Source organism: Pseudopodoces humilis, chromosome 3 (genome assembly GCF_049639895.1).
Source record: "Pseudopodoces humilis isolate 2021_Gansu_Grassland_sample_001 chromosome 3, ASM4963989v1, whole genome shotgun sequence".
Lineage (NCBI taxonomy): Eukaryota > Metazoa > Chordata > Aves > Passeriformes > Paridae > Pseudopodoces > Pseudopodoces humilis.
The window spans coordinates 18,023,977-18,084,924 of record NC_142202.1 but is presented as its reverse complement, the minus strand read 5'-3'; the positions used below and the strand labels follow the sequence as shown (position 1 = coordinate 18,084,924).

General features: G+C 47.5%; 1 protein-coding gene and 2 long non-coding RNA genes across 3 annotated transcripts in view; 2 read left to right on the top strand and 1 right to left on the bottom strand.

The window, feature by feature from the left end:
* The first annotated feature begins 289 nt into the window (after nt 1-289).
* On the top strand, nt 290-17,841 carry LOC106628205 (uncharacterized). Its single transcript, XR_015772091.1, has 4 exons — nt 290-945; nt 1,651-1,735; nt 2,935-3,094; nt 14,866-17,841. It is a non-coding gene; the product is annotated as an uncharacterized LOC106628205 (long non-coding RNA).
* A 14,490-nt stretch (nt 17,842-32,331) lies between these two features.
* HLX (H2.0 like homeobox) lies at nt 32,332-36,377 on the top strand. Its single transcript, XM_005523414.3, has 4 exons — nt 32,332-33,268; nt 33,878-34,057; nt 34,516-34,700; nt 35,497-36,377. The coding sequence occupies exons 1-4, from the start codon at nt 32,692-32,694 to the stop codon at nt 35,839-35,841; spliced, it is 1,287 nt and encodes a 428-aa protein (XP_005523471.2). The 5' UTR covers nt 32,332-32,691; the 3' UTR covers nt 35,842-36,377.
* A 23,595-nt stretch (nt 36,378-59,972) lies between these two features.
* The window catches only part of LOC148184598 (uncharacterized), a 1,926-nt gene continuing 950 nt past the window's right edge, over nt 59,973-60,948 (bottom strand). Inside the window, exon 3 of the long non-coding RNA XR_015772284.1 lies at nt 59,973-60,937. This is a non-coding gene — a long non-coding RNA (uncharacterized LOC148184598). The remainder of the gene's footprint in view (nt 60,938-60,948) is intronic.

The following is a 60,948-nucleotide window of genomic DNA, read 5'->3' as shown; positions in this document are numbered from 1 at the left end:
GGACATCCACAGCTTCTCTGGGCATCCTGTGCCTCACCACCTTCACAGTAAATGTTGCACTTACCAGCTGTAGAGAAACTGGAGCTATGGACGGCATGTCTGGATAGTCTCCTTGCATGGGGAGCAGAAGACACGAGCTCCTGCACCTATGGAATTGAGAGTGTGTCTGAAGCCTTAGTTACTTTGCTGGACCACAAAAATCACTGCATTTAAAGTTTTTTTGGTTTTTTGGTCTGCTTTTCAAAAGAAAATTATCACCTTATTTACACAGGTATGTTAAAATATTATTTCATTTAATTTATAACAAACCCAAAAATACTTGCCCCCAAAAAGAACTTCCAAACCCTAAAACTAAAAATACCTGGTTTTTTTTTCTGTTGCTTGTTATGAAAAAGATTCCAAATCACACAGCTCCAACCAGTAGAAAAGTCACACTGCTGATCAAAAAGTGAGTCCTTCACTCTGCCAGCATCTCTTTAGTACAAATGCATTTTCCTAAAAAGCCCTGTTAAGTTTAGCATCCTTACAAGAGCCTTGGAACATCAATACTTGTCTTGTGTTCTGCTGACCTTCCTTCAACCCTAAAATAGCTGTTCCTACCCCACTGAAGTTTCTATGTACAGAAAGACATTTGATGCCAGCTACATTTGAAGAAAATAAACTATATTTAAAGCTATTAGTCAGTATCACAGATAGGTCCTGCCCTCCCCCTTCCCCCCGGGATGGTTTGCCCTTTTTAAATGGAGTCGGTTTGGATAGAGTATGTGTTTCTTGCATGCCTGTTCTGAAGGGGCCTCCCACAGATGCTATTTAACATATCCTCTATTAATTAAAGGAGTGGTCAGTGTATTTTATCTGTTCATCTAGGTGGAGCTGTCAAAGTGGATTTGGAGCTGGATTTGAAGACCATTTTAATTTGTAAATTTGGTGGATGCATGCCTGCAGGTGAGTCTGAAAGCAACCACACTTACACCAACCTCATTTAGCCTTTCTAAAAATTAAAATTTGATTGTCCATTATTTAAAATAGGCTTCATATAATACTTTTAGTTTTATTTAGGTTTTTTTATTTAGGGTTTATTTGTGGAGAGTCAATGTTTAGTCTGCATGTTGTCCCAAAAATTGCAGTCTTGAAATTCACCACAAAAAAATCATACAACACAAATGTGGTTTCAAAAAGCAATCCAGTTCCTTCTGTCCTCTCACTTTTTTTTATTGGGTAATGCAATATGGGTGCTTTTCATTCCATCTTAAGCCCATAAAGTAGTCAGCTTTTGATGGTGTATGTGTATATATGCATTTTTATTTATTGTTGAACGTCTAAGAAATCAACCTTGGTTTCAAAATGTTGTGCTTTGCATTGATACTCAAATACTTTGTTTTGTCAGGTTCCCCAAGGTTGCCCCAAACAAATGTCTCAAGGCATCTCAGAGTTAGCAACATAATCAGTTCTAACCAGTTTGTTTCCATTCCTGATTGCTTACTTTTTCCCATGAGAAAATCTTTTCAGGATAGCATTTAACTTGTGGAAGGGAATGGACGCTCTATTCCTGCAAAATATGAAGGTTCCCTGACTTGCTATTCTTATTTCATGCTCACCACAACCTATTATAGATGCATGCATGGATTTTTCTGTTTTCTTTCCTGGCAGGTTTCCACTGAAAAAATGGAGGCATTGCTTTTGATACATCCTCTGGACTAAAAGTTTCCTGGCATCAGTGAAATAAAGTAGGAAGGTACACAGTGTCCCAGCCCTAGATTAAGTTGTGATAATTAGCTGTTGAAGCTTTAAAAGTTGGTTGATTTGTTGTTGGTTTGTTTTGTTTTTGTCTTTTTTCTTTACATTATTTATCTTGGCTTAGTTTTCTTTCTTCTTTCCTCATCTATGTTTAGTGACGAAAATGACCTGGTGTAAGGCACCTTAAAGAAAGGTTCTTCTAACTGTCCATCCTCAGTGCTTCCTGCTGCACTCTAAGTCCCTTGCTGTCATACAGATGGTGCATCCCTTAGTGCATTTGAGTTCTCAGTTTTTTGTTTGCCAAAGCCCAGTGAAAAATGGGTTTCTACTGGATACGGGCAAGTTCTATTGGGAGCATAGAACCGTCACCGTTCCTCCTGGGGTTCTGTTTCTGTTTCTGGAGAATGTATGGTCATAAATGGGGTCCCCTCTTGAAAATACCAACCCCTGGTGCCTGGTGGGCTGTACTGTATCAAAGGGCTATGCACTTTGTGCAAGGGCACTTGTGGGATTACTGTGCACGGAGGGAGTGAGCTGACTCAGCAGCCTCCCCCTGCTCCAATGTGGGCACATCTCTACAGCCTGGTAAAAGAGGCCTCCACATGCTGGGTGGTGCCAGGTGGCATCCCCAGAGGTACTCAGTGGAGCTGGAGAGCAGCCTTGTGTGTGCCAGTGACCAGCTGCAGCCTGCTTTAGCTTTTGCTGTGACCCTTCTGCTGAGGGCTGGCTGCTCGCCTTCTCTGGAAAATAATGTTACTTATTTTGGTTTTGAAACTCCAGTAATTCTTTTGCTGTCTTTTGTACTGTGCTGGGACATGTGGGGTTTTCCAGCGTGAAAGGCTTTCCTACAATGTTGGTTGTGCCTGTACTGTCATGGAAGCTCTTGATTAATGTGTCACCTGCATACCAAATATCTACCTCTTAAAGATGATATACTGAGAAAAAAGAAAGAAAGATGCAAAATCAATTTGGGATATAGGACATCCCAGGCTGATTTGGTTAGAGTCACTTTATTTATGTCTAATCCCAGAAGTTCTGCCTTCAATCTTTACCCCATAAGGAAATTAAAAGTCTTGGCACTTATCAGTGCCAAAAAATAAATAACTGACCAAGATTCTCTCTTCAGACCTGTCCCAAGTGAAGTTTTGTGCATCATTTTTTTTTGTTTGTTTCATTTGCATATGTGACTGGAACCAGTTCCTGCAAGTGGTATGGCTGAATAGAAGGGAGCCTTCCATAAATTGCATGGAACAATCTCAAGCCAGGCAGGGACACAAGGGTGACATGAAGGTTTGACGCTGATCAGCTTCTTGAAAATTCTGTGTGTGCTATCAGTCACTGAGAAAGAATAACTATGGTAAGCAAAATCTTTCAAGCTGCTCTTCTCTGCTTTAAGATACTCTGGCAAATTTTGCAACAGGGACTAAACAAGTGGGAAAACAATCACATGGAAAGGAAATCTCTGGGAAGCTTTTGAGGTGGTGTTGTGGTTTAGGAATGGTACTCCTCAGTTCAGTGCCCTCACCCCCAAACCACACACTGCTCTCTCTCACTCCCCCATTTTCCCTTTTGTTTTGCCCAAATTTGGGTATTTTGAACAACATTCTTTTAATATCCTTTTGATGGATCAAAACAAATGGAAGAAAATGCTTTTCATGTATTACCAAAAAAAAAGCAGGTGCATTTCCACTATGTTTTGCAAGAGCACAGAGGAAATCCCTCCTCTGAGAACTGGGCTGCTATGGTTCAGCCCCAGGCACCAGCCTGCTTCACATTGCTGCTCAACAGTGCTGCACCATCTCTGTGCAAAGAAGGTTGTAGAGGGCACCAAAAATCTCCAAATCCTCTTTCACAAGCTTGTGAAAACATGGTTGAATATTGCTTCTGCAGCCAACAGGAGTGTCTTCTGAATTAGAGCCAGGAGTTACTCGTAAAATGCTCCCTTAGTCACCTGGTGAAGGGCTTATAACACTTCAGGTGTGTTAATTCACCTGGTTCCTTACAAACCCTAAGGGGAATGGACAATCATCCTCTCTTTCTCGGAGCAGAGTGAAACATGAGAGGTAAAATGCTCTGTTAATGACAGTCAGACCCTGCCAGAATTTTGCAGTCAGAAAGGGGTGGCTCCTGGAGGGCTGCCAGGCATTTCTCACAGACAGGCAGGAGCCTGTGTGTGCTGTATAGGGCATGTGCATGAGCTGGCAGCATCCAGGAACCTTTGGTGAGCCAGCAGGCAGACTGCACATTAGCTGGGTCTGGAAGCCCATGGTTGTGCAGGCCAAGGAACTTTGAGCCAGCCAGCCAGGGCTTTGCCAGGTTGAATCCAGAATGGAGGTAACACATGAATTCTTCTTGAGGGCTATCTCTGCTTGGTGCTCCTCTGTGCCATGGGGAGCTTGGGTTGGTGCTTACAGGGGTGATTATCTGTCTTGTCCATGCTTTTTGGGTACAGAGCCTTTAACTCCTCTTCTCTTGCAGTACAGGTAGTAGTTGTCTCCCTTTCTGAAGAAAAGCCTGGTAATAATCATGTGTTACCACCACAAGTAGTCAGTGTTGATCCACATCAGCAGTGGTGGCAAAACTGCATTTCATTCCTATGAGGGGAAGGGCAAAAGGCTCATTCAGGATTTAATGTTGCCTGCTGGAACAGAAACCAGAATGGCTTCTCTGCAGGGCCTCCTATCTCCCTAACTTTGCTGCAGCCCAAACAGTTTGCCCTCAATAAACAGATAGGATTTGAGACATGAATGTATGGTAGCCCTCAGATTTTGTATAGCAGCAGGCCCATCCAGGTTAGGCATTAGGAAAACCTTTCTGAGTGATAAAAGGAGAATGATATAATCATTTATGTTAGAAAAAAATCTCTGAGATTGAGTCCAACCTGTGACCAAGCACCACCTTATCAAGTAGATCATGGCAGTGAGTGCTATGTCCAGTTGTTTCTTGAACATCTCCAGGGACAGTGACTCCACCCCTTCCCTGGATAATCCATTCCAGTGTTTAACAACCCTTTCAGTGAAGCAATTCTTCCTGATGTCCAACATGAACATCCCCTGGCACAGCTTGAGGTCATTTCCTCATGTCTTGTCACTTTTTTCCTGGGAAAAAAGACCAGTCCCCACTTGGCTACAACCTGCTTTCAGGGAGTTGTAGAGATCAATAAGGTCGCCCCTGAGCCTTCTTTTCAAGAGAAAGAGAAGGTGGACAAGGCTGTGAGAAGCTTTGCTGGTAGAGATTGTTAAGGACAAGTTGGACATTAGTGGATCCTGCCTTAGAGCAGGGATTAAAATTGAATTAGCCATAAAATTGGTTAGTCAGTCTTTTCCACCCCCTTGTGTTGTTTTGGTGTTTTTGTTGGTTGCTTGAGTTTGTTTGTTTGTTTGTTTGTTGTTTTTTGGTGGGGTTTTTTTGTGTGTGTGTGTGTTTGGTTTTTTTTGTATTGCTACTTTACTCTGTAAATTCTTTCTAGAAGTGTAAGTGCAGAAAGGTGTTCGAAACATTTTAGTCCAAGGATTCAGGCACTTGCATAATAGATCTGGCATTTTAAATCATTAACAACAAATGCTAATTCCTTCCTATTTTTCAATAGATAACTTTGGAGAAAAAGAATAGGCAGGCTAAAAGAGATTTGAACTCTTGAACCCTCCCTGCACCTTCTGGGAAAAACAAAACAAAGTAAACAAAATCTAGGTTGTATGCAATCTATGGGCACACTGACAAGCTGAACTGGCCTCACATATCTAGTGAGCACAACAAACATGTGTGTCTTCTCTTCAGTTATTATTTATACTTGTCAAAGCTCACAGTGCAATATTTGACCCTCAATTTCCACTGGAAATTGCTTTTAGTTTGACTTATTTGTCACTCTTTTTTGATTACTGCCATGCTTCACATTTTTGTAGCTCTTGTTTGAATACACATAGCCTTAATCACTGGCCTTTTTTTACTTATCTCCTTTAAATTGTAAAAGTTAAGAGTTTTTAAGCCTTAAAACCCCATATATCCAGCATCTCCAAGATTGAGAGCTGAAACTGAAAAATCATTTCACCTGAGTAGGGATTTGGCTTGAGATCTCAGTGTGCTACAGATGATCTTTGTCTTTCCCTTTCTTCAAGATGTTTTTGTGGAACTGCAGGAGTTTGTCTTGTATCCTTCAGAGTTCTGCTTTTTGGGTTTTTTTGTTTTGTTTTGTTTTTTGGGTTTTTTTTTTTTTTGTTTTTTGTGGGTTTTTTTTGGCTGAGCTGATAAGCATGATAAATTTGCCACGCCAGGAGTATCCCTGTTTGTGTTACCGTAGTATTTATATACAAAAATGCAGCACTGGAAACAGCTCTTCTGCTGTGATACCTGTTCAGCTGAAGTCTACATCCAAGAAGCCCTGATGTGGCCTGCTGCCATGTACTTGCTCACTAGGATGTCTGTGAGGCTAAATGAAAACTCTGTCTATGACAGGCTTCAATGCAAATAAACTGAACTCTCTATTTTTGATCATCTTACAGAACTCATAAACTTCTTCCAGATAAAAGAATTCAGCATGACCTCTCTAGCCTGTCTTAGGACTGTGCATGAACTTTAGGTTCCCATAGTTACAACAAACTGTAGGTTTCCTGGAAAGGGAATCATTAATTTGAGAGATTGACATCCTTTACATCCCAAAGGACAGATCCAGCTGAGGATCCTTCACTCATGCCTGAAGGAGCTTTGCATTTGGCAATACAGTGTCCTAAATCTGTGCTAGCTCTACAGTTGTCAGCAAACTGTTCTACTTCTATCCTTTTCCAGATGTTCAAGAAGTAAAGCTATCTTTTACTTTTACTGTCAGCTGCTAGAGAGTGCTGCTGCTTTTTAAATAAATACAGATGTTAGGATCTTAAATCATAGATAAGATATAAATACACTTTAAACCCACATTTGAATAGAGTTGCTGTTGCTCACCTGTCAGGGCTCTGTTCACTCCCGGCTGAATGTTTCAGGGAACTTTGCTCCCATTGCTGTTTAGGTGGTTTGGTAATACTGGAAAATGCAACTCTTTTGGCTGGGATCTTGAGAAAGACTCTCTCTCTCTCTCATATCCCTTCTGAGTTGTGTTTTGCATCATATTGACCTCTGGGAAAATATTACTCATACACAGATCCTGTGACTGGCCAAACTTTATTTATTCTTTCCCCTCATGATACCAAGTGATATTTGGTACTGATGTTTGATCTTCAGGTTTTCTTTACAACATATGCTTACTCCATCTAATAGAACAACAGTCCTGAAATTAGTATTAATTATATTTTGGACCATATGTTTTATCTGGTTGGCAGAGTAAGGAAACAGAAGGAGTATGACAGAGAAGACAGTTTTGTTTACTGTACTTTCTCTAGCAGACCAATGTAACTAGAACTCACTTAGGTTAGATGAGAGGGATGGGATGGTTTTCTTTCTTCTCTGTGCAATTATAGCTTGGACAGTGACCTGAAAAACTTTTATCAAGCAGAAGGAATGCTGTAAAACAGCTGTTGCAAGTCACTTAGCCATGAGCACCATTATCTGTATTGTGATAGTCTTTATTCATTTGCTTTCCTCACCACCTGTCTGCTTTCCCATTGCTAATCTGTCCTTGTGAGTTTACTTTGTCTTTACTCAGCAATGTTCATGAGGTGGTTCCTTGCTCTGTCTCTCTTTCCTAAAAACGCTCATTGCTTTCTTAACCTATTAGAATTATATAGAAATAATATTTATTATTTCATTTTTACCATTGAAAATTAATTAATATATGGGATCAGTTTCCCAAATAGCTTCATAAAATAGTATACTATTTGAAAAGGACTATAACTCAGATATTCAAATTCTTATTTTTCATAGTCTCACTTTTTACACTTTTTTAGTCTTTTTAATGACAGTTTAATTATTTGATCTGAATAAGCAGGTCAGACCTTGTGCAAATGAATAGTGTTTCCACTAAGTGTGTATATTTACAATGTATTTCATGTATAAGAGCTCCAACCAACTGAAATGCTGAGAAGTTAGATTAAATCAGGTTTTTGGTTTTTTTATGGTGTCTAGTTATACATGACTTAAGGTTATGGGCTTTCATTTTGATCAGCTCCTGGTCTTTATGTTGTATGTAGTCTATATAACTCCATCCTTCAATTCATGTGTGCAGCCACAAAAGAAAACAAACCAAACAAAGCAAACCACAATTCTGAGACAAGAGTAACACATTTAAAAGAAAAGATGATTAGAGGTATGTCTATCAAAGGCACCAATTACCAGATTCCTTCTATGCAATTCTTAGTATTAAATGGTTAAGTATCTTGAGAAGAAGCCCATGATAATAGAAATAATTTTATTGGAAGGGTGGTGATGCACATTTTATCCATCTACTTTATTGCTGTAGCTGCATGATGGGAATTAGAATTTCCCTAAATTCTCCTGAATTTCCTCTTTGCAGTGTCTAATGCAGAAAAGCCAATTCTTGAATTTGCTTTTTGTTTTGGTAATGGTTATATCTTCATTTATCTGTTAGTGAAAGTAGACAGGGAGTATTTTATGTGCAGGCACCCTATAGCTCACAGGACTGGCATAATCATTTAGAGGAGAGTGGTGGAGTGAAATGGATGAGACTTTTGTTTAGACAGGGATTCTGTTCCAAGCTCTGCCTAACGTGACCCTGCACAACCTTTCTGAACCTCCTGTGTTTTATCTCTGACATGGGTGGACTGATACTTGCCTTCCTCATAAAGTAGGAAGATGGGACTGTGCTTAGTAATTACCTATCTGAAGTGTCAGTATCATTAGGCATGATCAGGGGAAGAAGTAAAAACAGGACTCCTGGGTCTCCTCCAAGCTTTCCCTGGCTGGTGAGGCACTCCAGCAATCTCAGCTGCTCTTCCTGTAAGTGCCAGTTTTACTCAGTTGTTTTTGTAAACGATGGAGGAGGAGGGACAGGGTTCAAGCAGAATGCATAGGATAGGTTGGTAAAGTCTCTAGAAATGCTAAAAAACCACATGAAAAATGAGACCCTTATTTCTTCAGCAAGAAGAAAATCTTAAATCCTGATGGACTCTCTTCTTGCCAAAATCTGAATTATTTCTACAAACCCCATAAATATTACAGCCTTTTCAAAGAATCATAGAGTCATTTAAGTTGGAAAAGGTCTTTAAGATCATCAAGTCCAGCTGTAAGTTACACTCTTAAAACAGTGTACTTTTTACCTTCCTCATTTCTAGAAGTAGATGCAGGCCAATGTAAAGGGTGATAGGTCTCCTAAAATATGCACACATTTCTTGCTTTTAATCTGAAAAGTAACACAGAATTAAACTGAGGTTGATTGATCAGGGTAAATACCAAAAGGTCAAGGTATAAGGGTTTTTATTTGCTAACCATTTTGAAAAAAACAGCATCTCCAATTCCATAATCAGTTCTCTTTGGTATCACAGGAAGTGTCTTGAGAATTCAGCCTGAACACAACGGCAATGTCAGCATGAAAGATATTGCTCTTTTAGATCTTTATCAGTTTGGTTTAATCTAAAATACTCATGGAGTTCAGATGTAATTTGGAATCTCATGTATAAACATTTTTCTGCTGTCTGCCTTTATCCTGAGCTTTAGTGCTCCTCATTGGTTTTAGCATGTAGAGGAAACTGTAAAAAAAAAAAAACAACCAACTAACAAACCCAAACTTTTTAGTTCCCCTCAGATTAGCTCTTTTTATGAGCTTGCTTTGAATTTCATTGCACTGTGTTTATGTCTAAATTTTCTCAGTTCCTTTTGTGTGGCAGTTTTCCCTGGTTTGGATGGTTCTTTCATACCAAAAAAGGCAAAAAGAATGTAGATTAAAGAGAGTTCAAGGTGTGATATTTAAACCTCTTTAAATCATGCTCATTTGTTGTTGAAATTTTTTCAGTCTAACAGCTTTGTTAGGGTCTAGGGTAAACAATCACTAAGAAATGAGAAAAATGTAATTCAATCAGAGCAGATTAATTGCATGCATTATTACCACAAAGATGTGTATATGTATTCTCAATATGCCACGCACAGGAAAGTTTATTTGGGATTTCATGTACTGCATTTGGAGCAAGAGCTCAATTTTGGTTGCTTGAAGGTCATCTTCCCTGCCCTGGTCTTCCATCTTATCATCCACCCAGCCCTGGGTCTCTGGTATTTTGACACCTGCTGGGTTTCAGGTTGAACCCAGTTAATTAACCTGTATGTTGTTGTTTATTTAAATAAAAATACCAAATTGCTTACAAAGAAATTAAGCAATCTTTTCAACCTCTGAGCACAGCCTCATGGGACAGCCAAGGACAGCTGTAAAGTTCTTCTTTTTAAGAAGTTCTGGTTCATGTCAGCTGAGAAAGCTCTTAGTAAACAAATGAATAATTGATTGCTCAGCTTTCACATAGCTACTGCGTTTCTGGGCTCACATGACTCATTTGTGAACCATTCCTGTCGTCCTAATGCCATAACATTGGAGAAATGATGATTGTTTCTTGGAGGATTCTTCTGTGGACATAGTTGCCAAGACCAAAGCTGTAATGGTTTGTTATTATGACCTTTGTTATTCCATTAGGCTCAATAGCTTTAAAAAAATGATGTGTGCATACTTTAGGAAAGTTTTTACCCTTTACATTGACCTGACATCATAGTTTATGCTACAAAATGTATTAATGACAAAGTAGTGTTTTCATGTCAGGAGGACAAATTTTAACAACTATAATCTGCCCTTAGTCATCATAAATACAAATGTATTGGTAAAACAGACCTTGTTAATGCAGCCAAGACAAATGCTAGGCCATATTTCAAATGAATTTGAAGCACTAATCTATACACTCCATGATTTTTTTTTCTGTGGCTTCAAATACATTATTGTCAAAGCACTGTTAACATGCTTTGCAGTGGATATTGTAGAGCAGTAATGGCCCATCAGATGCAAACAATCTAGGCTGCTTTTTTTCTTGATTACTTGAAGATGTGTAAATGTCTTTGAGGATATGGAAGGGCATAGGGAGCATTCAGTTAATATTGTTTTGTTGTTTATTCATACTTGAAAAATCAGCTTTAAAAAAAAAACAACTTGTGAGCCTGACAGTACTTGCAAACTGCCTTGTACAGCAAAGAGTTTAATTTATAACAAATTTGGTACATTATAGTTAACTGAAGGACACCCTATCCAGTACCCACTGCTCACTGCAATGATGATATAAGGTAGGTTTGCTATTTTCAGATGTTCTAGGACTTCGAGGGCAATACAGGGACCACAAGTGCTCTGTTCTGATTTTGTTTCCATAAATTAATTAACTGTATGCAAAAAGGTTGGCTTTGTCCCTTGGCCTTCCACCCTTTCTTGGACACGCAGGTCTCTCAGCAGAATAGGACTCTTGAAGAAACTGCGAAGCAGAAAGGCTCCCTGCTTTCTTCCAGCTCCCTTTCATATTTCCTAGCTGGTGTTTGAAGAGCTGTTATCTGCATAGACCTGCCCTGAGAGCTCCCAAGGAAAGGTGTAAGAAACTCTTGGTCTTTGTTTTTCCAATGCCTTTGTGGAGGAGAGCTGCCTGTCACTGTACTCTGACACCAGCGTGCTACCAACATCGTGGAATCTTCCCTCATGGAGATTTTCTGTCAGGCTTTCATCCAGAGAAAGGAAATAGGAAATAGTGAACTTTCAAAACTCTTCCATAGATTTGCAAGGAAGCAGAATTGAGTCAAATCTGGTTATGTGTGGGTTCAAAGGGAAGTTTCTTCACTGCTTATGTTTACAGGAGAAATGCACCAGAAGGTCTCCCCCCGGTTAACTCCTGTTAACAGTGATACTGGAGAAATGTTTCTTTCACTCAAAATGGCACTGCACTAAGGCAAGTTTGCAAATATCTGTCCTATCCACACTGTAAGCTGAGGAACAGGTATTTACTGCTACAAAAAATGATGAAGAATTCTTGATGTCGGGGAGCAAGAAGAGACTTAGCACAGCATCTCTCTGTAAGACAGAAACTTCCATTGCATATTATCCCATGCATATGGATAAGTACATATTTAATGATCCTTCTCTCTGGTTTTAGACCTAAATCCTCATGGAAAACAGTATGTGTCTTAGGAATCCTGAATGTAAAATTATCATGCTTCTACTCAGTGCTGTTTAACTGCTGAATTAATCAAGTACAATTGCTTAAGGCCCTAGAGGGAAGGATGTAATAAATCTTGGGAGTATTTGTTCTGGTTTATGGCTGGGAGAAACTGCGTAACATTAAATCAGATGTTATAAACATTTGCAGTGGCACATTTTCCTTACTCGGGGCATTGTGGCATGAGTCTTGAGAAACTAAAGAGGGTATGTCCTGAGGACTGGATGCATTTATTGTAATTTTTTATAGCTGACAGCATTGCTTTGCGCGGGGTGGGAAGGGGCCGGCTGCTGAGGAGCTGCACGCTGTGCATCCCAGGCTTTCGGGTAGAGGGCAGTCGGGTACCGCACACGGGGCTGGGAGCCCAGCTCCGGGCTGAGCCTGCTGCCCTGGCCTGGGGATGGAGAGCATCCCCCAGCCCCAGATAAACTTCCCTGACGTGGAGAAGCAGAGAGATGGATTCATTGTACCCAGACGCTGATACTGCTCTGGAGTAAGACAATTTGGTGGCAGTACATGGAGTTTCTCTACACTGGGAGCAGGAGCTGCAGAGACATGCAGCGCAGCCAGTTGAAAAAACTATCCTTGCTGAAATAAGAATCTTCCTGAGTTTAAAATGGAGCTGCTTTAGGCCGTTTCCCCCCCTGCAGGGAAAGTGGGGGACAGCCCCAGTGCACTGAGTGGAGTGTGCTGTTCTTGTGCACAGCATGTCCTGCCCCTGGGACATTGATCACTGGAAGCAAAGCAAGGAGGCAGAGCCTCTTTCTCTAGAAAAGACAAGTGCCTGCCATTCCAGCAAAAGGAGCTTTGTTTCACTTTAGGGGATGATGTCCTAAGGCATTAGTGGGATTTTTTACTTCTAATTTACAAGTACCTGAACAAGCTGGTTGCACCACTCTTGTTCACTGCATGCTTTGCTCTGAACCCTTCAGAGCTGCTTAGAAGCTTTGGAAGGTCTAAATGATGTCAGCTTGGGTAAGGAGCCAAAGCTGGACTCCTCTTGTGCCAGGAAGGGAAGGGTGAGCTGAAGTTTCTGGGTTGAACCCTGAGTAGAGCCAGCCCTGCTCCTTGTTCTGGCCAGGGATGGGTGAGAAGCTGCTGCTTCTGCCTCTGGTGCCCCAGCTCTCTGCAAGAGCTGCTTGCTGATTTCCTGGGTGAAGCAGTCAGAGGGGCTGTGATTATTGCATTGTGCCAGTAGTTTACGGCCCTAGACAGGAGACAAGAGCTGGGCTGTTCCACAGGGAATAGTAAGTCCCTGTGGTACCAGGTCTTCTTCTTGCTCAGGTATTTGAGAGCCTCTGGATGGTGGCAGGATGCAGCTGCTTGAGTTGCTGGAAAGGGTCTCTTGGGAAATGTCTCCAGAAATTGCATGGCAGAATTGGACCTTTGTGTTCAGCTGGTTCAAAGTAAGGCAGAAAACAAAAGGCAATCCAGGGGCAAATGTCTGCTGCTGAGGCTGAGCACATAGTGATCATTCATCCCCTCGGACTGTAAATCTGGTCCCATGCCACTCAGCTTCTGTGGGCTTCTCAGACCTTCCCAGCAGAACCTGCACAGTCACTGGGCAGTGCATCTACAGACAAATCAGCCCTGCTTCAAGAATGCAGCGGAAAGCATAAGGAATGCAGGATGGAACTGTGTCTGCAGAGGGGCCTGAGGGTCTTCTGCTTCACATCTTACAGTGGCTGCCATGTAAAGCACATCCCCAGAGCTGCACAAGGCAGGAGCCACCTGCCACGGGATCCTTGCAGCCACCCCAACCAGCTGGCTGCTTCCCAGCTGGTGTTGGAAGTCTAGTTAGGAAAGTGCTCCCTGCTGAGGGGCTTTTACTCATCCAAGGGATATTTTTGTTGTTTCCCATTGGGCTGTTGAAAGCACAACTCATGAGAATCAGAATGTACTTGGGCAGTGAGGGACCTTCCCCTCTCTAGGAGCAGTGTCTGGTGCAATGGTGAAATGCCTCAGGGTTTGCCTATCACAGCCTCAAATCCAAGTAAATTGCCAGCTGTGATGCTGGCAGTGCTGGGGATGCTGCTGGTGTTGGTACCCGTGAGCACAGTGCCTTCATTTCTCTCCTCCCTGGCTCCTGCGCTTCCCATGCCAGTGCACTACACCTGTGCCTCTGTCCTGACAGACCAACGTCACACTGGCTTTGTTTGCAACAGCTGTAGAGAGCAGCAAGGCCACACCATGAAATGTGACCAATTTTTATCAGAACTATTTCCTGAGAAGCTTTTTTCTTTCTTTTCTTTTTGTTTTTCTCCTTCCGTAACGTAACTTTATGTTTTAAGAGGGGAAGGAAAATAATAAATGGTCTAGAGAAAATAGATTAGTGGGACCATGTCTTACTACAGTGGAACAAAGGGGCATTCAATGAAATTAGAAGGTGGTAAATTCAAATCAGAGGAAGTTATTTTATATGAGGTGGTTCCAGGCGGAGGATCTCATTGCCTCCAGCGATAGCAAAGGCCAACAGTGTGGTGGGTTTTGAAAGGGCTGAAATTTGGATGGGCAGCAGGAATGCTGAAAGTTACCAAAGTCAAGGGAGAGTGCATGGTGATAATTGGGCAGAAATACTAAGCTATCAGGAAAAATATTACCTTTTTTTATCAGAAGCTAGGATCTGCAGTGGAACAGGTTATTTCATAGTGCTTTGTGGGACTCCACAAGCAATCCCAAACATCTCCAGCACAAAACAGTGATGCAGGGAAGCTCGTCCAGGGAGCCTGCAGCAGCACCAGAATATGAGCACAGAATATGCCGCAGGGCCACCCTTCCTCTCACAGGCTCGAGCTTTCAGAGCTTCTCCTCATGTGAGCAGGGCTTGGACACAGACACTCTGGACTTGACTCTAGTGAGAAATTGTGAGTGTCAAGAAACTTGGGTTCTATTCCTCTGCTTCAATGCTGTTGTAAAAATAAATGTCTTTAGAGATAATCATAAAAGTTAATGCAAGTCTTGAATATAGCTTTTTTTCCCCTCCTACCAACCTAATAAAATATATTGCTTTTTCTCCCAGGTATTTTTGTATTAGCAGGCAGTGGCTGCTGCTGGAGGAGGACTGTTCTAGTGCTATAAAATGACTCCAGATGGAGACTCTCTTTGCTGTTCACTGACTTCAGGCTCAAGCAAAGTTGAAATGTAATGCTTGTCCTGATGTCACCATCCTCAGCCAAGAAATATGGGAATGTGTTTGACTCAGGGAGCAGCGACGATCTCCCCATATGATGTCTGATTTATCGGATGTCTGCTAAAACAATGGTTTTGGAATATTTTTTAGATTTTCTTTAAGAAAAGGAAGAAAATGAAGGTGAATGAAATGGGACTGGTGCTCTGGGCTTGACAGGCATAGCACAGAAATCAATCCCTGCAGATTTGGCGTTAACAGTCATACTGAATATCTGGATCCAGTGCTCCTGGGAGATCATTTTTCCATCTGCTTGGGAAAGTCACGGCCGCTCTCTCCCTACAGCTGACATGGAGATGCAGCCAAAGGTTCTTCCTGGCAGCCTGAGCCAGCAAGGGCTCTGGGTGCCTACCACCATAAGGACCAAATGCTATGAAAAAAATTAAAAATAGAAGACTTATGTGGCGCTCACTACACAGGGAAGTGAAAAACCTGTTTTTTTCCGGTGTGCAGAGGTACATCACTGCTGCGGTGGCAATGAGGTGAGGGACTGAGCAAATCTAGGGTGAGCTCGGTCCTGCTCAGGACATCTCTGCAGAGCATCTGGTATCCAGACATGCTTCTGCAGCAGCAGGAGGGCATCCAGTCTCTGAAGATTATACTGCTGCTGGAATACACAGCAGCAGTAGTAGAATAAGGATTTTCTGTGCCTTAGTGCTGAAATGCTTCAGGATTTACCTATCAAGCTCTGAAATCCAAGCAAAGAAAATCCTGGCTCTGGTGAAGCACTGAACAGATGCTCCCTCTTATTCTTCCTGGTTTGGAAGAGGCAAAGGAAGTTATCTATTATCTTATCTAAGCTAAACTGCATAGTAAGAATCTTTGCATCATCCACCCATTTTGTTCTTGCAGAGAACTGTTTCTCACGTATGAGACAATTTGTGCACATTTCGTGTTTTCTTTGGAAATGGCTTGCACTAAGCTAAACTTTTATTCCCTTTCTCTGTAGTCTGCCACTTTTTCTGCTCTTTTCTAAGTGACCCACACTCTAACAGCTTGTCCTGGCTGCTGTGCTATTGTTCCGTGCACATGTGCTATCACCACTATTGCTGCCGGGCTGTTTGTCTTTTGATTGCATGTGGCTGGAAGATTAAGCCTCAATGAGCCCCGTTACTTTCTCATGGGTTTTCCTCTCTTCCAGCAGCTCAGCCTGGCAGGTGACTTTGCCATTGTTGTGCCGTCTGAGGCTACATACGCACGTAGGAAGTTCACAGGGGAGATTTTCTTCGTTTTCCTTTCCTGCCCAGGGATCTGTAAACACTCTGTCAAAGCAAGTGTTCGGCTTTTCTGTTGTCCTCACGGCAGCGCGCTGAGGGGCAGCTGTGCGCCATGGTTTTCCTCAAGAAAACTTGGAGATTTCAAGGAGGGGAGTTGTAATCCATTGTTGGATACCGGTTCCATCGGGTTTCCTTCTCCACGGAAAACAGACGACAGGAAAGCAATTGCAGGAGCAGATGTGACTTGTGACGTAAATGTTACTTCTGGCCCTTCTGTGCCTTTTTTTTTGACTAATCCAGTAGGGTGATTCCAAAGCAAGTCAGCTGGTACGTGAGACACATGAGCCTATGGTGGTCATTTCAAGCTTTTCCTTGGCTCTGTAAGATCCAGGGACAATTTGCGATACCTTACCAACCATTTTTAAAAATAAAATTAGCAAGTAAGAGGAATTTTTGGTATTTCAATATGTGCATCCTGTGTAATTGCCTGCGTGAATCCCGCTGCTCTGTCCACTGACTGATGTCTCTGTTGTGAGCAAGGTATTGAAGTGTAGCTTGTAATCCCTTTGTAGTAATAAATTTGTAAGTGTTTTCCAGCTCATGTTTCTTTTCAAGACAAGTTAAATCCATAGACTGAAGTCTGGAAAAAAAGCTGGTTTTAACTATTTAGGTCTTTTAAATCACCTCATTTTTAAGGATATAATGTAATTTCTGCTGTATCAGATGGAGCTGATACAGAGTAAGTGTTTGTAACCTTTCTAGATGCTCCCTTGTCTCAGTGTTTTGTGAGGATAAGCCCAGTGGGCTATCAAGTTTGATCTCCCTTTGGGTCCATGTTGAGGCCAGCAGCCTGGCCAGCCACTGCTCCCTTGGCACAGCACCTTCCCTGAGCAGCCTGGTGTCCAAGTCATCCTAGAGCTGTGAATTGTCCCCCCTCAGCTGCAGCCCAAGAGCTTGTGTCTCCCTGCACCAAAAGCTGGATGTGTCCTTGAACTTCCTTGATGCCAGCACAGCAGTGCCTTGGTGCTGCCCTTGAGCTACATGCCAGCCTTGGAGTCCCAAAGGAAGTGGTAACTACTGGAGCCCCAGGAGTCAGACCCTGAGGTTCCTCATCTCTTTATGCGCAGGATCTTAAAACTCGCCTGGCATTGTCTGCCCAAAACTCACATGTCAGCTGGGAACTGGACAACACAGGCTGCTGCTGACTGGTGGCGGAGCCAGGTACACATCTGGTTCCGTGGGTACACATCTGGGGGCAGAGGACATGTCTGCTGCTCACCTTGCTGCTGCCCAGCACTTCAGGGGCCCCTCTCCCTGCCCACAGCCCCAAGACAGCACAAGTAGTGGTGTATGTTATGCCAGCTCATCAAGTAGGGCACTGTAAAGCTGAATTTAGTCCATACCCTTCACTGGCAAAGGTTGTGCTTTCATGTTCTGGAGGGGTGACTGAGGAAGGGAAGTTGGAAGACACAGCTGGCAGGGGTGGCCACCAGCAGGCTGCAGCTCTGAGTGGCACCTGTTAATGTGAGGGCTGACTCCGTCTCACGTTATAAATACACTCATGTTTCTGGCCAGAGAAAACTTTCTTCCAAAATGTGCCCTGCCTCATTAGCAGTCCCCACCCAGGGACCTCCTTTCAACTTCGCCAAGCTTCCCAGCACCTCACCACAGGGACCAGTCAGGGACACAATAGCTCCAGCCTGTTTATTTCATTTCACTTTTCCTCTCCTCTTGGCCAGCAGCCAGCAGAGATGTTCTTTGCAAAGATAATAGTTTCAACTTAATCATTCACCTCTTATGTGTCTAAAAGGAGTTAAGGAGACTGGAAGTTTCCAAGAAAAATAAATGAACTGAACTCTTTCGAGGGGGCCTCTTTTAGGCTGTTTTATTGATTTAAAAAAAAAAAAAAAAAAAAGCAAAGCAGCAAGCTGTTTCTGCACATCACCCCTGCCCTATTTATTTTGGGTTTTTTTAATGCATGTTTAAATTTGGAGGGACAGTCATGAATAGAAGGATTATGAAGTATTTCGCTTTGTGAAGGGATTTGTGCTTAGAGAGACGCTTCCAGTGTGATATTCTAGTTGTGTTCATTCTGGGAGTTGTAAAGCTGGATCTGGATCTCAGGGGACTCCTTCCTCAGCCTGCATGTGGATGACAGGGAAAAATTAACTCATTTATTTGGTTTTGGTTGGTTGGTTTTTTAAGGGGGTTGTTATTTAGTTGTGCCCTGAAGCTCTGATGTTTCAGAAAGTTGGAAGACCCAGTCCCTTGATGATGGATCTCTTTGGGTTGCCTCTAGCTAAGCAGCCATTATCACCAGCTCCTTTTGGAAATAAGCCCTTTGTTTAAGCCACAGAGAACACATCTTCCACCTGGCCTGGGCGAGGGACGGTGATTAAAACCCATATCTTTCCCACTGGCATATCCTGTCCATGAAGCTGTTGAAAAAATGCAGGTCCTTGGGAACTGTTGATAAAAATACAAGGTTTTCCTGTCAACAACATTTAACAAAAGCATTTTTTCTTTTTTTTTTTTCCTTTTTTTTCTTTTCTTTTTTTTTACTGAAAACCTGAAAAATTTGATGGTTTTGGTAAAGAAGCTCACTTGTAGCTGAGAGTGGATCAAGACACCAACAGTAAGTCTGAACCTGAGGAATGAACTTCTAAATTAGACAACTTTGGGGGAATCTATTTTCATGTAATCCTCAAACCAAAAACTACACTGTGGTGGTCCCTAAACCATAGGAAGAACCAAGTGCCATCTGGAAAGTCTGGAAGGACCAACAGGCTGCCCTGAGCTCAGGCTGCTTTTCCTTGGCTCTCTGGGATGAGGCTGTGGGTTGTGACCCTATGATTCTCTCTGTGGTTTTCCTACCTTCAAAGAGGCCTCTTTCCAGAAAAGAGTGAAGTATCTGAATCCATTCCTCCTCTCCCATGGTTCTGGCTCCATCCTCTGAGCAAAGTGACTGCATGGAGCTCTGAGCTCTCTCTTGTGGTGCTGCCTTTTGCTCATGCTTGAGTATGTGCATGTATATGTACTTAGCACCCTCTCCCTGCAGCTATGGAGGGTCTCTGCCTGATCCCACCTTTGGAAAACAAGTTTCCTCGTGGGTACAGATTGGAAGAATCATGTAAGTGTCCATAAAATAGTGGGAAAGGGAATAAAGTTTAAACTGTCATTCATATTTCATAAAAAATTCATAAAAATTCCTTCAGTGCAGACACCCATTTTCCAGACTTTGATGACTAGGGGGAAAATTGTCCTGCCAGGTGGAGTAGGATTTCTAGTTCTTCTTTTCAGCAAATGAAGGGCTGAATTTAGCAAGCTTGGAGTGATATGGAAGTGGAACATCCGTTCTTCTCCTCCCTCTCCTTTTCCCTTTCCCCCTGGGCATGCAGCACCCTCCTCCTTAGAGAACACAGGCATGTTAATTATCATGAGGCTGTGATGAGGCTCTGGGCTGGCCGCGTGTTTCCCTTCCCCCTCACTGAGCACTCCAGTAACCACACATTACCCAAGCCCAGCGCTTTCTGCATGACTCAGATATTTTTTTTAAGAACTAGAATCCAATGGACATTTTCTTCACTGATACCGCTGGGACTAGAGGTCTTTTTTTTCCCACCAACCTTAAAAACATGCTGATATACTGCACATTTCTTTTCCTTTTCAATATTTTGTTTTTATTAAAACAGCACCAAGTCCCACAGCACCAAAGGATGGGGTCTCTTTTGCTCTCTTCTCCCTTCCTCAACAGCTAATAAAAAAATAAAAAAGGTTAATTAGACATAAAACACTGAGGGACACTTGGACCATCCTTGATGGCTGGGCTAAGCTGGGGACACTGGCAGTGCAGGATGGAGACATGGCACAGGTTGCAGCACCCTGGGGTGCAAACGAGAGAAGGGGAAACAGCTGCCATCCTGACAGTGGATCATGCTGGAAAAATCCTGCACTTTTCTTAGACCTGAGGCATCCAGCTGAGGCTGGGCATGCATCAACCACTGCCAGGTGAAGATGCAGAAAATGCCTTTGTGAAGGCAAAGGTAGTGACCTACGGTTCCTCTGTCACCCAGGGTCTGGGTCCCAAATACAAACAAAAGTGCTGGGTGCATGATTAGGTTGAACAATAAGGCAGTGAGCTCACACTCAAAGCTCTCTGATGAAAGAGGTTTTGGAAGGGCTGGCACCAGCTTTGGTTGCAACATAACATGGCACACGTGATCTGCATGCTCTCCCATGCTGGAATTGTAGATTTGTGGTGGGTGTCTGGGTGGATCCGTGCTCTTGCAGGCTCGGTGCAGGGAAGGCCCAGCACTGAACTTCCCTGGGAAGCGCAAGCAACATGTGGAGCCAATGAGTGATTCCTCATGTGAATCCCAAGGAGTTCAAATGGACAGGTTTGGGGCCACAGTTCCCATCTGACTTTGCCTGCCTGATGTGATTATTCAAGCCTGAATTCCTTCAATTGACAGCCATGCTATTTCCAGTCTCTTAGTCAGCATATACCCCTCTGCTCCCAGTCTGATGAGACCTGGATTTTCCCACACTCCTCCTTAAATGGAAACACATTGTTCATCTTCATTTTATTTATTTGTTTGGTACAAAAAAACAAGATACTGCTATAACTTTGAAGTGCTGGCTTCTACAATGGTTGGTTCCTTTTTGGAGCAATGGGTTTTCCTAAAAGCCACTCTCAGCAAGATCCTTATCAAACTTTCCTTAGCGGGAGACAATGAACATTTCACAGCATGAAGAGGAAAAAAAATAAAAAGGTTAGTGAGAAGACAAATGTGCTAAGTGAAGAGATAGCCAGGGTGAAGATGAGATCCCCTAGCCTTGTAAACACAGATTATTTTCTGCCTAACCTACAGTTTCCGGATATTTCACTCATTGAGTCAGTTCCAGAGTAAATTGAGGGGTGAAAATGGGTCAATGTCTGGACACTTCCATTTGAAACGCATAAACTTCACACTCATGTGCCTGAATACCAAGGACCTCACTGCCAGTAGTTGCCAGGGGTGGCAATTGTGAAGGGATCTTCAGGGGAGGGGAGAGGTGTCTCTGCAAACCACCAGGGGTAACTTTCCAAAACAGGTCACACTGGGACCAGTTTGTTCCCTGCTGGGCTGCAAAACCAGTGGCTGACCTGCGTGGAGGCACTTGGAGCTGTAGGGGGACAAACCTCCTGCTGGAGCCCAGCTGCCAAGCCTTGTGGAGAAGGGGCAACATATCCCACAGCCTGCCCAAAACCTCTCCTGTGTCAGATCAATGCCAAGGGATGCTCTGGGCAGGGACAACATGGGGCCACCTTCACACCTCTCCTAAAAATACCAGTGCCACTGGACAGCTGGTGTGGGAGATGAGCAAGCACAGAAATGGATCATCCTAGCCCAGCATCTGCCAAATCTGAACAGCATCTGCTCCACGAGAGCTTCCATGGGGTCAGGTTGCCAGTGGCCAATGCCCTGGGTCAAGGCAGGGCCCTAGGAGTTGGTTCTGCTGGGGACAATCACTGTTGTGCTCTGGCTGAGTCTGAGCAGCTCCATGCAGGCGGGTGGCAGCTCTGTATGGAGGAAATGTGTCAGCTGGCGTCTGCCGTGGGTTTTGGTTTTTTTTTTCCTTTTAGAATAGTTATATTTTTAATTATTTGTCAAATGGTTTCAAGCCAAGACTATGCAATCAGTCAATGTTTGTCGGTTAAAATAGAAGTAAACACTAGGTTATATAAACAAAGGAGCACTCTCATTTATTGCCCAGGGATAACACCAGCATTGTTGCATGGATCCTCATCTGAAGGCTTTGAAGATTGCTTGCTCCATTTATTTTTCTCAAGATGGATAACTTTGTTCTACTTGTTCAGCTTCTTAAGGACTTCAATAGACAAGGGGTAAAGTGCAGCAAAGGTGGGTCTGGCTCTGAAGGGGCCTGGTGGGAAAATGTGGTTTTGGATTCTGATCTCATCCCAAAAATGTCGTGCATTTCAGTACCTTTAGATAGCTTACAGATTGGAAATGCCAAGGAACTGGAAACCTTCGCTCCAAAGTCAACTCTGCTTTCATTAATAATTATTTTAAGACAGCACTGAGACAACAAAACAGTACTATGTGGAGCAGAAAGAAGCCTGTGAGGAATTTGGGGCTGAGCAAGAGTTCAGCCCCCATCCCCACTGTCACGCTGGATGTCAAGGATCAGCGTCCGGAGATGCAGGGGAGGTGTTCACATGAGGTGATGGTGAGGGGTGTGACACAGGGGAGAAGGAAGAGCCTCCCTCCAAGCAGCAACAGCAGAGCCAGGGAGAGGCAGGTGGTGGGATGGGCAGAGCTGTGCCCCTGGGGCTGGGGAGGGGCTGAGCCTGGCTCAGGAGATCTCCAGCACCCACAAAGGCAACATGGCAACATTCAAGGAGCACATGTCCTCCTAATTTCTTCATGTGGGAGAGATGCTGACCCCATTTTACAGATGGGAAAACCAAGCAGCAGAACACAAGGACATGCATTTTCTTGCCTAACGTGGGACTTGACTTCTTCCTTTGGGCCTGACTTGGTATCATCCCTCACCTTGCTTTCTTGTCATAAAGTTGCTGCCTGTGCCTGTGATTCTCTTCTACAAGTCCTGGATAATATTAGATTTATCACTTCTCTGTGTAACGTGCCAATCCTGGCAGCATGTTGTGAAAGCACAACAGCAACAAGAAGCATATGTTCTGCAAGTCAAGTTAGTGGGATTTTTTTTTTCACTGCCAAGGACAATAATTTTTTTCCTCTTTTACTTTTTTTTTCTTTTTTTTCAAAATAAACATCATGCTGGAATGTGCTGCAGCAAATGGCTTGGGCTCTATTATATTTCATGCAGCTTTCTAAACAATTTTCAACCCTGCTGGCCCAGTGTCAAACAGAAGGCAACCAACAATAGCAAAATCCCATTAAAGCTGAGAAGGTTCCTTCCTGAGGTGAACACGGCCAGAAATAGTAATCTTGGCTCTCTTTTCAATTTGGCATTGGGGACTAATAATGCCTGTTCTCCTAATGGAAATTATCTAATTTCATCCAAGTGCAGCTCCAGAGAGAGCTGGGCTGACGCACAAACAGTCAATATAACAACATTCTTCTTGAAGAGCTGAACAATGGGGCTTTGGTGGGACCGTGATTAACAACGTCAAACTAAGAACAAACAGAAGGTGTAAAAATAGGCATCTGAGGAGTTGACACAACGGACTATTTTTCATCTGTAAGGCCAGAGGAGAATAGCTTGTTAAACTGTATGCTTGGAGCACTTCATCAGATGTTGTGTGGAATGACGAAAAAAAAATCCATTTCCCATCTGGGTCTGAATGTACTAAGGAACTGCACATGCCTTATTAATATAAATCACGCTAGGAGTATAATTCCCATTAGCATTAAAGAACCATTTTTCAATGAAATACTCTTGCACCAGGAACACCTAATGGGAAATAATGATGTTTGCTTCATTTGGAGAGAATAGTAAAACACAGTGTGGAGATGGAGAAGGTAGAGAAGCGTTTCTTCCCTCCAGTGCAACGGGTTTTTGTGTCTGCTGTAAGATATCCTCTTCCCAGCCTCTGTGCAGAAGCTTCCAGAGGTGGTAGGGAATGGTGATGAGGGGAAGAGCTCCTCCAGAAAACTGGAGCAGTGCTATGGCCCAGGATCAAAATTATGCTGTCCTGTTTCCCGCAGGCCCCCACCCAGGCTGGGTGAGAGAAGGGGTCCAACCTCCCTCCCTCCACCCCTGCTTCCTCCCCAGGGCAGCCTCACATTTGGAGAGAGCTGAGATGGCTTCAGGCCACCTCCACCCCCTTACCCACATGGTTCAACCTCGCCCTGTGGAACTCCTTGTTGTCAGCCTAAAAATAACCCTCCCCAAAACCAAATCATCACTCTGGGCATTATTTTTCATGTCTTGAGAAAAAGCAGCAGTTCCTACATTTCCCTTTAACACTGAAGCCACAGCTGTTCTCACAGTGTGCCTGGTACATTAAAAAAGCAGAAGCTTTAGAAATGGCTGAAACCACCACACGAGTCATTAGCTCTGGTGCCTCGCCTGCTTTCCCCAGGACTCTGGCTCTGGTATTTGCTCTGTAGGGACTGCATGTGCCCAGGGTGAATGCCAACCCTGTGTTTGTGCAGGCACACAGTGGCTCCCAAACCTCAGCATCACCTTGCTTTGATGCTGAGGGATTTACTCTCCTTCCCTGCCTTAAGGACTGCAGCTTCCTTCTAGTTCCTGAAGAAATGAAAGTGTAGCCTTGAAATGTTGGAGAAAACTTCCACCTCAGGTTAAGCAGATATAGTTTCTTTTAATTTTTTACAAAATTAAAATTTTACAAAATGGCTATTTCAAGTAGCCATTTACTCAGTGTTATTTTTAGAGTGTAAGAGGGGAGGTTGGTGTTTTTGTAAAACCCCCAGATGTGCCCTGGGAAAGTGGGATTTTGTGCGGGACATGACATGGTTAACTTGGCTCTGTGTTGTGGCCGATGGCATCCAGGAATGACCCCGCTCCCCCTCGCTCACCCCACAGGTCACCCCCTGCTCAGGCTCTGCCAAAATTGTGTCGTTTTCTTGTTCTCCTTCCTTCTAACAACAATAAAACTGATGAAACGTATGGAAATTGCTAGTAATGAAAGCAAATTGCACCAGAAGTAATACAATACCATGTTGCCCTCAGCCTCAGCTTTCACACCTGGTTAGTCCCCAGAGCTCCCAGAAACCAGTGCCTTTCTCCATGTGAAAGTCACAGTACCCCCTCCACACCCAGCCCTGCTTCCTGCAGCCTAGCCCTCAGCTCAGCCCCTTTCCTTCATCAGCCGACCACTTTTTGCCTTCCTTTTGGCCTCTGGTCCTTCCAAAGCAGGTAGGACACCTCTTACATGTCTCAGAACACCCAAGATGGGAGACAGACTCCTCATAAGGAATATTTCTCTACTTCCAGACTTTGGTGGGTAGCAGTGTCCCCCAGAAATGAAAGCAGGTTGGCCCAATAGCCATCCCTGCCTCCTGGCTGCAGGCAGTGCTGCCCCTGGGTCTGCCAGAGCCCTGGGGAACCATCAACATCCAACATGTTCCCAAAGCATCCAAGGGGGTCCTAGGGAGGAGATCTGAGGAAGTGTCAGAGAGGAGAGTAAAGCCTTGTGGCTGAGCTCACTCCCAGCAGTTCCAGTGGCCATACACCCAGACCGAATGTGACCCAGGAGGGTTGTTGTGATTGAGAATTTTATTGTCAGCTTGCACTAGAGGGTGCTGCTTTGTTAGGGTTTGGGAAAAATTGCAGTAATGAGACTGTCTCTGATGTCTTTATTCCTTGCAAAGTTTGGCTGAGACCTGAAACGTGTTGAGATTCGTATCACCATTCATCATGGCTGCAAAATTAAATGGATTGCTGGGAAAATGAGAATATCTTGGCTTGGAAAGGAGTTCATACATCAGGGGGCAAGGGCAAACATTTGGCTTAGACACTGTGACAAATGAAAGGAAAAACTGGTCAGTCTTGCCCTTTTTCTCTTCATTTCACAATTCCGAGATGAATGGATGCCTCAAGGAGCTGAGAAATCCGGAAAAAAAATTGAGGACAGGACAGTGAAGGGAGACATGGGAGATAATGAGACTTTGGAATTCACCACTACAGGACAGATAATCAAAATCTCATGATAAAACTTTTTAGAAGAAATAAAAGCAAAATACCTTTTATGACCGCTACAGTCTTTTGGCTAAGATAAAGGTAACCAGATCCCAGGCACTGAGATATAAAATGATGTGTTAGAGGTATCAGTAGGAAATTACTTCCCCTGTGTGCTGCATTGCTGTGTTGACTGCGCCTCCTCTGTTTTTGTTTCCATTTGCCGAAGGCGTGGAGGAACGGCTATTGCTGTAGGCAGCATCCCAGACCCACAGCTGGCAAGGGGATACCTTACACCACCCTGCTCGGCTCCCAGAACATCTGCCCACCCTCCTGGCTGTCTCACAGGGAGGTGACCTGGGTCTTCCAAGACCTGGTGGAGCCTGGCACAGGGAATCTGTGAGCTATCCAAGCGATGGCTGGACTCCATTTAGAGCAGATTCGGTTCCAGTGAGGGAAGCAGCTCTGGAGGGTGCTGTATACACACTGTATAGTCTGGCACACTTGTTTATGGGCCCATAAAACTCCTCTGGCTGGCACTCCCATTCGGCATCCACCAGGAAGGATCTCCCTTGGGCAAATAAAGGTTAAAATGGGACTTTTTGTAAGGGCCTTGATGATATTATTTTCCTGGTGTTTTATAAATGCTAATAGCAAGGAAAGAGTTGGTTTTAAAGTTGGGTTGATGTGTACCTACTGCATTTAAATCCACTTTGAACATGAAAGCAGGGGTAGAAGAAAAACAATAACTATTCTCAAATCCAGATGAGTTTTACAGAGTAATTTTCTTCTAGAAACTTGACTTCCTTATGGGGTTGATTTTGCCTTTTATGCGTCTGTATTCTGATATCTTTATTTCCAGCTTCCCCACATTTTTGACCGCTGTTGGCAAGAAGGAGGAAACTGTTTCTTACTAAGACTTTTATTAGGCAGTTATTAGTATTTCCTTCTTCAATATTGAACGGCTTTTCTGTGCAGTAACTTTAATGTACTGCTGCTGAGAAGCAAAGGGCCGAAGGCACCAGCTAGGTTTTCTGGAAATAGACTGGGATTGTTCTGGCAAAATCATAGAGATGATGATCCACTATGGGAATAAAAAAACAAACAAACAAACAAAAAACTATTTCGTTTTCATCTGTACTTGCATCTAAAAATCCAGCTTGAACTGAGGTACTCTGAGCCTGTCCTCAACAGCAGTAGCTTGCCTCAGATAAGGAGCTGCCCACTTGGGTCTCAGCTGAAAACAGGTTCAGTTATAGTCTCCTGTCAGATTTAGGAAATACGTGTGGATGGTCTTTTCTTACTGAGAGTTTTATGCAGTGGTGCTTGTTTTCAGTTGCCGTGCACTGCGCCAACTAAATCCAGCGTGTGCAAGCAAATGCTTCCCTGATGGGCGGTTGCACTTGAGAGCAGGGGGTCACCACTTCTGCACGTCCTGTCACCTTTAATCAGCCACCAGAGGGTTAATTGCACACCAGCTCTCTGCTGTTGGCGAGGCCTGGAAAATCACAACTAGCCCATAATTCCCCCTACAAGCAGATTGTGGTCTTACTGCAGTATGAAGGTGGATGGAGTAAGCTATGAAATCAGGATGATTGGATGGTGTATATGATATGATGCTGATGGAAAGGAAAACAAACTCAGGGGCTCTCCATGTGTGAAGGACCCATTTTAGATTGCAGAAAATAGTTGCTAGAATGAGTGCTTAAATTAATGTGTGAGATCTAATGAGATATTAGAGCAGACTAGAAGACAGTCACAACAGCCCTGCCAGCCTTCTCTCCAGCTGATATTTCTTACCCTGACCCTTCTGTAAGATTTATGAATCTGCAGCTTTACACACAGACACACACACAAAAAAATAAAAAAAAAAAGGGAAAAAAAGAAAGGAAATATCATTCCTTTCTTTTGTATGCATAGCTGTGGAAAGATGCAGTGCCCTCCCACATCCCAGATCTCTGAGCCAGGCACTCAAGAGCAGAGGTAAAGCTGTGTTTTAAGATCCCCTCTCTGTCTGAAAAGACTTGAGGGACTACACAGCATTTGGGGGACTACAAAAAGTCTCTCTCCAAGAAGCCCCTCAGCTTCCCATGCTCTAACGTGTTTCCTCAGAAAACAGCAGCTTCAGCAGCTGAAAGAAAGCCACAGCATGCAAACATGCAAGTGTGAGAACAAGTCTCCAGCTCAGTGGCTGGTGTGCTGTCCCTGGAGCTGGGAGCTTCAGGCTTTGATCCGCTCTCACATATGGACCCATTCAATGGGACTTACTCTGCTGGAACATATGGACAATTCTCGGGGCTGCTCACATGCAGAAAACCCCATGGAGTTTTCAGACAACTATAATATAGGCATTTCAGGGGAATTTTGCTTCAGAACAATTTTAGCATGCCTTGTGGACTCATTTGCCATCCAGGATTCCTGGGTGTGCACCCCAACACCTCTCCTTGTTACAAAGCTGCAGGTGAGGAGGATCAGGCGCTTCCCTCCAAAAGCACACCCTGACCCGAATTCAAACAGCAGTTAAAATACACCGCAGGCGGCTTGAAATCCTGCCCTACTGCACGGAAACCCAGATCCCGCCTGCTTTCCGACGCCTTCCACGGCTGCTCAGCAGATGACATAACATTAGTCGTGACTTACTGACACAGGTATTCAACTAAGTAACGCGTGAAACAATGGAAAGGAAACGCCAAGGGGTTGACCAGCTTAGTCGCTGGGTTCGCTTGCGGTTCTGGGGCAGTTCCTGCCTGCGCTGCTGTTGAGCCTTTCAGATAAGGAGCTGTGCTTAGCTGGGGGAAGCCCCTCCAGTCCCGCGGGGGCGGCTGTGGCCGCTCCCAGAGGAGGATCCCGGCCGGGGGTCTCGGCCCGCGGTCGGGGGGGGCGGCCCCGCTGCAGCGCTCCCGCATCCCGCGGCGGTGCTGGAGCCGCGCTGGCGGCAGCAGCCGGGAACCCCCCGGCTCCCGCACTGCGCCCCTGCCCACCGTGCAGCCCCGGCCCGGGCGGCTGCCGCGGGGGGCGCTCCCCAAACCTGGTCGCCTGCTGCTCGCGCGGCCCCGGGAGTGGGTTTTTCGGAAGTGGGAGGTTTTGGGAGGGTGGGGAATCCCCTTCCCAAGGACTCGGCAGGTGGCGACAGAGCACGGGTTTTGGGGGGTGCCCGGCGCTGCGCGGGCAGGGCGGGGGTGCGGCTCCACGGAACGCCCGGGACGGGGGTGCAGAGGTCCCGCTAACGCCACCCGAGCGAACCTTCTTCCTGGAGGGCTCCCCGTGAGGATTAAATATTTATTTTTACGAGTACTCTTCCAGAGAGATATAATAGTATTTTAACTTTTAAAAAATTTTTGTATATCTCGCAGATACGTTTCTAGATAAAAACACAGGAATAAGCAGAGCACATACAAAAGCCTAAAATCCAACGGGCAAGGCGCAGGCCGAGGGCGATGGAGAAGGAGGGCTGGTGGCAGCTCCGCCAGCATCCTGAGCCGGCTCGGAGGGGCAAACCTGGCTCCCCATCCCCCCGCGGCGGGGCCGCCGAGAGCTGCCTGCGGTGACGGGGAGCCCCGAGCCCCCATCGGGTTAACAGGCAGCGTCGGGCTCGGGCACCGTTCGGAGCTCGGGACAGGCGGCGGGGAGCTCGGGCTGCCAGCATCCCGGCGGGATCCGTGGGATCGACCTGCCCGCAGCTCGCCGGGGAGCTGGACGGGGAAGGCATTTGGCCGAAAGGGCAGTCCGTCCTTCCCCGCGGGGCGCTGGCAGGCAGCGCTGGGCCCTTTCCGGGATGCTCCCGGTCCCGTGCTCTCGAGTAGGGACGGGGAAGCTTCAGAGCCTTGGGCTTAGTCCTATTTTCCCCTCGTAAGAACTCGAATAATTCAACCTCCTTCTTTGTCAGCTTCGAGGAAGAAAAAAAAAATATCAATCTAGACTCCATTCCTAAAAAAAAAAAAAAAAAAAAGGAAAAGCAGCAGCATCGCTTCTGCCGCAAGTTCATTTGCCTCCTTCTCGAGTCCCTCGGAAAGCAAGATTAAAGGGGAAAGTCGCAGCTGTATATTTATGTTTTCATTGCTAGAAGGGAATTGATTTCCTTGCATTTATTTTTGTAGTTGCAATACACAAGGGCGGATTTGCGTCACCAAAGCAACTTGCTGGTCGAGATAAAGTTGCACAAATATTGAAAAGGGAAGTGCTCGCGCTCATTATGAAGTTTTTCTCCGGAAGAAATAAGGATTTCTGCTGTATCCTAAAATACTAAAGCCGCTTCTATTTTGGGACAAATCTCGCAGGCACATCCGCTCATTTAGTCCGAGTTGGAACCTCTCAAAAAACAGGAGATGACCTGGACTGCAGCGAGCCCCGGGTTTCCTGCAGCCTTCTCCCTCCTTGCGCGGGGAGGAGGGGCCGCCGCCTCCCCCGGCAGCGCGGCCGCGCAGCCCTGCGCGTCCTCGGACAGGCAGGGAGGCCTGCGGAGGCCTTTGGGGAGAGAGGACACTCTTGTCCCCAGGAAGGAGGGAGAGGCGGGGGGTGAGGCAGGTGCTCCTGGTTTCGGCCGCGGAGGATGCGCGGGGGCCCGGCTTAGCCGAGCCCCGGGAAAACACCTGCCCCCGCGACCCGCACTCCGCGGCCCCCTCTCCCTCCCGAGGCCAGCCCGGGGGTGAAGAGCTTTGGTGTGAGGCGTTCAGGGTTTCGTTTTGGGTTATTTTTTTCCCGCGGGATGACAGCGGGGCCCCGGCCACCGAGGCACCGGCTGCACCGAGGCAGCGGAGCCGCGGCCGTGCCCGGGTGGGGTCTGCCCCGGCCTGCCCACAAACGGGCCCGTCCCTCCGGTGCTCATCCACGGGACCTGCAGGGCCGAGAGGCGAGAGGAGTTTGGAAATCAGCTCCTAAAAGAAAAAAAAACAAACAAAAAAACCCCCAAAAAACCCACCGCGTTTTGTTTTTTTTTTTTTTTCCTTGACTGCCTGGTGAGCAGCCCAGGGCTGGTCCAACGCTCCGGGGTAGCGGTGGTAATTGCAGCAATAATTTAACGAGGCGGTTTGCGGCCGAGATGCAGCGCCCAGGGCACACTTCGTTGCCTGTTCCTCGGGCGGGCTGGCCGGGTGGCTCTGCCCGGCGGTGGGAACGCGAGTGGAACCGGAGTCGTTCGATCCGGTTTGAGAGCAAGAGGATGGCGCTGGGGTCAGCTGTCGTGAGGGAGAATGGGGGAGAGATGCAAGGAAAAGGGGCTTTCCTATATCGAGGCAGGAAAAGCTGAGACATAATAAACTTTTTCTTCCGCCGCGTTTGGGTTTCGGACATATCTTGGCAAGCCAGCCCCTCTTCATTTTTTGTTTTTTCTTCGTTAATAAGAACCAAACCGGGGAACCAGCCTCACCCGATATAGCACACGGTTATGGCTAAGGAATGCGTTCACTCTCGCTCGCAGGTGGTTTCAGTACTCCCACAGAAGCTACATCTTCATACCTGGTGAAAGAAAAATAGTTTTCATTTCTGGCGGTTCCCCGAAAACTGTCAGAATTTGGGAAAAGCTTCTGAAAAAATAATATTATATTTTTGAAACAAAATCAAAGCAAACTTGCAATTGTCCGACCCGTGAGGCTGCTCAAAATGACAGCGACTGCTTTACTTGTACGAAAACTAAAAATAAAGCAATAGTTGATTTTCAGAGACGGCTAAAGACAAATGCGATGTTAGAGCGGAGGAAAAAAAGCACCAAAAATGCTTTCATAAATTTGTCCCTAAATCATTGCAATGAATACAGTGTATGATTCTGGCGTAATGGAAACAAATGGGGATAGTTCTGCTGTCAAATATTTGAAAAATTACATAGTTGTTTTTTAAGGTGTAATTGGTGTACAAGCAGGTGCAGCCACCGGGATGGAGAACCTGACAGAAAGCTATCGTAAAGTTACACTGTCATCAAAATGGTAGTAGGTAATTAATCGCTGCTAATGCAGGATCCAACGTGTCCTGGGCCCAGAATATCTGTGAGGTCTCTTAAATACATATATTGCGTGCATCAGCATGGACTTTTTCTCTTCCAGACTATCCCAGGCCCATTTGTCCGGGAAGGAAACACATTTCCTTGAGAATCGTTTCCAAGAGGACAGACCTGCTTCCAATAGCCAAAAATTTCCCTGCGCGTTTCTTTCAGACGTTTGGAAATCGAGGCGGCGGCAGGCGCGGCGACCTTGCGCTGTATATTATTTTATTTTTTTTTTTGGCTCGGGGTTAGAGGGGGAAAGTGGTTGTTCAAAGTCGAGGGCGCAGTTTCAAGGAGGGATAGGCGTGTGTTGGGGTTTACTTTGTGGGGCAAACCGCTCCAAATCGCGGGTCCTGGGCCCCGCAGTTGGCGCTGTGGGCGCGGTGGCCGGCCCCAGCCCCGGCCCTGCGTGGGCGTGTCGGCGGGCGGTGCTGCCCTGCCCCGAGGATCGCGGATTGGGCGTGGGGAGGGAGCGAGGGCCGCTCGCTGCCAGAGAAAGTTTTGGGGAGGGGTGGATATTTTTTTCTTCCCCCAGTGCGAGGAAAGGGGGTTTGGTTTGGGTTTGTTTTGTTTGCGCCGCTCCGCTCCTCGCCCGCTCGCTTTCTTCGTCTGGCCGTGGGTTCTGGGGACTTTTTAATTTTCGGGGTTATTTTCTTCTTTATTTTTTTTCGTCGTTTTTTGGTGGTTGGCTCTCCCTCTTTGCCCCTCCGGGAAGTGCTCCACCAGCCGCCTCTCGCCCCGCCATCCCTCCCCATGCGCCCGGGGCCGCGGGCAGCTCCGCGGCGCGCACCCGGGAGCTGAGCTGTGGAGCAGCGCGTCCCCTCCTCGGGCAGGATGTACACGGCCGGGCTCCCTCCTTTCTACGCCTCCAACTTCAGCTTGTGGTCAGCGGCGTATTGCTCTGCATCGGGGCCGGCGGCCGGCGGCTGCTTCCCGCTGGACGCCGCGGCGGCGAAGAAGCCGTCCTTCTGCATCGCCGACATCCTCCACGCCGGCGGCGAGGCGGCGGCAGGAGCCGCCGACAGCCTGCCCGGAGGGCCCGGCACCGGGATGCCGGCCGCGCTGGGAGCCGTGCACCACGGCGGTCCCTTCCACGCCACGGCCTCTCCGCTCCGGCCCACGCCCGTCGTGGCCCCCGACGCCCCCGCCGCCTTCCCGGCGCGCCTCTCGCCGCTCTCCGCCGCCTACCACTCCCACCACCACCGCCCCCCGCAGCACCGGTCCCCCGCGGCGGCGGCGGCGGCGGCGGCGGCGGCGGGCGGCGGAGGCGCCCCGGCCCCCGCCCGGCTGCCCGGCGGCCACACGCACGGCTCGGCGCCGGCGCCCGCCAGCAAGGACCTGAAATTCGGCATCGACCGCATTTTATCGGCGGAGTTTGACCCCAAAGTCAAGGAAGGCAACACGCTGAGAGGTAGAGAAATTGGCTTGTCCGCTTTCCCTGCTAATGCTCCCGGTGCTCTTTTCTTGTACTGTGATTAGCGACTGCACCCGCGATTTGAAAAGTTTTCGATCTAGCCGAGAAAAGAATTATATATATATATATATATAAAAAAAAAAAGAAAAAAAAAGTTATAAATCGGAGTCTCTAACAGCTCTCACTGAGCCCCCCCTCCTCCCCCTCCTCCCCCCCCTCCGCCCCGGCCTCCGCACGGCAGAGCCGGGGCGCAGGGCTTGGGCCCCTGGGAAAATAGCGATAGCGTGAAAATAGCGAGCGGAGCGCTCCGCGCTTCCCGGAGCTGCCGGGGATTTCTGCCTCCCGGGGCACAGCCCGTTTAAAAGGCTTTCGCTTCAATCCGTCTCTCCTCGCGGCCTGTAAACATCCTGACCAAGGGAGTAAATATGTCGGAGGATGTCTGACTGCCGGGGCACGGCCACCTCTCCCGAGGAGAGCCCCTGGGGGCTGGAGACGGCTGCTTGGTGGCTCCCCGAGCTCCTCCGACCGCGCACCCGCTCCGAATCATGCCGGGTTGTCGGTCTCGACCGCGGTATAACAGAGATCTCCTTGTTCCTGTGCTCGCAGATCTGACCTCCTTATTAACTACGAGCCGCCAAACTGGGGTTCATCTCCCCAACTTGCAGCCTTCCGCCGGCCAGTTCTTCGCGTCTCTAGACCCCATTAACGAGGCCTCTGCTATCCTGGGTCCCTTAAACACAAACCCAAGGAGCTCAGTGCAGCACCAGTTTCAAGACACTTTTCCAGGTACATCTTGTCCCTCCCCGACCCTCCCGTGGCGCAGGGCCCTCCGACCTGGAGCAGCCCCCTTCCTCCCGGAGGGATTCGCCAGGCAATTTTGCAAGGCCGGGGTGTGTGTATTGAGGTTCAGATTTTGGCCGAAAGCCGGGCTGTGTGGGGGGGAGGAAGAGCCTGCTAGGACCTGAGCTAGAGGACCGTCCCATCGAGTACAGGAGTAATAACCTGGGCCTAGAGAGAAGAAGCGGGGAGGGGGGAAAGGAAGAAATTCGTGCTCCAGGCAGCTCCACCCGTGCCCGAAACAGTACAAGCTGACAGGACACGTACCCATAGGGCAGGCAGGGCCACGCTGGCCCGGGCCCTCCCTGCACATCACACTCCAACTCTTACTCTGATCAATTTAAGGCTGTGATATTAATAACGCCATCTCCTCCTCTCTTCCCCCACTTTTCTCTTTCCCTCCCCAGGTCCGTATGCAGTTCTAACCAAGGACACGCTGCCCCAGACGTACAAGAGGAAACGCTCCTGGTCCAGGGCTGTTTTTTCCAACCTGCAGAGGAAAGGCTTAGAAAAACGGTTCGAAATCCAGAAGTATGTCACCAAACCGGACAGGAAGCAACTGGCGGCGATGCTGGGGCTGACAGATGCTCAAGTAAGAACGGCTTCGGTTTTATTTCAAACCTTACTTCCAGTTTAGATGGATACCAGAGGGCAGTGAGGTTTCAAAGTGTTTTCCCTTCCTTTATCATAAGCGGGGCTGTCTGAGGAGCTGCACCTTGCCCCGAGCATCTCTTGTGCCCAGGTCCTGCGGCATACCTTGGCCTGGTGTGGAGTGCCTTTGTTTTGGCCACCGAGGAGCAGGCCGGGCGGACAGACAAGCGGGGCCAGGGCAGACCGTCAGTGTGCGCTTCACTGAGTGCAATTTGCTGTAGAAGGCAGTTTAGGGCAAAGGAAGTAGAAGCGAAAACCCTATTCTTAATGTCCTTTTTTTTTTTTCCTTTTTGTTTTTAATTTTTTTGGGGTCTAAATCTTTCCTTGCGTTGTGAAATCCTTCGTTCTGAGGAAGTGAAAACACTTCTTCAAACAGAATCATTTAACGCCACTCTGTAATGATTCCACTATTGAGGGCCCGCAGCGCACAGGATTGTAGAACGCTGTGGTTTTTTGAGCAAGTATTGGTTTCCTGGAAGAAATAGAAGGAGAGAGGAAAAAACCCATCCAAACAAACAAACACGGGGTGGGGTGTGTGCGGTATTTAAATACACAAACTAGAAGAAGGAAAAAATAAAACAAAGCCCTTTAGTGGCGTAAGGATGTGGGCAGCAGGAGGGGAGGACGGCGCCTCCTCCTCTCCCCGCGTTGCCGGTGCCGGTGGAAGGGGTCGGGGCCGGGCGCGGTGCGGGGCGCGGTGGGGCCGTGCCGCCCGTCTAAGGGCGGCGCGGCCGCAGGTGAAGGTGTGGTCCCAGAACCGGAGGATGAAGTGGCGGCACTCCAAGGAAGCGCAGGCCCAGAAGGACAAGGAGCCGCCGCCGGAGCCGGAACCGGCCGCCCAGCGAGCCGGCGCACCGCCCGCCGCCCCCGGGGAGTCCGAGCGCAGCCCCAGCCGCTCCGACGGCGACAGCGACAGCAGCGAAGCCGAGTCCCTCGATATGGCCCCCAGCGACACGGAACGGACTGAGGGCGCCGAGCGGAGCCTGCCCGCAGCCGGGCTGGGCAAGTCCTCCGGCAGCCCCGGCCTGCCCTCCCCGCCGCCGCCCGCCGCCGCCAGCCCCGAGCCGCGGAGCGGCCTATAGTCGGGGTGGCCCGGGACCTGTGCGCTAATTTATCTCCCTTCCCTCGCCCCGGGAGCGCGGCAAGGCCGGCCCAGCACCGAACCTGGCCCCGGCCCACTCCCGCCTGTGGCCAGCGCCCGGCCCGGCCCGCGGCAAGGGGCCGAGCACGCAGGCGGAGCGGGGAGCCCTGGCCCCGGGGAGGCAGAACGTAAGCGGCCGCCTTTCCCTCAGAGCTGCTCGCAGGAGACCGGGGAACCTTTTTTTTTTTTTTTTTTCTATTTTATTTTTTATTTTAATTCTGCGTTTCCCGCCCCTCGTTCTCTCCAAGGAAAATCCGAGCGAGGGAATGCGAGAACGCTCTCCGAAATCCCCACTTTTCCCCGCCCCACCCCCCAACCAATTTACAATGTGAAGTATTTTACCAACGTCCTCATTGGTTGCAACTTGTTGCTTCGAATAATCCGGCCAAGAAATACTGCACTGACAAAATATATAAATATATATATATATATATATATATATATCTCCTGTAAATAAAATGTTTGCTATGGTTTGTAGCCACGTCAGTCTGTTGACCAGGGGCGAGGGCTGGCGTGGCTGCCTCAGCTTCCTTCACCCCGCTCGAAGGCAGCAGCTGCCTCTCCTCTCCTTGGAGCCTCCCCAGGCAGCCTTCTCTTTTCCCTTTTCTTATTTCTTTCTTTTTTTTTTTTTTTCCTCTTTTTTTTTTCCTGAGGAAGGCATTGACAAGGACTGGATTTGATGACGCACAGTTGTGAGAAAGTTACCAATGACATCCGTGGTCCCGCATGTGCCTGTGCCGTGTGAGGTGGCTTTTGGTTTGCCAGGCAGGGCTGGGTTGTCGGGCTGCCCGCTGCCAAGAGCCGAGGGGCAGTTTTGGGGCGCAGGGTGGGGGACACGACCTGTTGGATTTGTTTTGCTTCGTTTCTCTTTGTTTTGCTGCGCTTTGCTGAGGCTCCGGTTCCTCTCCGCAAGCCCCCGTGACGTCACAGCGCGGCTGTGCGGCTCCGGGGGCGCGCTGTGACGTCATACAGACGTCATAGAGGCCGCTGCCGGCGGGGGGAAGGGTGGGCACCGGGGTGAGGGGGACACACGGCGGATTCTCCCCCGTCCCGGAGAGGGCTGGGTGCCCGGCCCGGTGCGTGCGGCCTGGCTGCTCCTCCGGGACTCCCCGGGGATCCGGGGATCCGACGGCTCCGCTCTGGTTCATAGTTAGCTTCGCCCCCGGAAAAATATAAAGCGCCTCGCTACTTCGTGCTCCGTTCCTCCCGGGCCACGAGGGAGGACGGGGGCCGCTTCTGAGGCAGCCTGCTTCCCACTCCTCCCTCGCCGAGCAGCACGGATTAGAGCGAAAGCCGCGGCTGTGAGCAGCCCCCGTGCTTCGCTCGGGGAACAGAGATTTTTGCCTCTGCGCAGAAATCCGCGGGGGCCGGGATCCTGCTCACGAAGGCAGGGCAAGAACAGGAGGAGCCGAGCCGCCCTCCCTCTGCCCCACAAGCTCGGTCGATGGGCACTGAGCATGGCACATCTCTAGAAAGAAAAGGGAGACAGAGGAATAAAGCGAAAGACCGGGAAAATGCCGGTGTCCTCCAGCGATGTGGAGGCGGGTGCACGTCTGGCCTTCACCTGCTGCTTCTCTGAAGGCTCAGGCGAGAAATCCTTCCGTGCCGGGGTTTTTTTCCGGGGAGGACACACTCCTCGGGGCCACCCTTGTTAGTGAGAGCAAAGCCCCGAGGAAAGGGAAAGAAACACTCACAGAATTCGCTCACCAGAAGCTCTGGGGAAAAGGAGCTGGGGCTTCGTCTTGCTGGACGAAGAAGGGACGGGTGTATTGCTAAAAAAACGTGTTACCGAGAGGGCAGAGGCTCCGTCAGGACCACGACAGGCAGGTGTGGCCCCCTCTCCAAGGGAGGACGCACTAAGTTCTGATGCGTTCCTGGATGCCCGCAGTGCCCAAGAGGGGTAGCGCTCCCGGGGCGCCGTCCCTGACCGCCCCCTCTTTGGACAGAGAAGTGGGACGGGAGAAGACATTACCTGGAAGGGCCTTGTAAATTAATGCTTTTAAAACCTTGCCAGGGAGGAAACGAGGGGGTGTCATGGCTTACCGGGGCACGGTGTGGGCCCCGCAGTTCGCTTTCAGCCCCAGGAAGCGGCTGCGCCCATCAGTGCGGGATTTGCCATGATGTTGGAGCTCCTTTAAATGCAAGGGAAGCCGCGGGACAGATGCCCAGCGAGACAGGACAGTTTCTCCTCCGATAAACCACCGTGGTGCGGCTTACGGAACCGCAGGAATTTGTTTGCCTCTTGAGTTTGTTTCCTGAAGACTAACCCATGCAGGAGAGAGGGTTTTGGAGTGGCTCTTGTCAGATGAGAAAGGAAAAGCGCGTCGGGAAAGAGTTTATCTTCCCTTGGGTTACAGGAATCTGTGTCTCCTCCAGCGCAGGGCTGGCTGCGCGGGGCCAGGCTCCCTCCACCTCGGTCTCCCCAAAGAACGGGAGCAGTGCCCGCCTGGACTTGGGTCGTGGGGAGAGCGAGGCAACGCCTTTATGGCATCATTTTAAGATAACAAGGTAAAAAAAAAGGGAGAATAATGCTGTTGGGACTCGAGCTTTGGGTAAACGTGCTCAGGTCGGAATGGAAGAGACAGGATAAAATTCCTTCTTCCTGTGCCCGCTTTTTGTGCTTCGTGCACCTCGGGTGCTGTTTGGGCCAAGAGGCCAAGTGGCGGAGCGGGAGGATGGGTTTCTCCCTCTCCCCCAGCTACAGGGAAAATGAATTATATCTCTCTCCAGTTTGCTCCTGCTGTGCACGTGCAGGTAGAGAAAAGATACGAAAACGAGTCTGGGGAAAGATGCGCCCGTGGAGGGATTTGTGCCCATCTCTGCAGGGAAGTGAGTTTTCCCCGTCCCGAGAGGCTGCAGCTACCGCTCGATTTCTGCGGGAAAAAATCGGGACAATATCTTGACCGCAGGCAGCTCCAACGCCGTTGGCTGCCGAAGGCGACATGTCCTTAGTGCAGTGCAGCACCCCCGCTCCCAGAACAGGTCGAAGAAAGCTTGGAGGAGCCTCTATTTTGTTTGCCTGTTACGCCCGGTAACACGAAAGGCTTTTGATGCTGGTTGTCTCTGAACGAGAGACTCCCGAGCCCACTGTTTCATTGCCGACCCGAAAACCCTCGACGGTGTTTCAGTCGAGGGCAGTAGCTTTCCGGGCGGTCTCTGCACTTCCCCTAAACCCGCTGTGACTCTTTCCAGATCTGTGCCGGGCACCGCAACCCCCAGCGCGGCTGGGTGACAGCGGGCTGTGGCGGGGCTGGCAGGAGCTTCCCCGGCTCTGTCCTGCTCTCCGCGATCCCGGTCAGGGCAGACTCGCCGCACAAATTCGCTTCGTCGCTTCACTTTCCCACCCGGATGCCCGGCAGAGATTATTCGCGTTGATTTCAGATGAAAAGTCGTACGGGAGACCAAGAAGCGGGAGCGATACTCGCTGCCGCACGGAGGACAGAGGTTTTCCTGCCTCCTCCTGCCTGGCATGTATGGGAAATCAGATTAATACAGAAGCGGGAGGCCTCGCCTTGCCGCTCCGATATCCCAGCCCTGCTTGGGGGCATCCACACTCGCAGAGATGCGCAGCCGGGCTGACCAGAGCCAGGTCCGGCCGGCCTTCTTCCCGGGGAGCAGTTTACCAATAACCCCACCTTTCCCTGTGGAAAGGCGCTGTGTTAGGAAGTCCAACGAGATACATTTCTTTTCTCCCGATTTCTTACCAGAGACCTCCCATCTCCAGAGACCCGACTCAACCTCAGAAATAACAGCCACATTAGAAGAAAAAACAAAAACAAAAACAAAAACAAACCAAAACCAATAATACAACAAAACAGAAGCAACATTTTAATCAAGCTATACACTGTGCAAAGGGGCCGGGCGGGGAGCTGGCATCGGCATCGGCCGCTGTCCTGCCCGGCGAGGACGGGGTGTCCGCCGCGGTCCCCCCGCCTCGGTGCTGCTCCCCCCAGAGCCCCGTGGGCTCGGAGCCCGCGGCAGAGAAACCTGAGTTCGCCTCCCTCGTTAGCAGAGCGAGACCGGCCCCTCTCCTTAGGAAAATATTTTTATTTTATTTTAATGTCGGGCTTAAGCTGATGTCTTAAAAAATAATTGTTTTCAGACCCCAGTTCGCTCGGCATCGCCGTTTCACACTCGCAGGCACACTCAGCTTTCCCTGTAGTTCATGCCTCGGGACTGCCTGGCGTCGGCAAGACAAACTGCAATCTCCAAAATGTCAACTTTTGCCACAATCTCGACTAAAAAAACCACCCCCTTCTTATTGCTGTTGAGCGCTCATCAGAAATAATGGCTGTTTACACAAAACCTTTATTCACTTTCTTAAATAAACACCAGTGAATTCAAATAAAGCAAAGCCTCAGCTATAATTCAAGCACAACGTTTGCTGTGTGTATTCTCGGCTGCGGACCTGGAGAGACTCCTCGGAGAGAAATATGAGGTCTCTTTTCATAGTCCACCTCCATTAGCTAAATATGCTAGCTCACCTCGGCCAGGTTTATACTACTTCGGTTTTCCTTTTTTCCCCTCCTTTTTATTTTTTTCTCCAGCTGAAGCGAAAATATTTCCTCCCTTTTCCCCAGTCCCTTTTTACAGAGGTGTGGTCCGGACGCTTTTCTTTTTAAATCAATTTGCAGAAGCCCCTTCCCCTCCCCATTTCTCAGCCCCCTCTCTGGTGCGCGGCACGGGAGCACCGCCGCCCTCCGCAGCCCGCCCGCCCGCGGATGCTCGCGGCTCGGCGGGCAGAGGTGGCTCTGATTATAAGGGGAGGTGTGTGGCTTGCGGGTTGGCGAGCCCGGTGAGGCGATGCCGAGGTCTCGCTTATCTCGGAAGGACCCGCCTATAAAATAAATGCCATTCGTTCGGACCCGCGAGCTCAGCCGGGGAGCGGGGAGCGGGGGAACCGGCGAAGGCAGCGGCGGCCCCGCCGTCCATCGTCCCTCGAGGGAACCGGGTCCGTCCCGGCGCGGGGAGCACTGCCCTCCTGCTCCCCTCATCTCCGCCGCTCCCAGGCCGAGACTCGCGGCCCCAGCCCTAATGAGATCCATTAAGCGTATTATTGATGTGGGCGCTTGCTGTGAGGTCCCGGCTGGAGGGAAGCGGGGCTCTGCTGCAGATACAGGCGCTCTGATCTGCACCACCTGGCTGAAACCAGAGAGCCGCCACTTCATTAATGGGTTTAGCCTTTGCTAATTGGTGTCTTTAGGAGCCTTGCCAAATTCTGCTCGGCGATCTTTGGAGGCAGCTTTTGTTTTCCCTTCTGCCGGTGACATTCGTTGACGGCGATCAGAGCCGATCCCAGTGCGGCATCGGCGGCCCGCCAGGCAGCCCGACAGCCCCCGACGGGCCGGGCTGGGCTGCGCGGCCGCTCCGGGCACCTCCTGCCCGCTGCTGCCCCCACCATCACCACCCACCATCGTCATCTTCAGCCAAAGAGGAAACGGCGCAGGTGAGCCCCGCAGCGAGCAGAGCCAAACCCTCTCCTCTGGCCTCGGCGACGGCTGCGGCAGGTGACACGAGGGCAGGAGGGGCTAAAGGAGACCTGTGACCCACACTCCCCCCGAGGAAAGCAAGCACAGAGCCCGGGGCTGTCCCTGTCCGCCGGCCACCGGGACGATCCCGGGGAAAAAGGAGCGGCAGGGGCCGTGCCAGCCCCGCTCCCGCAGCAGCCCGGAGCCGCCGCGGCTCTCCCCGGCCCGGAGAACCGGCGCCGCGGCTGAGCCCCTTTCGCCACCCGCCCTCGGGGTCAGCTTCATTCCCGGCCCCGCGGCTCTGAGCAGCTTTTCCGAGACTCAAACGGCCGTAGCTAATGAAATCCGCTCACCGCAAATCACAGAGCTCTGCCGTACGCTATAATCAAATTTCTGCTTGCCTTAAAAAACCCGGGCCACCCTCCTCCACCCCCGTTCTCCGGGCAAACCCCAAATCAAAGGTTTCTAGCCATCACACCCCTCCAGTTATGCCTGGTCCCAGGCCATCTCTCCCGGCCTTCGTGCCATCGCCTTTCTTCCCGCCTCCTCGCGATGACCAATTCCTTTCCTCGGCCTCGAAAACAGGAGGCTGATGGGGACCATCCCTGTTTTTTCGGTCTGTCACCTGCACAGCAGCATGGGGGTGATGAAAGGATGGGGATACTGGAGAGAACAGAGAGATTGGAGAGTTTCTTGCCCAGCAGCCCAAAAGAGGGGTCGGTGGGGAAGAGACACACTCTCACAGGCACACACACACGCACAAATTACGCCAGCCTCATTTCCCGGGTAATGTGTCACCAGCCGTGTAAGTCAAGTATTCAAGGGTCAGACACTGCCGATAAATCACGCCGAGCGGGGATTGTATCCTCCTCACGGCACCGTCGTCACCGAGCTTTGCTGAACCACTCCTCGGGCTGTGCCCTGGTGCCGGCCCCGAAGCGAAGGGTCAGAACCGATACGAAATGAAGAGGCACTCCGGTCCCTCCCCCGCACCCGAAGCACGCCCGGCCTTGGCCCATTTAAGCCGGGCCACAAAGAGCTCTAGCCCTTGTGGGGCCGGGACAGAAGTCCCAGCTCCGCCGGACCCCCGAGCCCGTGCCTGAACGTAGCCATAGAAAGCAAGAAGAAGCAGGGTGGGACGAGGCATGGAGCCGCTCCGTCTCCCCGAAAACATCCCAGTACAATTCTAAAATGCATGAGCTCCCAAGCTGGCCTGTGTCGCTAGAGCGCTCCACACTTCCACGGACGAGCCCAAGACCTGGCCCTAAGCCTTGTCATTGTCCTTTGACACCACATAAACAAAATATGTAGTTGCAGATGAAAAAGAATTCGAGGGAATTACAGCCTGTGTTTTACAAGCAATCCATTTGAGCTTTTCTATTATCACCATTATTTTAACGACAGTAAACCTATGTCGGAATTCCTCTTTTTCAGCACATTCATACAGATATCCGTACATAGGCATTGGTGTATGGACATGTTCATGCACACACGCATATTTATATGTAAAACCAGTCCATTGCAAATACCTGTCTGTATGAGTGACTAGACCGTGCGAGGGTATCAATGGTTTTAAAATACCTTTTTGGCAAAAGTGCCTAGATCACAGGCATGTTTAATTCCTGGCCGGATCCTGTCTGGATCTTAACAGAGATGCCCAGGACAGTGACTATAAGATGACTTGATGAAGCAGCGTGAGCTTAGTCTACAAACATGGGCTGTTGGTGAGGAGAAAAGGGGTTAAACTGCAGCTGATACAACAACCCCTTCTTATGGCTACAACCCTTCAGCACGGCTCGGGAGTGAGTATTTTTACCAGTGGTGTAACAGGGAGGATGTGGAGCTTGGTTCTCCCCAGGGCTTGGCACTGTAACGCTTTCCTTTTTACTGTAGTTCTTCAGTTCTCTAGAACTTAATACATCCAGTACCGTTCCTTTCACAGCATTGTATTTCCAAGGACAAATCTTAATGTGGATCGTCTGGCCCAAGTGGCCCCTTCCCCATCCCCAGTGAGTCCCCTCCCGCCCGCACCCACCAGTGTCTGTGACCGCAGCAGTGGCGGGATTAGCCGCCGGTGGGTGATGAGGGGGAGTCCTCTACTTTATCATCAAGCCTTTGGGAAATGTTCTCCGGGGTGGGGTGGAGCTGGGAAAGGTCCTGATGCCCTCCCCGGAGCTGTGGATTGCCCCGACCCCCCCCGTCCCTCGCCCCCACAACCCACCCGGGGCGGAGCGGGCGGGGGGGCGGCCCCGCGACCCCGGCCGGATCGGGCTCCTCTCTCCGGCTACAGTAGACGTGTTTATTTGTGTGCGCACCCCTCCCCATAAATCCCACCACTATAATCATTATCTACATGGAAACTTTTGCCCCCTGCAGCCCCCAGGACCACCCCCCCCACCCCCCACCCCCCCCCAGCCCTAGTTAGCGGTGATGATTTTAAAAGCATGCGATGATCTAAGCCCTAATACTAATATTATGCATCATTTGGACAGGATAACCATGCCACCTTGTCAAACGCTGCCTCTTTACACAAGCCATTTGCTGCATCGCAGAGTCATAACGGCGGTGATGGATGTGCCGGGGACCCCCCCGGCGCCCCCCGGCGCGGGCAGGAATGCGGGCGGGAGGAGCCCCCGCGCCCGCGGCCGGCCCGCACCCCGCCGGCGACAATTTATGGTCTGTATATATTTGCTGGCTCCAGATATCGGCAACGTAATGGATGGTTATATTTTATGAATCCGAGGCTCGGATCTAGGGACTCGGGAGTCCCTTCCATGTATGGTGCACTCCCGTCTCGCCCTTAATCCGCCCGGCAGGCAATAAACTTCCCCGCTAAATGCGCCGGGAGATAACAGACAACTTTTATTGATTACAAGAAAATGCTCACAACTAAATAAAGGGTTTTTATGAGGATCCCCGCGAAGACCCTTTCCCCCGCAACCATTAAGCGCAATATCGGCGTTTTACTGTGTGTAAACTGCGAACTTTTTTAGCCATAAAGGTTGGAGCGGGCGGGAGGCAGATGAAAAGCGCGATGCTCGCCGAGAGGAGCGGGACTCGGAGATGCCGTCGGACTGTCAACCCGGAGGGTGCCCGCTGCCCCTCCAGACGCTCCCTCGGTCCCTCTCCTCCCTTTATGAAGGCATCGGTGCGGGAACCTCTCCCAAACCTGAAAACAGGGAGCGCTGGGGCGGAGCACGGGAGATGCTGAGCCGGAAAAGAGTGAAAGGCACCTCACAGCGGTGTTTGGAGCGGGACTCGTGGGAGTTATCGCCCGGGAGTACCCCGAGGGGAGCATGCGGGGAATCCGCCCGCATTTTGAAGTGCATGATCGTGGAAGGTTGCTCCACCTTCCCCCTCTTCCCACAGGCACGGGTGGGGGAGGTGCGGGAAAACAGGCAAATTTATGTATTTTATTGTATTCCGACCGTCTCCTTTAGAGCCTTAGAGGTGTAAGGGGCGTTGAAGTCTCCGCCTGGGAGAGGGACGATATTGGGGCGGGCGGGGAGGGGGAGGTCCGGCATCAGGCAGCCGGGCTCTGCCCAGGGACAGGGTAGAGACCTCCCCGTGGTGGCTCCGCTCTCCTCCGGCTCTGCACCTCCCGCCCCCGCCGGAGGCACGGTCCGCTTAGGGGAAAACAGATTAATTCTTCCATAAGACACTGCAGCAGCACACGGGACGGGCGGGGGCTGTCAAAGGCATCACGAAAATGTAAACCCCACCCTCGGCCCTGACTTTGAAACAGCAGTGATTGCATAATTTTTTTTATTTTTTATTTTGTATTTATTTTTATTTTAATTTTTGGAGGCGGTCCTCAGTCTTTCGAGCCCAATCCTCTAATAAATTGCCTAAAATGTCCCGTGGCTCCATTACGGCTGCTATTTCTGTCCGTAGGCAGTCGGCTCGGAAGTCACAAACGTAATTTTCTCCTGCAACCTCATTGCCAGCCTTCAGCAGCAAGAGGCAAACGGTGTTGAGGTTTTTTCCCCTTGTTGTTCTGTTTGCCGCACTTGGAAAGGTAACTGTGAAATCACTCAGTGTCTGCGAGTTGTATCGCATTTTACTGGAAAGCCATAAACCTGTCTCGTTCCCTGATGTTTCACGATTTACTTACGAGCATAAAGGAAATGCTTGAGCAGTGTTCCCTCTGCAGTTTTCCTTCGGCGAGGGGAAGCCAAGGGAAGATGCTAATATTGCCATCTCATTTTATAAATTATCCCGTCTACCCAAACAGGGGTGTATACAAACCAAGGTGCCGTGGGGTTCAGTTTCTGAGAAGCAGCCCGTGATCTCAGGGATCACAGTCGCCGGCCCAGGGAATTATTTAGCCTTCCCTTTATTGCTGTTAAAACGTCGGCTTTCGTTTAAACAAACAAAGCGATCCAGAGCGGTTTATCAGTTCCGCAGAAGTCCCTTGAGCAGGATGTGCCGGCAGCGATGCCGTGTGTGCTCGAGTCACACAGCAGCCCCTGTGCACTGCCACTGCTCACGCCGAACAGGATTGTCCCCTCACTAGTGACCTGCACAGGACACCCTCCCTCCAGCCCACCGTGTGCTTATGCTTTATCTCTAATACATGTGCTTCTCTATGCACACACATATACTATTATGCTGGCCCTTGTTTTTAATTAGCCTTTTGAAAATATTTTTTTTTTAAGATGCAGCTTCGTGAGGAATATTTAGTCCATTAGCTAAATTAGCTGGCGAGAACCAAACCCAAACAGAAAAGACATGGGCATCAGTATGCACAGAACTGGAAAATATTTGGAAGGTTGCTGTATACACTTCCAGTCATAAATTAATAGTCGGTTTATTCTTCAATCAGGAAAAAGCCATTAAAGTTTGTTCAGCTCTGGTCTGTGGGAAAATAATTTCTTTGATTGAGCTCCCCCTAAAGACCCCCAGAAGTTTTCTCTCCTCTGTCATGATCAGTCTGCTCTTTCCTGTCTTCCAGACGGAGGGAAGAGTAGGACCTCTGGAGAAAAGCAGATTTTCAGCATCTTGAATTTCACTTTGCATCTGCCTACCTGCTCATTTGATTTCTCTTTGCATTCAGGACCCTTCTAAATCTGCCTAGAGAAAACTGTGGAATAATGAGAGTTGTGTATCATCTTTTATCAGCTTTTTCTTCCTTGCTGGTGGCCAATACTGCAGCTCTGAAGGAAACAGACATTTGAAGGCAGGGGGCTGAGGAGTGGGAAAGCACAGCATGGAAAGAAATTCAAGTTGAGGAATGAGAGGAATGGATAAAAAAAGGCAGGGCTGATGACTTTTTCATTGCATAGATTTCCTACAGGAGCAGTGGTTACCGATCCTGGGTCCGCTTATTTATTTAGTGTGTTTCTGAAACGCATGAGCTCCTAAGCCAGCCTGTGTCACTGGAGCACTCCACTCTTCCTTGGGTGAGCCCCAGGCCTGGCCCACAGCCTTGTCATTAGAAAGGAGCCGTTCTCCAGCCTTTGCACCCTCTGGCAGCACTGCTGGGTCACTATGCACCATTTAGTGACTCACTCCCCACCCACTCTGGGGTCACACTGAACCCCAGTGACCAGCAGGCTGCTGCCAGGAGGTTGGGAATTTGATATCAAAGGGCCATTTGCCTTGAAGGTAACCAGACTTTCCCTCTTCCCACTCAAATTTGCAAGGTGCTATTTTAGGGTTTGCCTTGGCTGATATTTGTGCAGATGCAGACCAGAAGACCCTGGCAGTGCATGGGTCCCAGCGTGGTGGCTGTCCATCCCCATGAGCAGTGGGGTAGGTGCGAGCAGAGTGGTCTCCATGCCAGGGGCTGCTGAAGCCTTGACACTGTCTAGTTCTCCTTTGGTCAGTGCCCTTTCAAACTAAACCCTCACTGTCCCTCCTGGGCCAAATTTCAGTATAGCCCCTTCTCTTTTTTAGTCCAGTATTGGTGGTGGTTGATAGCACAGTGTTGATGACTGGGAACTGACCGAGCCTGCAGTAAAACCTCACAAAGATCCCACTGTTCAAACTGGGCACCTCAACACCCATCCTAAGAAATACCAAAGACCCTTTCCTTCCCTTAGTAAAGGTCGAGGCAAACCTCCTGTAGAGGTCTGCACTTTGTGTGGACCTCTGCCCCTGTGGAGAGACTCACCCAAACCAGCAACCCGGGAGCTGGCAGTGATGGAAGCCCATGTCAAGATCCATCCTGTGAAGGGCAGTAATTAAAATTAGGGGTTTTCTGCTGGGGAAGTCTCATTCCTGGGACTAATTTTCACTGATCTGATGCATCATGAACAAGGTTTACTTTGGCTTAAATTTGACCCCATTTTTTTTTTTTTTTTGCCAGTTCTACTCTCTCTATAACCATGAGACAGAAAAATAATCAGGGCGAAAGGAAGAAGTGATAGCACTAAGCCTGCTGGTAGGAAAAAAAGACTGGGTTTGTTTAATCAATTTCTGACCTTTAAAAAATAAATTTTAACATGATAAAATATTTTAAAGGCAGCTTACACAAAGCCCAGCAGGTAAGATTCCTTGAATGACATTGTTTAAAAAGGGTGGTGTGGAATAGTAATCCAAAAAATGAGTCAAATGAAAACCTAGGCTGCTCCTTGTAGGAAGGAAATGCTAAGTGGGTATTTTTCATCCATAGCTGTATTTTTTTTAAAGTCAATTGACTAAAATATTCTTAAAATGATCCTGTGTACCAACAGTGGGCCTTGCACACATTTTCTTGAGCAATTATTTAATCTTCTGTTGCATTGGAATGTTGAATTATTTTCAGCTTTGGCTTTTCTAAGCTCATCTCTAGCGTAGTGAAAGCTTTTGCCTTGGTGCTAACTAGCTGTGTGCAAGAAGTGAGTCAGAGGTGTTTGGTGCCCAAAGTTACTGTCTTGGATTCTAGGGTGGAGTCAATGCCTTCAAATGTGAATTGGAGACCATCTCTGATAGGAGGCTGAACTGCTCTCCTCAAAACAGCCTCACTAAAAGGCAGGATGTACCTTCTGTAAATGAGTTTTTCTGGGAACAGTTTTTTTTTTCCTTTCAGATTTGTTTTTTCTCTTGAAGAGTGAGATTCATCTGAAATGCCTAAGAGGATATTGAAGAAGGTTCATCTGGGGCAATAAACCTATCCTTGTAATCCTCAATGAGACAGTGTTACCTGAGAGAGGTAGTGATGATGAAGTGGTACATACTTACTTTTTATTATGAATCTCTTGATTGATTTAATTTTTCTCTTGCTCCCTGGGGACAATATATGAAAGTGCACAGGCATCCCATTCTTGACTGAGGTAAAACATCTCATCCAGGGCAGAGTGTGGAGTTCCTGAGAGACAATTCCTCGTAACTGCCCTTTGCTGACTGACAGATTCAGTTTGTTCTTACTCAGGCATGTGAAACGAATCCGGCTCTCAGCTGCTGCATTTGGTTTTTGTTTCCAGGGTGGATTCATTTGCTTGGCACTGTTTTTTCAAAACTTTGACTTTTGGATTGCACTGTCCACATTGTTGTGTGAGAGCTGAGTGTGTTTTGCTCGTGGAGGTGCCTGACTGCAGTAGCACAACGCAGACCTGAGCAGCACATGGAGCACATTACAGTGAGAAGCCACCTGTTGAAATAGGAGCAATCATGCCATTTTTTACATATGCACAGCAAAAAAAAAAAGTGGAGAGATGGGCTGTTTGAGATATTTCCAAAGCCAGAGGTTGTTGAAATATTGATGGAAGTACACACTCCTTCACTCCTATGCTTCTGAAATACAAAATATCCATTAAAAGTGACAGACTTGAAGCCAAGGCAAACAATTTCGTAAGCTAAACTTGAACACTTTTACTTGCAAGTACTGATCTTGTGATGACAGATTCATTTTTCCAGCTCTGGCAAATTTGTTCCTACTGTAGCCTTGCTGGAAATTACCCTGCAAGTGTTTATAATCCTGTCCTACTGTGAAGGACTCCTTGTGGGATGTGTAATTCAGATGAAGGGAGGACCTCGTGGCTATGGGCAAGGTGGGTCTATGTAATTATCATAAAATGCTTTGGGTTGGAAGGGCTCTTAAAGAGAGGTTCCCTAGCTCCAACCTTCCTGCCATGAATAGGGACACTTCCCACTAGACCAGGTTGCCCAAAGTCTCATCAAACCTGGCCTTGAACACTTCTAGAAGAAGGACATCCACAATTTCTCAACAAGAAGTTTTGGATTTTGCCTTTTGCACTGGAAAGCCCTACTAGTCTTAAATCATGCTACACATATAACTGTATTTTGACTCAGTTTTAAACTAAAATAAAAATATCCAGACAGTGCTTTGCACAGCAATTTAACAATTGTTAAATATATAAATAGACATCACATACTAAAATACTGTGTTGTTATGAGCCATGTAAACAGAAGAGAGCAGAAATACAGTAGTCTTTTTAACCCAATCTAATTTTGAGTCTAGACAAGCTTTACTCAGCAGCAGGGTCTTACTCAGTGCTGCTTTCTAGTACTCGAGGTACGTACATCACAGTCCTGCTTCTCAACATTATTAATTTTCCTAGTGGGCTGCTGCCTCTAAGAAAAATGGCAAAAACGTTTCTAAGACTGCTGCTGGAGTCAGGGAATGTTTAGCCTGTGGATTCAGGGGCCCTTGGTACCAGCAAGAGGCTTGCAGTGCTTTTAGCATTATTAATATTATGTTTCTGATCACAGCTGCTGAGGGAAGGAAGGAAACAGTAAAAGGCTAGAGTAGAAGGTAAGAAAGAGGTGGTGGAAAGGTATTTTCCCTTTTATCTGCATTTTTCTGTGCAAAAGAAGTAGTATTTCTGCCAAGACATTTACTTATTCTTTGCTATGAAAATCACTTTGTGTCCTAGTTTCAGCAATGTTAATACATTTTTCTTCAATAAGTGATTATCTTTTATGACCAGTTTAGACTTATATGGAGGTGCAGGAATATGCCATAAAACTCTACACCATAAGCTGTGTACAGGACAGATCAACTACTCTAAAGTGATTACATTAATGAGAGAAGAGCCAATCCTTCTCATGATTTCATGTTAAAGCAGATGAGCTCAGTGCTGCTGAGGAAGACATTAAATCATGTTTGTGTAGAAGGTAGAGAGGTCCACTATGTGACTACTGTTTCAAGAAAATATGATGCAGATACAGAACTAGATCCAGGTATGGGAATTGGCTGGTGGGCCCCTCAGGCTTTCTGGCAACTCACATGCTATGGAGGAAGAAGAAACAGCTGCTGCAGCTATCACTGGAAAAGATGACAGTGAAGGGAACTAAGCCTCTCAAGGGGTCCAGGTAGCTGTGAAGGAGCCATGAAGTCTCAGGCTGGTGCTGTCGTGGAAAGCTGTGGCATCACCAAATGTGGCAGCAAGCCAAGCTCCTGATCTAGCATGCACTGGAGCAGAGGAGAGAAAAACTGGGAGCAAGAGGGTATGCACAGTGTGTCTCAGACACATGGAGGCACGCATACCCACACACAGACACATGCTTATGCCCTCCTCGTGCCTGGCATTCCATGGTCAGGGCATGAGATAGCAGCATTTATGTTCAGGCTGGTTGTGACAAACCTGTATTGATACAATAAATAAATGTGACTGAGGTTTACAGTTCAAACAAGCTCTGAGGAGCCACCACAAATCAGCTTGTCACGTTGCCACCAACTTTGCAATCAATCTCCCATAAAGGGCTTAGGCTCTGACTCGTTTCTCCAGTTTGCTTATTTTTGTGGGAAAACTGGCAGCAAACGAGTCACTAAAAGATGACTGGACTCAGACCTTTCTGTTTTTAAATGAGCAAAGCACTCTTAGAGTTTAACAGTAGAGCCCACTTGGAAAAAAAAAAGGGGATCAGGAGAAAAGCAAACAAAAGCCATCCACCTCTGTGCTAATGGCTTGGGTCTGGCCCTGACAGTCAGAAAGGCTTGACAGAAATTGCTGCTGAAGTGGGGGAAGCTGTGGGCAGCTAGAGCTGGAGCAGTTGTGCCATACTCTAACAAATGGATCCCTGGTTTGTACCCTTTGAAAGGTGTGCAGATAATCCCTGTCACACAGTTAAAATCAACCTTTGGGTTCCCTCACTGTTCCCTCCTTCCTGTCCAGCTTCAGCCTTCTGTCCTGCTTTCCACTGAGAATATGGAGAGCAGCTTCACTCACCCCTTTCAACAGGCTCAGCTCAGAAATGAAGCATCTATCCCGGGCAAAGCAGGCCCATGTGGCTCTGGGAGGGTGCGAGCTCAGGTCATGGCAGCAGTGACCTCAACCTTCTGGCTGGGGAGATGTGAGACAACATCCTGCCCTCTCACCCCATGGGCAGAGAGAGCCTGGGGGTGCTGAGCTGTGACCTCTGCCTGGTCCTGCTGGCTGCCTTGGCTGGTTTGCCTTTCCCAGAATGCTGGAGACAGAAGAGCTTCCTTCCTCTGGCATTGGATAGCCAAGAGGGCCCTGTGCCCACAGTGGGACAGCCAGGGATTCCCCCTTGAGTACCTCTGGCATTTTTGAGATTTCTGCCCTAAATGCCTTGGAGCAGGGACTCTCCTTTTGGGTATGGGGACATCTGGCCCAGCTGAATGGGACCCTGCTTTTGTGGTCAATGTGAACACATCCAGAACACAAGGAGAGCTCGGAAACAGGGCACTGGATCAGAGCATCATGCAGGAACAACACAGCCTCTCTTGCTTTTACCTTTCCTGGTATTGTGAACTGGGCTAATGGTTTCCATGTTTTTTCCACAATGACTCCCAAATGTTTTTTCCTGATCAGCATGCTGAATGGCTGTTTCATTTAGCACATAATCATTAGTTTCCCTCCTTGCTACCAGACATATTATTTTGCCTTTGCCTTCACTGAAAGGCATTTGGCATCTGCTGATTTGTTCAGAATATCAGTGTTGTAATATTGCTTTTAACAATAACAATAATTGTGCACTCAGCTCCCTCCTGGTGCTTTTCATCAGATCTCATAGTGCTCAAAAATTGCTCTCAATGCTGTTACAAAACTCATTGCCACCAGCTTTATCCCCCAGTGCTGCAGTCTGAGTTCAGCTATCTAGTTTCAGGCTGTTTACCAGATGCCCCTGGCAATTTTTGTGTGAAACGCTTCTATTCCAAGTCAGTATCTTTGATTTTGTAAAGAAGTTTTCTATCTAGTTCCAGTCTATTCCTATACTGTTAAAGGAACTCCCCATCTGAAATGTAACTCTTTAGTCCTGCACTTTGTCAGCTTTTCTGTGTGGCCAAAACCCCTGCTGCATCACACCCTCCCATGTATATGCCAAGGCACTGAATATCCCAATCACTTATATTTAGACTCATATTTACTACAAATGTCTCAAAGGGAATCTAGTCACATCTCAGCAGGTAGTTTTCATGCTGATAAAGTCAGAAACAAGGGTCAATGGTACTGATGGTCCCTTTCAAATTTGGCTAAGATGGATTTCCACTCTTTCTTTCCCATGCAATAATGTCCCTTAAGATCTCAGCAAGCTCCACTGAGATGAGCTCTTGACGGTTTAGAAAGGAGGCTCTCCTGTTGCCTATTAAATATTTTTTCGCACCTTTCCTTCCCAGAAATTGCCTTTTTTTTAAAAAAAAAAAAAGTAAAAGTATGAAAGTAATTGCTCCTGAGGGATTTTTTGGTTGTCAACTCATTTGTACCACTTGAGTCATTGCAGTTCTTAAATTGCTTGCCTTAGCCTGGAGAGCCCAAATTAGGAGAGGTACTACTGTGTGTATGCAGAACAAAGCAAAAAGTGAAGAGAATGAGAGAAGTGATACAAAGGGATTTTCCAGCTCTGTCAATAAAATTACCACAATAATAACTTCCTTCAACATGTTTGTTGCTAATGGACCTGCATACAGAACTACTTACAGCATAATATTTTCACAGATTAGAGTTCCTTTTTCTGTTTGCAGGATATCTGTGTATGAGACCAAATGCCTGCAATTTTCTTACTTAGAAGTGATTCTTCAGCCAGCTGTGAGCTCACAGCTTGTGGGGCACAAACACAGGGTTCACTTGTCTCCCATGGAATAGCTGCCATCCCCTCCCTTGCGTTTCGTACCTCTGGGAAGTCTTGAACCATCTGAGCCTGACTAAAGCTACACTTCAGTGCTACCACTCAAGTACGGGAACGAGAAAGGACTCAGAGAGATAGACACACATTTCTGTGCACAGCCAAGGGCCCTTCAAATGGAACTAACAGGAACTAGGGTGAAGGTCAGCAAAGGGGAAGCCTTTCCAAGGGTTTAGTGGATGCTAGAAGATAACAAAACTCGATGGGAGACAACAAATTTGTGTCAGAAATTCACACAGAGACACCAATGATGTGAACACATCAGGCATGGGAAGTCTGAGAAGTCATTAGAGGCAGGACAGTGTGAGGGAAGGGTTGTTCAACAGCTCACCCTGCTTTTATACCCCTCTCCCTGGCAGCCTGCCGCAGTCCCTCTGGAAAACATGACTCTGTGTCAGGGTTTTGGTCCTCTTAAGAGAGCTCTAAGAAAATTTTTGAGTGTGAATGTTATGGGATGAATGGTGCTTCAGCTGCTCATTCACAGGCATACAAACAAAAATTACCCCTTTCCCTCCTGTTGCTGTCAGCAAAGTGGTGCTTCCACCAAGAGTGGAATGGAGAAGAAGCCGTAGAAAGGAAATGTCACTGAGCATAAGAACTTCACTGGGGCAAGTGATCACAGGACACTTTTCTAACTGTTTACCTAATGCTCACAGCTTAATTTCACTATTGCAGACATAAAAATAACAGATACTTCCCACAAGAACTGGGAAAGCCTCTGTTATTTGCCATGTTATGAGCTCATTAAAACAGAAACCCCTTCACCCTCCCCATAAGAAAATGAAAGTGCAACAGCTTACTGTGATTATCAAGGAAAATAGGACCATGAAATTGTCCCAGGATGGAGGCAGGCTCATTCTGCTCACCCTTTCCTTTTCTTTTGGTTTTATTTTATATTTTTACTGGCAGATATTCCAGGAGAGGCATTACAGCTGAAGATCAGGGATTTGTTGCTTGTTATTGCAGATGGTACTAAGGTGAAGATGAATGCCAGACACATTAGGCTTAACAAGATAGGTTTTTAGCAACTTGAACATGTTGATGAAAACAGGAAAGCTAATAAATCAGCCACCAAGGCCCAGACTGTAAAAGAATGTATCTTTTTTTTTTTTTTATTATTTTTTATAAATGTGTGGAGCTTCTGGGACACAAACAAATATTGTAGACACATTTTTGTTGTTTAAACAGAGTCACATTTGCAATCTGTTTGGACATTGGACTGACTGTAAACACTTCTTGGTGTAAATCCAGGCCAAGAATCAAAGCCAACAGAACAGATTAACCCAGGCTGGTGCTGAGAAACAGGCACTTTACCTCCCCTGGTTGACCTGGCTTGTACATGAAAAAGACACCTCTCTTTCACCTCTCTGGCCATCATTTTTTAAAGCCTGAATTTAGGGCAGGGTATTAAACAGGGCCTTCACTGTACCAGTGCAATGGAATATATCATTACATTTTGTGGTGTATTGTGAATTAGCTCTGGGTTCAAACAGGACTGCAACCTTCAATAGGTTACATGAAGACTCAGGAAGCAGATTTGAGTGTAGAGATCCTTTCCCAGCCCCAGTATGCACAAATCAACCCACCCACCAGCATTAATACTGTTCTCTCTGTGTCTTAAGATATATATGTATGCATCTTTGCCAAACACACTTTCTTTTCTATGGCTTTTTTTGAACATAAAAACAAGGGAAGAGTGGAGAGGTTGAACCAAGTCCTGCCTAAATCTATGTGGACCTGGCTGGGATTGTGTGTGAGCTACTTATGAAAAGATAGTTTTTCTTCCTAAGAAAATATGAGGGGGAACTTGAACCATGTCTTCCCGTCTTCGCCGCTTCTGCTTCCAAGTTGCTTCTTGCTCCATTACAGTGGTTCTCCATTAAGCTGAATGATGTTTTCCTGAACTGTCACTTAAGGAGGCATTTTTGGAGAAACTCAATAGCTATTTTAATTTCTGGAGCTCTGTGTAATGGCTGTTTAATTTACTAAAACATGGCTTTGCAGAATGCTGACTCAGAAATACTTATATACCTGATTTAAAAAGTAGAATGGCCAGAACAGGGAAAGGAAAGGTGAAAAGTAAAGCTTTTTTTCTCTAATATCTTCCTCTCCTCCCCCATTATCTTGCATGTTTGTCCTACTTGATTCCATAAAAATATTCAATTTTTCAGTAGTTTCAGATGTTTTTGAAAGGATTTGTACACCTGATGACCCCGATATAATCATGGGGACAATGAATGCCAGTAGGATAGTGAATTCCAGGCACTTCTAAGATTAAGTCAAACCATTATCTTTTTGTGTCTGAGGAAGATCTACAGGGTCTAAACAGTGCAGGTAATCCTTAGTTTCCGTTAATCCCTGATTTCATCTAAGAGTGAGGTCTTCTGGTTACAGAAGTCATCTTCTTTCTCCATGGAAACAGAAGGGCTTGGCAAGAGCCACATGTGTATGAAACTCCTGCTGAGAGCTCCTAGCCCTGACAGCACTCCACACAGGCACACAGCAGCCAAGACAGCCTCAAGATGTTTTGTGTGAAGTGCTCATTTAGCCCAGGTTGCTACCTGTGTCTTTGCTTACCAGGGGACCCTGCTTCCCTTCTCTCAGTATGTCACTCATTTATAGATCCAAGTCTTTAGTCTTTAAAAGTACAATTCCTTGGAATTGATGGTTGGAGATGATGTATTTAAGCACCTGGAGGCTGGTAATACCTCTGGGTACTTTGAATGAGATTTGTTGCTGCAGATAGATATATTTAGGGTATTTATAAATACTGTGGCTCATTTGTCTTGGGTGAAATTGATATTGGGAAATGGGTCTGTTAACTTTCCAGATCTATTGGCATGCAATCCAGGCCTGGGCTAGGATGGGGGAAAATGAATTAATTTTTCCTATTGATTTTTCCCATTTGTTTTGTTCTTGACTTGAAGATTGTAAATTGTCATAGACAGATAATGCAGAGAAGATTTCTGCCTCATGCACACAGCCCACTCACAAATGCAAAACAACCTATAGAGACAAATCACTAAGAGAAATTACTTGCTCTGCCCTAAGACCCTGAATTCTCTGAGAAAATTCTTACTAGTGCTATAGTAATCATTGCCTTTGAGTTGCAAAGCCCCACATAAATTTTTTGTGGCGTCTTAGAGCAGTGCTTACTCCATAGCAACTTATTGTAATGTGCTGTCCCACCTGAGTCACATCACTGGGAAGTCTCAGGGCTTTACACATGCAAAAAGCTACAGGAACACACATGTATAAATTGGATAGATGGGCACAAACCATATCCTGTTTTCCAGAGAATTAAGTGAACACTGTAGTCAAATTATGATAGTTAAAGGCAGTTCAAATCTGGGACTTTAACTACTCGACAGCCTTCCTTTAATCTGGACCCCATGGAGTTTTCAACAAGGACTATTATTCTGGTTTTCAGAGGTCAAATAAATCAGCTTTAAGCTCATGAAAAGGTAAATACACTGATACCTGCAGAACTTTTGTGGGTTTATGAGATATTCTGGCAACAGGAATATGAAGAACTACCATAAATCCTACTGTATACAAGCACTTAATTCCTGAGGTGTGGTGTGTATGGGTTCCTCTACCATGCAATGCAAGTTCTCTTATTAGGAAATATTAAATCCAGTAGAAATATAAAACCCACTAGGAGCATGATTTTGTGGAAGAGCTTTTCCTGCTAGTTGGTTCTGAGGAAGTTGTTGCAATTCAGGAGGGGGTCGAAGACCAATCCAGAAACAGTTTCAGGAGACTGTGCTGGATGGTGCCATTTTGACACTACATGAACAGAATGTGTAGTTACAGATAAAAAATAACTCAAGCCTGTCTTTCAAAAGCAATCCCTTTGAGCTTTTCTATTATCATTATTTTAATGGCAGTAAAAGTACATCTGAAACCTCTTCCAGCGCATTCATACAGATATCCGTACGTGCGTGTTGGAGTGTGCACATGACGTACATACACGCATATCTGTCTCTGTGTAGAAGCAGTCCATTGCAAATACAAGTCATTCTATAAATGATGAGTCTGTGCAAGGGTGTAAATGCATTTTAAAGACCTAAAGCACCTAAATTATAGGCTCCCATTTTTTGAGAACTGGCTGCAATGAGGTGTCCACAGAGATGCCTTTAGAAGTCACTGTAAGAAGACTTCATGAAGCAGCACGAGCTTAATCTAGAGGTGAGGGAAGAGAGATGGGGTTGGACTGAAGCTGAAACAACAGCTCCTTATCACTACTACAGCCCTTGAGAATGGCTCAGGAGTGGGTGTTTTTTACCAGTGAGGTGCAGGGAAGATACAGAGCTTGCTTCTGACTGGGGCTTGGTTCCATGCAGCTCTGGGCACTGCTTATTTTATTGGTGGCAAAGGTGAGAAGAGGATTGGTACCTTGTACGTTTTGTGGAGGACTTTGGTTCTATGGAAAGGATTTTGTCTCATGGTGGGACTTGATGCACTTAGAGAGGCACAAAGTGCTGCATGAATATGAATATATACAGAACACAAACAGACTTCTTGAGGTGTATCAGGCCCTCTGGGCTGCTACCAAGGTTTGACACAAGGCTGAGAGCAGACAGCACCTGTCCCCAGGGGTGTTGGGCTGGAGGCAGCTGCAGCCAGGTTTGCACTGTGGTGGCACTGCCTCCATTGCCATGCTGGTTCAGCAAGCTCCCAGGAGCATGGGGAGAACAAGGAGGACGTGTTGCTGGGGAATGGAAGTGTCCTGGGCATCTCTCACTCTACATTTGGGGTGGCTGCAGCAGGCTGCACACTCCTCCAGTGGGGTGCAGGCAGCTTCAGGTTGGTGTCTCTCCAAGCCCCTTGACTCTTAAAGTTACTTCCAGTGACATCAAACAGAGAGGCTGGTGAGCACTAATGCCAGCTGGGACCAAATCCCACAGTGTAACCCAAAATCCTAAAGGAGAGGGAAACCAGAAAGAAGCCAGTGAGTGTGTGTGTGTGTGTGTGTGTGTGTGCGTGCGTATAAATGAACAACTTTATTTCTGACTTGATTTTCTCATTTGTATGTCCTCTGAAGATAAATACAAGATTTCAATTCAGTTAGCAGTGATATTTTGGTAAAACATCCCCAGAAATCAAGAGAGGCTGATGTTATTTTAAATGGTTCTTGTCTCCATTTATACCAAGCAAGCTGGGCCTGGGGTTTGTCTAAAACAGAGCAGAGAGACCACCGAGTAGTCTCATCAGCAGAGCACTAATTGTGGCCATTTATTATAGTCACTTATCTGATAGTAGCTTCTTTATCTGTGATAGTTTTACAGGAATAAAATCCACCAGGCATTCGCACTGGTATATAAACATGTTACCTTGTGGCAGAGTGTCTGTTACTTACTGTCAACACTTGCCAGCAAAAAAATGCCTATCTCGGGCTTATATGAAGCAATGATGAGTTTAATATGCTCCAGTGAAAGCCACAGAATAAACAAGGCATCACAAATGTTTGCCTTGTCTGGCCTGTTAAACAAATAAAGGTGACTAAGAAGTACAAACAGCACCAGGTCGGGCCTTATCGGGGTGCTGGTGGCAGTGCCGCTAATACAGCTCCCCTGAGCAGCCAGAGCTGCCTGTGGGCTCCTTATTGCAGGAAATATTGGGAAAGCCCTTTACCAGAGACCTTTATTCCTTGAGTCTGGCCAAAATGCTGTAGCATGAAGATGTAATTCTGTGGTCGTTTCAAAGCCAGTTCTGGGAGCGCAGGGTGCAGGGGGAGGAGAGGTGGGGGAGGACCCAGCACACAGAGCCAGCTCTGCCAGGCTAGTCTGGTCCTGGTCATCAAGGCCAAGCAGGGTTTTCATGTGTGATTGCCCCACCGAGCCCATCCTCTCCCTGCAAGCACAGCAGATCCATGGGGAAGGGCCAGGCAGTGAGAGGGAGGAAGGAGCACCTGGGCACTTCTGGGCCTTTCAGATCAAGGGAGGAAAATCACACCAACAATGCTCTCAAGCAAGAAAAAAATAAAAATTGTTATTGTTTAATTGATGTATTTGGATCAGCCAGAACAAACTCATTTTGCACATGACCACAATCAGTGTGACTGACAAAATTTGATAGAGTGACAGACAAAGACTGAAGATGGACACTTCATCTGTGAGAAGAGACTTTGTTAAGGAATCATACCTTTGATTAAGGAGGCACTTCAGACCGGCTGTCAATACATAAGCTAACACTTGCTTGGCTGCAGTGTTGGTCTTATAACAGGTGATGGAAATACATCCCATTTATCATAATGAAATATCAGGTACAAGTGGAATTAGCTACCTAAAACTCGTGTTTAATGTCAAACTCTGCATGAAATCAGAAAGGGGAAATTCAGTTACAGGTTGAATGTTTTGTAGGGGATCTTAATTTAGTGATCAATCACAGCCCATGAGAGCGGAACCACACAGAACATCTACCTTACACAGAAACTGAAGAAACTCTTCTAGTTGGCAAAGGTGTTTGGCAAGCATTGACACCATTCCTCAGCTCAAATGAGTGAAAGCTGATGTTCAGCTTTGCAGAGCCAGCTTACCATGTTCTCCATGAAAAATACCGTGTGTAAAGTGTATTTGCCTGTGGCAAATGTGAATTTTTCATGCAGAACTGCCCTTCCTGTAACTCAGGTCATCAGGATGGGAACTTCCTGCTTTGGTTTAGCTGGAAAATGTGAGGCAATTGCAGCTTCATCATCTCTTGCAGTCAACAATGGACTGACTTGAAAGCTTTCTTGTCTACTTCCAGCATGTTTATTTCCAGTGTTGCAAACTAACAGCTGGCTTGTTGGGTGACCGCGTGGCTTTCATTTGCAGCTAGAAGATGGTTTAATCTGGAAACTGTTTTGAAAGGATAATTCCATTTTGAGTTGCTTTGGCACTGTAAACAAAATGAGCCAGGACCAGACAAAATGCACTGGCAGTTCAGTCCACCTGTTGGCTGAATCCTTCTGAAAATAGCTGGATGTGTGACAGAAGTGGGTGAGCGCTCACAGCCGGGGTGTAATGGCAAGGCTGTGTCAGCAGGAGGGATGGCATGGGTTGGGAGGGTTACCCAGCCCTGCTTCATACTGATTACATGTCCACACAGAATGAGTGGTCATTTTGTGACCATGCTGGTGGCTGGAGACTCATTCTGCCCCAGTATTTGCCACCTAGATGATCTACCAGCCAGGTGTCTCAGTGGTACATGAGCATGTATTTTATTTTGCAGCTGAGATGAGCCAGGGGTACATACCCTGTTAGGTACCTGAGATCCCAAGCATGGCATTTTCTCGCACAGCTAGAGGGCAGCGAGGCCAGGGTGGGCATACTGCTGGTCCAGGGGAGTAATTCTTCCTCCGGTGCAGGTACATGTGCGAGTTCCAAATCTGTGTGTTGTGTGGCATGGTCACCACTGAGCAGAGATCCCTGCTCAAAGCTGGCAAGCATTGAGAAAATGACGGATCAGATATCCAGCTGCCGTTGAGGGACCTGAGTACCACTGGAAAAAGTGGTCCAATGTTTCTAGCCAGTAGCTCAGTAAATCCAGCTCCTGATATGAAA

Coding starts and splice junctions, on each gene's coding strand:
- HLX (XM_005523414.3), top strand. CDS start 32,692: ATGTACACGGCCGGGCTCCCTCCTTTCTACGCCTCCAACTTCAGCTTG. Junction 33,269..33,877: donor GGAAGGCAACACGCTGAGAG/GTAGAGAAATTG, acceptor CTGTGCTCGCAG/ATCTGACCTCCTTATTAACT. Junction 34,058..34,515: donor GTTTCAAGACACTTTTCCAG/GTACATCTTGTC, acceptor TTCCCTCCCCAG/GTCCGTATGCAGTTCTAACC.